General features: G+C 35.4%; 4 protein-coding genes and 1 pseudogene across 4 annotated transcripts; 1 reads left to right on the top strand and 4 right to left on the bottom strand.

Moving 5' to 3' along the window:
* Nucleotides 1–4130: 4130 nt before the first annotated feature.
* On the top strand, nt 4131–8765 carry LOC115979006. The gene is made up of 7 exons (XM_031100944.1): nt 4131–4749; nt 6294–6411; nt 6739–7082; nt 7179–7310; nt 7386–7484; nt 7583–8167; nt 8491–8765. The coding sequence occupies exons 1-6, from the start codon at nt 4325–4327 to the stop codon at nt 8115–8117; spliced, it is 1653 nt and encodes a 550-aa protein (XP_030956804.1). The 5' UTR covers nt 4131–4324; the 3' UTR covers nt 8118–8167; nt 8491–8765.
* Nucleotides 8484–11686, bottom strand: LOC115979007 (annotated as a pseudogene).
* Nucleotides 11687–24593: 12907 nt separating this feature from the next.
* LOC115980817 lies at nt 24594–25760 on the bottom strand. Its single transcript, XM_031103028.1, has one exon. It carries the CDS (start codon nt 25758–25760, stop codon nt 24594–24596), a length of 1167 nt encoding a protein of 388 aa, XP_030958888.1.
* Nucleotides 25761–28042: 2282 nt separating this feature from the next.
* Nucleotides 28043–29718, bottom strand: LOC115982607 (serine carboxypeptidase-like 50). Its single transcript, XM_031105249.1, has one exon. The coding sequence runs from the start codon at nt 29574–29576 to the stop codon at nt 28206–28208; it is 1371 nt and encodes a 456-aa protein (XP_030961109.1). The 5' UTR covers nt 29577–29718; the 3' UTR covers nt 28043–28205.
* Nucleotides 29719–51395: 21677 nt separating this feature from the next.
* Nucleotides 51396–53088, bottom strand: LOC115982174 (serine carboxypeptidase-like 50). The gene has a single exon (XM_031104703.1). The coding sequence runs from the start codon at nt 52941–52943 to the stop codon at nt 51546–51548; it is 1398 nt and encodes a 465-aa protein (XP_030960563.1). The 5' UTR covers nt 52944–53088; the 3' UTR covers nt 51396–51545.
* Between the last annotated feature and the right edge of the window lie 7860 nt (nt 53089–60948).

Raw genomic sequence — 60948 nt, 5'->3', positions numbered from 1 at the left:
AAATAAACACTTAAAACCATAAACTATCATACTTTGCACCCCGATGTTACTTTTGTTGTTATGTTTGATGGAATCCTACTACACATGACAAGTATATACTTCTTACTTAGGTGGAACAAACTTAAAAGATTGAAACACTCATCTTCAAAATTAATTAAAACAAAAACCAATTTTTTCTACACCTCTGTCTTGTGTGCGTGCCTCTCCCAAATTCATATTCTTCTCAAAACCTCAATTCCCACCCAACCCACCTCACCCATCATCCTGTCCCTCTCTTTGTCTTGCATGGGTGGGACAATCCATTATATTTTTTTCCCTTGTACTTGTACTGAAACAGAAGAAATTTCATGTAGAAAAACTTAAAAACACCATTGTTAAAGAAATGATTTCTGACAACTAGAATGTATTTTTAAAACAAAACATTAAGTAAGATTAAATCATTGCAAATCAGTATGCCAGATTGCCAGTAGCGAATTTTATCCACTAACCTCAAGAGAAAGGGAAAAAAGCAACTTATAAAGTCAGATACTTGTAATTATTAGGTGGGACTTGAGGTTTTGAGAAGAATCTGAATTTGGGGAGAGGCATGCACGCGAGATAGAGAGATGCGGAAAAAATTGGCTCTTATTTTAATTGATTTTGAACATGGGTGTTTCAGTCTTTCAAGTTTGTTTCATCTAAGCAAGAAGCATGTGCTTGTCATGTGCAGTAAGATTCTGTCAAACATAACAGCAAAAGTAACATCAAGGTGCAAAGTGTAATAAATATGATAGGTTAGGGTGCAATGTGTGCATTTGGATAATTTATGATGCAAAGTGTAATCAGGTGCATAGTTTAGAGTGGTAAAGTTTAATTTTCCCTATTATTTAATATTGAAAAAGAATGTGAGTGAAAGATGTAAGTGAGTGGGATTTTAAAAAGTTTTGGATTTTAAAATGGAGCACAACTTTAGATATGTATTGAAAGTGAGTAGGAAGTAGGATAGATATAGATAGATAGATAATCAATAAAATAAATGAAAAATATATATATTTATAAAGAAAGATGTAAACTTGTGTTTTTTTAATCTATATCTATCCTAAAAAAGAAAAAAGAAAAAAAAAACATATTCTTATCCCATATTTCCATTTAGTTTTTTTTTTTTTTGTTATTTTTAAAAGATTATCCCATGTAGTTAAAAGAATATCTAGTTATGCACTACTCTTTTTTCATTTATCTAGTGGTGGACTTCTTCTTTTTTTAATTTATCTAAAATTTAGGATTTTTATTTAGAGTCCATAACTTAAATGGCTTGAAAACCTCTTAAGATGTGTTTGTTTGGAGGTGAAATAGAGTGGATGGAAAAATTTGAAGAGAAAATGGGAAGAAAAACTTTCTGGGAGTGTGTTTGGTTGGGTGAGAAGAAAGGAAAATAAATGGAAGGGCTCGGGTAGGGATGACAATTTCTGCCCAACCCGCGAGTACCCAGCCCAGCTTGACCCTAATAGGTCGAATTTTACCCAGTCCAATTAGGAATAGGGTTGGGTATGGGTTTTTAAAAAAATCCAAAGCGGGTCAAGGTCAGGTCCGGGTTTTATAAAAAATCCGGCCCGAACCCAGACCCGGACTTGGACCCAGCCTGGTAATTATGAAATTACAAAAAAACCCCTATATATATAGCTATAACTAACCCTAACTTAGTTCACGCCTCCCTCCTTAACCTCACTCTCTCATTTCAGCTCACGCCTCGCCACCTCACCCTCACTGCCTCACAAAAGCACATGGCCTCACACGCTACTGTCTTTGCCTCTCACAGTCTCACGCCTCCTCATTCTCTTGCTTTGCTGCAGCCTCAAATCATTATTCACAAAAGGCCAAAGGGGCTTTTTTCTTTTTCATCAGTCAGTCTTTTGCCATCTGGGTTTTGTTCGACTAGTTTAGTACAATATGTTATTATAGTTACTTTGATTGAGTGGTTGCTATGTTTGAGTGTAATTTTCTCGATTTATTTTTAGTGATATTTGCTTGACCTATTTGTGCATTTGAGCTAGAGGGGAAGAAAGGTTGGTGGGTTTTGAAACTGTGTAAGCTTATGGAGGTATATTGAAGCTGGAAATGAATGTGGGGACATGGTGCATGGACAAAAGCATAGTTGCTGGTTCGTTCCCCTTCTGGAACAATGCTACTAGAAAGTGATTCCAACATTTTTGCATTTGGAAGGCGCTTGTGTAGTGTATTACTGGATTTTGGACTGATTTGGTATTTGGGCTTCAATTCTCTTTTCTTTTTTTTTTTTGGTTGGGCCACGATTTGGGTTGCGGATTGGGCCCAAATCTGGCAGGGCTTAACGAGGCTCGGCGAGGGCGAGTCCGAGCCCCGGAAAAAAATCCGTTTAGTAAACAAGCTGGGTCCAGGTATGGAAAAACCCGGCCCAAACTCGATCTATTGCCACTCCTAGGCTCGGGTGTTTTCTCCCCGGACTTATTAGAAAGTTTTCTCCCAAAAATGGAGAAAAACTGAAGGGAGAAAATGGGGTTACTTAATGGACAAAAATGCCCATGTGCAAGATGTGCACTTGCACATGGGCAATTCCTCCAATTCCTTTTTTTTTTTTTCCTTTTTTTTTGGATGTTGCCTTCTTTTTTTTTCTTGTGCTGCGGGTGTGATAGTTTTTTTTTTTTTTTTTTTTTGGGTTTAACTAGAAATGATTGTTTTTTTTGGGACATGATTTTTTTTTAATAAATTGGGTGATTGCTTCTTTTTTTTTTTTTTGTCACTTTTTTGTTTTAATTGGCCACCATTTTTTAATAAGGGTGTATGAGTAAATTTATTCAAACTCACATTTTCCATCCTTTCACTTTTCCACTCCCAACCAAACAAAAATTAGAGAAATTAAAATCTTTTCTATTCTTCCACCTTTCTATCCTCCCACAAAACGAACCCTTAAATAGTAGTATAGAGTATAGATTAGGGTAAATTACAAAATTGGTAGTGCTTATATAGTTGATGTTACAACAAATATGTCTAAAATCAATCGTGGTGGATGGGTTAGAGACCTTAGGGACAAGGGTTTTAATAGTGGCATTCCTCATCCAATAATTTAGCTGAAGAGAAGAAAGAGTGTACAACTTATGTAGGGGTGTGCATGGATCAGGTTTAGGGGATTTTTCGACCCAACCCACCATGGTGGGTTAAAAAAAATCTAACTCAACTCAACCCATCATAGGGGTCCAACACAACCCATATGGATTGAGTTGGGTTGGGTTGAACCCATGGGTTGGACGGTTTTTTATTTTTATATTACTATTATTATTGAATTGAGTAGATATATATATATATATATATAATTTATATATATCCCACCTACCACCTGAGTTGATGTCAAAATATACATGAATTAGTATTATAATTCAATTATAAACAAAATATATCCATTTGAGTTGACAAACAAAATATACATGAACTAATATTCTAACTCAGTTATAAACAAAAAGAAATGGAGTGGGAGGCAGCAGAGAGAGAAACAAGATTGTTAGGGTTTGTGAGGTAATTGGATTTTATATAGGAAGAGCCGAATATAGGAAAATATTAAATAAAAATTATTAATTATGTAATATTTTTAAAAATATATATTAAATATATATAATTTAAAATTTAAATATATAGGTAAGTCAAGTTCAAAGCATTGATCTAAATCCCAAATTTCTTTAATGAAATTCACAAGATCATTGCCATTGTTACTCTTATATGCCATAAGTGAATTGACATCTCTTTCATCGTCTCTAAACCAAACAAAGTCGGTATTTGAGAGGGTGAGACTCAAAGGAATGTGCGCGTTATCACCCAAGAATGCCACCATAGTTATGGGTACTTACTGTTCTATTTTTTCATAAAAAAAGAATTCTAAATGTATATATTTTTAATGAAAGAATTTAAAAACAAAAAACAAAACTTTATTTTTGCGCAAATCTCTTAAATTTTATGGTGATGATATAACATTAGTAAACTTTAAATTGTATAAATTTAAGAATATATGTATTACTTAATTTTTATTTTTGAATATTTTGTTTTATTTTTTATTTTTATATTTAAGAATAAAAGTGTAATCCGAGTCCGGAATCACTCTCGTTTCCAAACACACTCCCGTCAGAGTTTACAGTCTCTCACACACAAACACACACAAAGCGACACCCGACACAACCTGTTCTTTATTCTTCTTTTAACTATTTTTAGCTGTCGCAAACCAAACCTTCTAAGTTCGAAACATAGTCCAAACGAAACTAACGGTTGGATCCTCATTTTCCCGCCAAATATTTTACAAGTCTCAGAACAGAACATTATCCAAATGCATAAGCTCTTCCGAACCAGCCATGGAAATCTCTTCCCCACATTCAGAAACCGCTTCAAAAACGCTCAAACTTGCACACCCAGCTCACTCCTTCTTCACACTGGTCCAAAATCCAAGCTGGATTTCATTATGAACGAAGTTGAAGAGCTCCAATCTTCCAAACCCACAAACCAAATAACCCAATCAGCTACTGAACCTGAAGTTATCTTCGATCTGAGCGGACCCACCAAGGCTGAGAAATCGACGGTTCAGATATCGCACCCGTGGCCCGAGTGGGTGGACTTGATGGAAAGCTTGCTGAAGAGAGGTTACTTTGAATGCAATGGAAACCCATTTCGAAACGGCGAAATGGGTCCCAAGGGATCCAACTATATCCGGACTGCGTGCCTTAATTTCGCGCGAGATCGATTTGATCTTATAAGGTAATGAGGGATTTAATTAAGTGGAAGAATTTGATTAAATTGTGATTTGTGAATTTGTTTCGTTTGGATTTTAATTTTTCTTTGATTGTTGGGGTTTAAAGGTTTGGTTTTGAAGTATGTTCGGTTTAAAGTTATGGAATGAGAAAAATGTATGATTGGTTTCTTATCTGGGTTTAAGTGTGCACGCAACCTGTTTGATTTTGGAGCCATATGAAAAACATGGTATATTATGTTATGCTTGCTAGCACTTGTGATGTGGATAATACTGTAATAACTTATGGCAATGTATCTTTACTATTGAGATAACAAATATCACGACTTTGCAGGTTGATTTTGAAAGTTTTGAGTTTTAGAGAGGTCATCGTTGCCCTTTTTTATTTCAAATCCATTTGCTTTAATTATTTATCCCGATGAAAGAGCAAGAAAGAAATTTTCAGGAAAAACAGGTAATTGCACTTGCTGGAACAAGGGCATGTTTCCTGTTTTCACAGTCCCTAGTGTCTGAGCTGCTATGGTTAATAGTCTTTAATGTTATGTACAGAAGTACATGGTATCTCAGAGCTTTTATATGGTTCCTATGTTATAAAAAGGAAGATATTTTTTGTCCAAAAAAAGAAAAAAAAAACAATAATTTGTCATGTGACTTGCTTAAATAATACACGTGGATAGTTTTATAATTTGCCATGTAATGAGTTTGAAAAGATAGCTTGAAACATGTTTGGAGCAAAACTTTGTCCAAAGAGAAAATACTATTATTGAAGCCCTATACCTACTAATTTTAAGTTAGGTAGGGGTGTCTTGTCTAGAAAATCAACTCTATTTTGCTTAGCCATGAATTTAGGAGATTTTACCTCCTTAAGGAAAGTTCTGATGCTTTGAATCCCATTTCAGACTCTCACATGGCTAATGACCTTCTATTAGCCATATCTGAAACATTGATTTATAACTAGTTACAACAACAACAACAAGAAAAGCCTTAAGCAAAACTTTGGAGTGGACTATGGACCCATAATAGACTAATCATAGTCAACCACATGTATTCTTCTCCATCATTCTGTCATATCTGAACTCATAGTCTATGTTACTTCCTTAATATCATGTCCATTTTTTACTACTTCTAATTATGTTATTTTAGGCCTCCTTTACTTTTTGTTCTCTTGACTTGAATCAAACTACTCTTCCTCTCTAGTGCTTTAATTACTTTCCTTGCACATGACCAGTCCATATTGAGTGATCTCCCATATCTTTTCATTAATAATAGCCACTTCTGTCTTTAAACAATTTTCTTCATTTTTTCTCCCATCTTTACTTGGATTTCCACTTATTCATCTTAACATTTTCATTTTAGTTACACTCATTTATGAGCATGTTTCTTGTTAACCCAGTAGTCAGTACTGTATTGATTTATAACTAGTCAGTTACCCCAAAAAACTAGAATGTAACAATGAACTATAAATATCTCTGCTGTTTGTAGGTGGGATGTTCATTTAGTGATTTGCACCCTAATGAGATTTTAATATATACTAAATGCCTTTTGCTGTCAGGTTCTTGTCAAGGAAAGATATCAAGGTCATTGCAGAGTCCGGATGTCCAAGCATAGACAGGAAAGTTGTTAACTCAGGGAAGCGTCTGAGAGCACATGTTGGCATTGATGAAGGAAATGTATGTCCTGAATTTTCCCAATATTTACCTCTAAGTTGATTAACTTGATAAGCCAATGAACTCTACCTCAAATTACCTCTAAGAAGGAAGATGAGGTCATAAGTTCAAGACTCAAAGGTGCACATGTAACTAACTGCTTACAAATTTTAAATAAAAAAAAAAAAAGAAAAAAAAATAAGAAGAAGATTACCTGGATAAAATTAATATAGTGTTACTTGACAAAACTCATAATATTTTCTTAATCAAAATATTTGTATCCAACTTAACTTTCTATAAGAGAGCTCAGTAGGCACTTTTTGCCTTAATATTAATGAGAAATTTCAGTAGGTTTGCAGCTTCTGCAATTTAAGGGGAGACTGTGAGAGGGCGTATGTGAAGGCACGTCAAGATGAAGGTGGACGCACCGTGGATGTTATGCGTTTCTTGTTAACATATGGGCTTGATCCGATCACTGGTATGGTGGATAACAAGCCATGTTTAAGCAAATTGGTTAAAGCATCAGTGAGAAGGCTGCTGAAAGAAATGGTAGGGTATAGCACAAAGGAACTTGACTCCAATCTCCCAAAGGCCACACCGTTAAAAAGGGTTGCATCAGCACAAGGCTGCTCCAGTCTGCCAGAAAAAGGCCACATAAACGTGCCAATGAAGCGGGGGGACTGGCTTTGTCCCAAGTAATTCCACTGCCAGTCTTTACATATTTAAAGTACTGAATCTTGCTGTATTTTTGTCACGATATGTTACCCTTTCCTCTTATTTTTCATTTGTAGATGCGATTTCCTTAATTTTGCCAAAAATATTAAGTGCTTGCGCTGTGATGGTTTATTCCAAGAAAGACTAAGGCAACTACGTGAGGATCAAGATCATCTTCCATTAAAGAAGGGGGATTGGATATGTGACAAGTAATGGCTTTTCAGATCATTTAACTTTGTACTAGTTATGGTTCTGTGTGTAACTGAGACTTGGAATCTTGACAGGTGCAATTTCTTAAATTTTGCAAAGAATACAAGATGTTTGCAATGCAAAGAGAAACCTCCAAAGCGGCAACTTAATCCGGGGGAGTGGGAATGTGACTCGTAAGATCTCTTCCTAATTCATCTCTTCTTCATTCTTTGAACTCAATGATACCCTTAAAAGTTGTTCTAAATTTGGTAAGGCTTCTGTTATTGTATAGGTGTAACTATATCAACTTCAGAAAAAACATGGTGTGCTTGAAATGTGACTACAGACGTCCAAAAGCATTGAATACTTCAGACGCTTCTGCTCAACCTCCACATGATACAGGGGGTTACCATAACAAGAGTGGCATGAGTTTTGTCAAAGTTAAGACTGAGATTAATGGTCAACCATCTGTTGGACAAAATAGACATCGAGATAGAGGTTCAAATATGTGGAGCTTTGTGGAGGATAATAGTGAAGTTTATGATGGCTCAAGCTCATGGAATGAGGATTCTGGATTTGTAGATTTCCCCATTGCAGGGGGAAAGAGTGATTTGTCTCAAAATGCACAGAGGAGAGAAAAATGGAAGTCGGAGATGCTAGAGAGGAGCAAAAGCACCGTAAGGACAAGGCCAGAACTTGATGAATTTAGGTCTACAGGATTTCCAAGAATGTTGGATTTTACTGAATCTACAGATGATGAAGAGATGGCCGAATGGTTTGGGCAAGTGAAGACCGAAACAAAAGGGAATATTCCTGTACCTGATTAATTGCAAGATTGGTTGAAGATGAAAGAATTGCCACCACATCAAAATCATCGGTAGGCCAAACTGATTCGAAATCTTGGAATATTTGTTCATTGTTTTTTGAATTATTAAAGTATTCACCAAGAGAAATCAGTTGAAGGGGGTTACTGGAAATCCAAAGGGGTCCAGAAATTTTTTTTTCCTTCCCCTCAAGGGCTCCTTACGCTCTGTTTGCTTCAGAAATTTTGTTTCTGTAAACTTTTGCCTTAATAGAAACAAGAAGGAAAGAAAATATGACAAGACATGAAGAAAATATGAAACATTATTGAGCTCTCCTATTTAGACATTGCAATTTGTAAAACTTTGAAGTGTGACTTTTTTTTTTTTTTGAAACCAGACTGAAACTTTCATTCAAACCAGCCAAATGAAGTTACACAGAAACAGAGCATAGCAAAAGGAGGTACACGGCAACAACCTAGACCACAAACCTAGACTTCGTTTAACTTGTTCCTTCAAATCTAGCCATGTCTTCAATCCAATCAGGAATGATTGAAGTCCAGACATGTTCCTCGGCAGAGTGACTTTATTTATTGGCTTGTAAACAATGAGTTTTTAATTAACATTAAATTTACCATAAAGAGCTCATACGCATCCTTACACGGTATTGACGTTCATATTGTTCGCTGTCCATGTTTACAGCTTATAGTAATTTGATAAAAAGCCATCCACCTCTCTTTTGGAGAACCTTGTCCTGAAGTCTGTCATGGTGAACTGCCTATAGAGAGCTGGTTTCTCTGATGATATTAGCTCTGGCAGCGGCCCATACAGGTCATCCTTATTGCCTGCATTAAAGAAAACTGCAATTGAGACTCGTGGTTCATGGGAAGAGTTGGCCAAGACTCTATGCTCTGCACTTTTGTATACTTCATTGGATATGATCTGAAACAAATGGAATTAAAGTAATTAAAAAAACTGGAGCAGTTATTTAATAATAGTCGTTTTCTTAGGTTTAATTTGAATGAAACTATTTTTACCTCAAAAGAGAAGGTTTAATGTGTTTTTGCTTATAGGCTAGCTTATTTTTTAAGTAAACTTTTGTAAAACTATGTTATTATTATTATTTTTTTTTTACTTTCATCCAGCTGCAGACAAATAAACCAATCAATTTAAGTCACACTAATAAGAAGTGTTTGACGTTGTTCACAAGAATAAAACTGGTTTACCTGAAGCAAATCTCCAACGTTTATAATAAGAGTTCCAGGAACAGGTTTAACATCCACCCAATCCTCACCATACTTAACCTGCAACCCACCAACATTGTCCTACAGCAACACAGTCAAAACATCTGGATCCGTATGATATGCAAGCCCAACCGTCAGATCAGGTTGTGGGCACTTGGGGTAGTAGTGACCCAACATTGTTGTATCTTCCAAACATGTCATTTCCTTCAACCTCCATGTCTCTACTCCAAGCCCTTCACACATCAAACCTGATAAAACCTCTCCTAGCCGTTTGATCTCTCGGTCCCACTCAATCACCTCGTTTCTACATATCTCAGGGATTTGACCATGATCCGCCATCTTGGGACCCAGTTTAATCCGAAGGGTGTCCCTAGCAGTACAAATATAACGATTTTGGAATTTCATTACAAGTACAAAAATTCTAACTACGAGATAATGTTTCTCAAAGGCATCATATATTTTTCAAAAAATATATTTAATACTATTCATGTTTTTTTTTTTTTTTTCACAACTGATAACATTAGTCAATGAAAAATGTTTTCCATGTTGAACGCAAAATGATGGAAAATATTTTATGCTTTTTGAAATATAAAACATTTTCAAGATAAATTATGGCTTCATGTCTATCAACCTTACTCCTTTCAACTCTTCTATGCCGTCACTACAACCTCCTCTAAATTGATGACGTTTAAATTATTATACTTTAATTAAAATGATAAGATTTAATTTGTCACACTCCATAAAAGCATAAACTATAGTATATAGGGCTTAATATGTAATTTAAAATTTTTCTTTTGCGTGTAGAAGAAAACTATATTTTTCTAAAATATTTTACAAAGGAAAAAATTTGTAAGTCAAAACAAATAGAACTTAAAATTAACTTGGGCATGTATTGAATATAACTTGGACAAAATCAAATGACAATTTATTCTTATTATTCAAAACCATTCTCAAGTGTTGGTAATACAAAATTTGTTGCACCCCGCCCCACAAAAAAGAAAAGAACATCCCTAAAATTTCAATATAGTTGTATGTTGTAACATATTCCAAAAAATTAGTTAGCCTTATTGGCGAAACATATAAAATACAAGAAAATTGTGTTATTTCAAAATAATTGGGACAGAGAGAGTAATTAAATATTTTGAAATGTTCCTATAGGATATGGAATTGAGAAATAATTTGAAAATTACCTATTTAGGATCTATTTATTTTTTCTGAGAACTTTTTACTAAAAGTATCATAAATAAAGATAAAAGTTAACTGAAATAGTACAATGAGATCTATGAATAGTACTAAAAAGTATAGTGAAAATCAAGAATAATACCAAAAGTACCATAAATAAAGATAAAAGTTAATTGATATAATACAGTGAGACCCATGAATAATACCAAAAAGTATAGTGAGAATCATGAATAAGAATAGTACCAAAAAGTATAGTGAAAATCATGATTTTTACTAAAAGTACAATAAATAAAAATAAAAATTAACTGAAATAATACAGTGTGGCTCATGAATAGTATAAAAAAGTATAATGAAAATCATGAATAATAGCAAAAATAGTCCTGGGTCTCAGTGTACTATTTCAACTAACTTTTACTTTTATCTACCGTACTTTCAGCAAAAAATTTTCAATTTCAACAAAATAAATAGATTCCAAATAGACCTAAAATAGATTTTTTTTAATGGCACCTCTTATTATGTTAACAATTATTATTTTTATAGCTAATTCAAAACACAATTTCAAGTAAAACACGATTTTGGGGGAGTGTATATGAAGTGTATAATTTCAAATGTATAAAAACTAAAGACATGTTAAAAAAGAAGAAGAAGAAGAAGAGAGAACTGTATACGTACTTCCAACTTGCGGCTTTGGAGTTGTACAAATCCACGTTAGAAACGTAAGATACGCCTATAGGCCCTAAACCTACCCCTCTAGTATAGAACCGCGCCTTAATCTCCGTTGGTTCCTCGTGGAACCCTTTGATTGACTCAATCATACGGTCCAGAACTCCCAGGGGCACACCATGATTGATAATCTGGAAGAATCCGAAACTTGAACAGGCTTGTCTGATTTGATCAACGATGAGGGAACGGTTGTGGTGAGAGTCAACGCCAGAGAGGTCGATTGTGGGGATGACGAGGTCGGGTCGGGTTTTGGATCCGGGTTTGAATTGGGAGAGAACATCGGGTGGGTGAACGAAGAAAGGAGGGATAGTGGTAATGCCGGAGTCGACAAGGCCTTTAACTCCGATCTTGGATTCGTCGAACTGCTTTACTTCTTTCATTCTGTCGTATTCTTCGTCGTTAACGTTGGTTGCCATGACTTCTCTCTCTCTTTCTCTCTCCAGTTGTTGCGTGCTGTGTTTTTCTTCTTCTTATGTGATGTGTGCGTAAAGTCAAGCTTTTACGAGGAGGAGCGAGGTGGTAAAACAAAAGTTATGGCACCCGACCAACCTCACAATTTTGAACGCTGTTTGAGGAATTATCTAGGGAGCCTGTACCTTGAGCATTCTCGTCAAAAAATGCTAAATATTGGTTTAACACTCTTTAGTTTATGCACCTAATAATTCACTTGCAACAAAAATTAAAAACTTAGAAATTTGGACTCCAATTTAGAACCTAATTGGAATTAGATTCTTTGATTTTTATAATCAATAATTCATTTGACACAAACTTTAAAATTAAATAGGAAATATGACGCAAAATTATGAATTCAATTAAAATCTAATTAGATTTTTTTCTAAACTTTGGCTATATATATATATAGATTATGTGATTTGTGAAGAGAGTAAAATTATCTTATAAGAAATTATGATGAAATTTATTTCTCAAAATTTGTGTGGGCCTCCCATACCTAAATTAAAACCACCCAAAAAGATATATAGTAAAAAGCTCTAGACATTTTTCTCCCCAACTTCCATAATTTGAACATTTTCTCCCTTAAACTCTAGACATTTTGTGTATAGGAATGTGTCAATTTAGCTACATGGCTCTTGACATATACATATTGTAAGGACACGATTCGTAACGAACCGTAACAGTGTTGGGTTCGCACGTGAAAAGGCCCAAACAATATCATTTGTAGAGCGTGAGTTTGAAAGGCTAGGCCTTGGTCACCAGGCGGTGGGTTTTTCGTGGTGTTCATGCGTGGTTAAGTTTTCTTCACCCCTGAAATCTTTCTCCTGGAGGTGGGCTGGGAGGCTCTGGTTCTTGGCCATTTTTCCCAGCCTCTTGCTTGGTGCACCTACCTTTTTATTATTTAGTCTGTCTTGGTTGATCCTGTCCCTCCACTTGTTGGTCAGGCAGGTGCTTATTTCTGTATCCATCCCATCAACCGTCCCCTCTTACTTTCTACTAGTTGCGAAGATCGAAGTTTACACCGTCCAAACGTCTTTTCCCATTAATCAGATCTAGGCGCTGGCAGATGCATTTAATGCGGGGAGGGGGAACGCATTTTCCTTGATCCAATCCTACACCCTGCTTCCTTATGGGCCCCCCTTCCACTCACATCCCCTTGAGGGGGCTGTTTGGGGATTGCCCCCACCAAGACGTTGGTCTTCCCATTGAAGCTCTGGAATGCCGAGGACAGGGTAGTTTCTCAACCGTTCCCCTTGACACCCCAGCCATCGATTATTCGTCCTCGGCAAAATACCTCCTCGGCACGGGCCCTGGGCCCAGATAGAGTTTGGGCCGGATTGCAAACCTCTCAGACCCACAATAACCCCTCAAAATCCTGCTATCCATCTCCTTGGACGGATAGGAGGGTTTTGATGACATCAGAGATCTGCCAATACCTATCAATCTTTGTCATCTATCGGTTCCCGAGGTTTTTCACTTGCCCAAGGCACGTTCCTAGAGCCGTTGGAAGGCGAAACGTGGCCTCATTAAATACGGGCGGCTTTGTGCTTCCCACGTTCTACGGTATGATGGAAATTGAACGGTGGTGATCTTCTGGTCTTTTTGGGCGGGAAAAGGTGTGCAGTTACTCTAGAAAGTATAAAAGATTTTTTGGGTATGGATCCGTCTCTTCAGTTTTACACTTAAGAGTTTTAGTGCGTGTATTCTGGGTTCATCTGAACTTCCGCCCCAATTCCAGTCTATCTCAAGCACATAAAGCTTGTCCGAAGCGTAATTCCTCTTTTATGTAAGTTCCCTACCTCCATTAACTCGTGTTTTTTTTCTTTTCTGGGTTTATTTCTCTTTGGCTCCCTTTCTTTCCCGTCGCGGGTCAGGTTTGTTTTAGTAAATCACAAAGATGACTAAATTGAGATTGAGGAAGTTAGTCGATACTGAAGAGGCGATGAATAAGTTCATCGTTGATTATAGGATTCCCCCCAACGTAAGTCTGGAGCACTGTAAGATGGGGGAATGGTACTGTAAGAGGGGAACGGGCGCGGTGGTAATTCCCGTCCTCGCCTTTGTTGAGGGAGGTATGAGAATCCCTATGGGGCCAGTGACGAGGGGTTATCTCAGACATTTCTGTTTAGCCCCCACCCAATGTGCTGGCAATGTTTTTAGGATTCTGAGGTTCGTGGACGCTTTGAATGAGAAGATGGGGTTAAGACTGACCCATCATGACGTGAACTGGTGCTATAACCTCCAAAGATTGAAAGGGAAAACCTACTACATGAGGTCGAGGGACGAAAGGGTTCGGTTGATCCAGTGCCTCCCTGACTCCAACAAGGGACTGGACAAGGATTTCCTTATCGTCTCTGGGGAATGGCACGATGGCGATCCATGCCCCATAGTAGAAGGAGAACCAGGTGGGGTATTGGGAATGGAAGGGGGATAATCCTTTACGCCATTCTAATCTAATGTTGTTCGATAGCTAACCATGCATATGTGTTTGTTGTTTTTTTTTTTTTTTTTTTTTTTTTTTTTTTTTTTTTTGTAGATGAACACGCCTACAAACGGCATTTTCACTTAGTCAATCGAGCGGACTTGGAGACCGTTTTACAAGTAGCGGTTTTTGTGAATGACAGAGATGGCCAAGTCCGAGCAGCTCACAAAATACTAGGGTACCCTCCTGTTCAGAAGTCATTTGGGGACGCAAGGCACGTGATCAGTGCCCGCCGTCCTTGGCTTCCAAAAATTACTGTAGTTGAGACGGGATTTTTAATCTCCCAGGAGCCAGCTGTCCCCGAAAACGTCCCACAGGTGGGCCCCTCCTCGTCTCATCCATTAGCAGAGGACGAAGACGAGCCAGATCAGCCCGAGGATGGTTTTGGGGTATTTGACATAGTCGATCAATCCGAGGACCCTCCTGGTGACATAGGTGACCCAGCCTTGTCCGAGCGGAATTGTCGTCAATAGGCACCTCTTCTCAAGCCGAGATGGGAGTCAAGAGAATACCCTTGACCCCTCTTCTCCAACTCCTCGAGGGCCAACCAGGGAAGGATACACAGGAAACACCACAACCCGATGCTCCTCCTCCACCATCTCGGCCCCTTACTATCCAAACCAGGTCATCCTCCACCAAGTCCCAACCACAATCCACCCGCCCCGAACTTCCCACTTCCTCCCAACCAGCTCGGCCTCCTCGACCTGAAGGTGCTGATTCCAAGAGAAAGAGGAGCCCCAAGGGCAAGGACGTTGTGGACGAGGGAAAGTCCCAACCTCCTAAGGAGAAGGATGAGACTCCGCGCACAAAACAACTGAAGATCGGACACCAAGGCAAGGGAAAAGAAACTGAAGTTCAAACTTCTCAAGGCAAGGGAAAGGGGATTGAGTCCCAGTCCCTACCGAGTGCCTGGCTTCCTGCCCCAATGCTTCACGGGGGTCCACTACTGGAGACGGCCTCTCTAAGGGACCTTGGAGACGGCGAGGGTGGCTACGTGGCGGATGCATTAGGGAGAACCATGTTACTCCCAAATGACATGGATGAACTGAGGAGAATGAGGATGCAGGAGGTTTTTCTCAGTACTAAGAGGTACTTAGGCATGGTAAGATTTCTTGAAACCTAACACTTTATTAACTCTTGCCACTGATTTGTCACTCACTACACGCTCATCTTTCTTGACAGGCTCTCCAGGCAACCTATAGGATGGAGGAAGAAGTGCATGACAGGAGTAAGGCGGCCGAGAACGAACGCAAGAAGCGCATAACGACCTCGAAGACTCTCGAAGCTTCTAAGGATGAACTCGCCAAAGTCAAGGCTGACTTAACAATAACTACCCGCGAGAGGGATAACGTCTCGGCGGGCCTAGCTAGTGCCCAAAAATAGGCCAAAGACCAAACAAAGCGTGCACTTGAAGCCGAGGACCAGTTGCGAATAGCCAAAAACCTGATCGAGGATTTAAATAAGTAACTGGCCACGGCTGTGCATGAAAAAGGAGTGGCAGAATATGCCCATGATGAAGCCGTAAGGGCAAAGCAGGAGGCCGAGTTTGCCAGGAATGATGCAGAGGCTGCCAAGAATACGACCGAGGATGACGATTACAACATGGGAGTAGCCGAAACCCAGGCCACCCTTAAGGCGCAGATTCCTAGAGTGTGCAGGTTTTATTGCTCCCAGGTTCGGGAAGAAGCATTGAAGCAAGCTGGGGTGGATGCTTCATCTGATTTGTGGAAGGCAGAGAGCATATTCTACCCGGCGGCCATCCGCGAATCCACTTCTACCAACTCCGCGGCTACGGATGATCAACCCGAGGAAGAGGTCACCCTGTTGGAAGACTTACAGGCCAGCGGTTCCTCCAGTAAGGCGCCCAAAGAGGGAGGACTTCAGGATGTGATAGTGATATCCCAGCATACGGACCCTGAGGCACCTAAAGAGGTTACTGAGCCCGTGGTTGGCATTCAGGTGTCTAATACAGAAGAGCCAGCCACACTTGCCCAGCCGCCACAGGTCATTCCCCTTGCTGTGGTCCTTCAGAGTACCAGTGCTGACCCTGTTCAGCCTTCCCCAGCAGGGACCATCCTTTCGGGCATCGAAGCTAATCCCGTTCCTTCCTCTCAGGACGTGACCGACGAAAAAGCAGAAAAGTAGAGGTCCTGGCTAGGCTTTTGTATTTGTTTCTATTTTAACGATTAACTTGTTTCTTTTTATTTCAAAAACTTCCTAATTTATTGATGATTTACAAGCATTTGAACATGTATGTATGAAATCTTGTTTTTCCTTTTTCCTTCTGGTTACATCGTTATCTGCCCTCGTTGATACGCAATATTGTTTATGAATTCTGCGCTGATTCATTTTAATATGTACGAATATCTATGCATGCAATACATTCATCATCATGTTCCCCAAACCCTAGTTTACTTGCACCCGCAGAGGCTTTAGACTCATTTCTAACCCTCGTTTAACGAAGGTATAGGCACCATTTTCGACGTCACGCATAGTAGCTAGGTCTTGCTTAATGCCCAATTTTTCTCATCCAATTAGTAGTTGGTTTCCCCATAGGCTTGAGTCCAAGGACCATGCAATGCCTTGGTTCTGTCCAAAACCTAGTTTTTCCTCATCCAGGTAGTTGGTTTCCCCATAGGCTTGAGTCCGAGGACCATGCAATGCCTTGGTTCTGTCCAAAACCTAGTTTTCCTCATCCAGGTAGTTGGTTTCCCCATAGGCTTGAGTCCGAGGACCATGCAATGCCTTGGTTCTGTCCAAAACCTAGTTTCTTTTAGCGTTGGACCTTGGCTTTAGGGGAGTTAGCTCCTCGACCAAGCCCCTAGAATCATCCGTGTGATTACCGCTACCAAGCGTAGCCCCTAGTTAAGAAGCATAGCCCCTAGCGGAACTTTATTCTAAAACTCTATAACCAGTTGTCAGAAATGACAAAAGAACTCTCTCGACCCACCGCCTATGCCAACACACAAGCCTTCCCCACAGACGGCGCCAATTGTAAGGACACGATTCGTAACGAACCGTAACAGTGTTGGGTTCGCACGTGAAAAGGCCTAAACAATATCATTTGTAGAGCGTGGGTTTGAAAGGCTAGGCCTTGGTCACCAGGCGGTGGGTTTTTCGTGGTGTTCATGCGTGATTAAGTTTTCTTCACCCCTGGAATCTTTCTCCTAGAGGTGGGCTGGGAGGCTCTAGTTCTTGGCCATTTTTCCCAGCCTCTTGCTTGGTGCACCTACCTTTTTATTATATAGTCTGTCTTGGTTGATCTTGTCCCTCCACTTGTTGGTCAGGCAGGTGCTTATTTCTGTATCCATCCCATCAACCGTCCCCTCTTATTTTCTACTAGTTGCGAAGATCGAAGTTTACACCGTCCAAACGTCTTTTCCCATTAATCGGATCTAGGCGCTGGCAGATGCATTTAATGCGGGGAGGGGGAACGCATTTTCCTTGATTCAATCCTACACCCTGTTTCCTTATGGGCCCCCCTTCCACTCACATCCCCTTGAGGGGTCTGTTTGGGGATTGCCCCCACCAAGACGTTGGTCTTCCCATTGAAGCTCTGGAATGCCGAGGACAGGGTAGTTTCTCAGCCGTTACCTTTGACACCCCAGCCATCGATTATTCGTCCTCGGCAAAATACCTCCTCGGCACGGGCCCTGGGCCCAGATAGAGTTTGGGCTGGATTGCAGACCTCTCGGACCCACACACACACACACACACACACACACACACACACACATATATATATATATATATATATATATCATTCAATAAATATAGAACTTCCTTTCAAAAAAAAATTAATTTGTTTATCATAATTAAGGGAAATCCTAATGGGCACTTCACATGAGCATATGTGAAAAAGGCATTTATATATACCACAAATGGTAAAGGATAAAGAAAAAGTTGCTAATCCCTTTTAATATGATTAATTTCTTTGCCTCAATTAGTCTCTCAAACAACATACCGCTTATTCATACCACAACCACAAATGACAATGCAGCATTGGCTATCGGTAATTACTAATCTAAAAGTAGAGATTTCTTTAATAACTCTACCTTTATTTATTTTGGCCAATATGTCTTTACTAAATCAAAATTAAACCACAAAAATCATATAAAAATCATCAAATTAGAGTTTAAAATTATAATTAAATTTTTTAAAGAAATCTAGGCACAATTGCACAAAAATTCCATGCAACTAAGTCACACTCAGGAATATTGGACCATTTTTCCTTTGTATAAATAGGGGGTCCCAATGGGATGATGGGGCTAAGTATTTCTCTCCAAAACATTTATTGTAGGAATATAAAAGTTTTCCATTGTAGACTTTTCACGCTTAAAGAATATGACTTGCCAACTAATCAAACTAGAGTTTTTAGTACCTACAGCAATTTCACAACATCAAGAACAAACCCTAGTGTATACAATGTCAAATTCCATAGTCTCCTGTTACATTAAAGGAGTGTTTAATTTTTCTCGCAAAGTATTAAATGGTAAAGTTTTTGGGCCATAGTCTCAACTACAACTCTCAATCATGTTGGATTTGGATGACACTTTTCCACAACGTATCATTATGAGATGTAGAAAAAATTTGGAGTGTACACAACGTTTAGTATGGATGGAAAGAAATTTCATCCTATTCCAATTGATTAGGTCAGTAAGGGACCTATTCCAATTTAATGATCCTGAAATTTTGTATACAAGTAATAATCAAGAAAACTTCCGCTAAAATAAGTTGGATTTTTGGCAAGAAAGAAAATTGATGTCTAGACAAATCAAGCTAAGGCCAACCAAAATGGACCATATTCTTAGTATCTTATCTTGATTTGTTCCATGTACAAGACTTACAGTCAATGCTTGGCATATAAAAGTTGAACATCTTATCTAAAGTCCATCCGCTAAAAGCTTGAGAAAAAAAGTCATTTAAACCAACACAATATATAAATTATAAAGGAATAAAAGAAAAATTGTCAAAAATAATAAAAATTTAACAATTGGAAGTTCATTCTGCTTTGTTTCATTTTATTGCTGGGATACTTTACTGTTGAAATATTTTACTACTGAGCTATTTTTTAATTGTAGTATGCTTTTTATTGTGCTGACGTGTCTGCTGTAGGAAGTGTTTTTGGGCCATCCCATAATTCTTGTTAGTCACAATCTAGTCCTAAGGCATAAAATAAGATGAATTCTTGAAAACTTCACCGATAGCCTTTGGTCTGTGCTTTAAGCTCATCGTCAAGTTTCGGTTTAGGCCCCAAAAAAAAGAAAAAACCAACCACCTTTTTCTTTTTTCTTTTTCCGCACACTACCATCTTTATTAGCAAGTTTTTTCCTTGTCATGAAAAGCAACACTGCAAATAATGCTAGCATAGCTACATTATCCTACAGTTTTCAGTTTTCACCTAAACTGATACGGTTTGTGATCATTTTGTATCTAGCTAGCACCATTTTATTATGCATAAATAACAATACTACAGCTATAAAAGAAAGTTATGAAAATGTTGTGTCTAAACATATTTGTACATGTTCAGTCTCTCTCTATACAGTTTAATTATCAAGTTGCTTATTCCATGCTAATGGTGTAGCTGGCCAATGATGTTATCACCACAAAGAAAGCTTGTCCCCACGACAAATTGAATTTTCGTTGAGACTGCTTGTCATCCTCAAAATCACAAATGGCGACTGGGTTCTGTTCCTTAGTCATATTGAATTTGCTGATTCACGTACACATCCACTTGAAGGGTATAGAGTATAGACTAGTCTCTCCCACCTTTATCAGGGTTTATCACCTTTCTTTCCTCTACTTTAAAGGCACAAATTGCTGCGCTCTCATTGGTGAGCGTACCTGCAGCACACAAACGAAGATATTCTACTTTCAACTTTAAATCTGGCATTAGTTAGTTGTTTCTTGTCATTTCTGATGGAAATATGCATCTACGCAGTAGAAAATTAATGAATCTACTTCATTCGTAATTGATAACATACACTATGTAAATTTCAGAATACAAAAACAAGAGAGTGTACTTTGATGTGATGAATTTCAAAACAAAAATTGTAAGCACTTAGGAATACTTGTAATCTTCACTCCAATTTCACTAATGCCCAAGATGTGTGGTCTCTCAATTAGTAATGTGAATTTGTTGAAGAGAGAATTAGAGTGTCCAATGCTCACATACACCATTTCATGCAAGTTGTTGTTTTTAAAATTCTGTATGTTTCTTTCCTTATAGCTGATTATTTAATTGGGCTAGCCTTTTGGCCCTTTCCAATTGGGCTCTAATATGTGGCTTGGAGTGGGACCAAAATGGACCAATAAGACACTAGCTCCAATGGGTCTTGGACTTTTCTGTCAACTCTTAACAAGTCCAAAGTTACCACTAATTATATTTAATACCACTATATAAATATAGTTGCACTCTAGACCTTATCTATAAATTATATCCCAAGACTTTATTGTACATGCAACCCCTTCATAAAATATTCGTAGTAATACTCCAAAGTTATCACTAATTATATTTAATACCACTATATAAATATAGTTGCACTCTAGACCTTATCTATAAATTATATCCCAAGACTTTATTATACATGCAACCCCTTCATAAAATATTCGTAGTAATACAAAGTCATAAATGTAGATTGTCACTTTGTAGATTACTAAATCTTAATCCTTGAGTACCCGGTTTAATCCTTTTAAGTTATTCACCATATATTTATGAAATCAAATTTCATAAATATATACTTTAGTAATTTCTTACTAAAGTGATTAGGCCTAACTCTCTGAATAACTGAACTCATTAAACTTATCTCAAGGGAATATTTTATATTTTCGTTAAGAGACTATGAATTCTATATTAAGAATATATGTTCCATTAACACTAATTTTGGCTGCCCAGCATACTGAGGTTTTGACCCTTATTTTAGATTTCACTCCTGATAGATCAAAGCAATCTACATTTTATGATCAGGTCCAATATTCTCTCAGGATTAAGAGTTCATGTTAATATAAGTCGTGAGATTTATTATTCAATTGACAATCGTTATAAGAATAATAAATCTCACAGTGGTCCAGTTCAATATGTCTTAACTCTTAAAACATATCAACATATCAACTAGAAGCCACCACTTCCATGATCAAGACAAATCATCTTAGTTGATATGTTATAGTCTTCGCAGATGAAACACCCAATTTCATCACCGACTACGAACTATATTTTGAGTTTACAAAGAACTTGTAATTTATATCTTTTGTGACTTTTCACATAAACCACATACTATGCATCTTAGGGACTATATGATAATGTCCGAATATTCATGTTACCATTATTTCAGATAATAATAAACAACTTTATTAATTACAATATTAAGTCATACATCATGTCATACATAATATTACATATAGTATCAAACAATAGGATTTAAGGGCACTAATCCTAACAATTTCTTATCCTTCTCCTTTCTTTTTCATCATTTCAACTTGGAATTTGAGTTGCTTCTTGTTCCCCCCAAAAGCCTATATACTTTAGGAAATCAATTACGAAGCTTCCTCTCACGTATAGCTTTGCAAATTCTTTGTGGTTTACTAATAAAGGATTACAAACTAATATAATAATATAACAATAAATGTAATTCACATCATATTAGTGCTAACATAAATTATTTGTCCTATTTTTTGTATTCTATTTTTTACTCTACCAACCTAGGTATGACGTGTTTGAATTCAATATAAGTTAAAATCTAAACCCTCATTTCTTTTGGAATATTTTCCCAATTTATACGAAGGGGTATCTTCCATACTTTTAATAATGAGTTGTGAATAAGGTGTTGATCAGCACATTAGTTTCCTAAATCGTGAATCTAATCGCTAAGAAGTTACGATTTTGGTTCATGGGCAAGCATCTATATAAATCAATTATTAAAGCATTCCCTCGACTTTTTGAGTTACTTTTCAAGTGTTCGACTAAATCTTTTAGTACTGTGGAGTCAAATGCTAGAAAATTCATTTCTACTAAATAATGCTCCCGAGAAAAAGAAACTCAATACAATAGTTCCAAGCATTCCTCTAATTGGATTATTGGCTAAAGCGAAATTTGTAATGCAGTAGGGCATCCAATTAGTAAGCTAACTCAGGCTAATTTATCGAATTTTGAGGCTATCAATCAATTAGCCCTAGTTTTAGGGTTTTTCGAGCTTATTCCTATTTAAAATTATTTTAAGAGATAATTTGGTCGTTCCAGCATTTTGGGACTCTTTCTTAATTGTGTTTTCTCACCATTAAAGCCCTCTTTTAGTTAATTAAAATAAATATATTTCTAAAAAAAAATTAATGGTAAATTACAGTATACTTCCTTGAGATTTGGAGGAATGACCCTCCACTCAGAACTTTAAGGGAAATAACACTCCATTTCATTGAGATTTGAGGATATTAACACAGTGTTTTTGTTAACAACATTAACATAATATTCCAATTCAAAAAAATATTTTCTTGACTAAACCTTAACCACAGTTTGGTGACAAATAGGGGTGGCAATTTTTATCCATATCCATGAATCCGCCCATTACCCACCTTATTTGGATAAGTCTTAACCCAATCCATTTGAGTGTTTGGGTTGAATGGATAAAGACCCATTTGGTTAATTAATTAGATGAGTCTAAATGGATAAATCCACTAATACGCACTAAACCCATCTAAAATTTAAAATTAAATAAATCCACTAATACCTACTAAACCCTTCTAAAATCTAAAACTTAAATAAATCTCACTCTCCCTCAAATTTTCTCAGTAACCAAATACTTTCCCAAACAATAAGTGTCATGGCCCATTTAGCGCCAGTTGTTTAGCACCTCAGATTTTCTCACTATGTGGAGATGATGAAGTGGACACACAAACACTTCCCTCAGATTTCTAAACATTTTCCTAGAGAGAGAGAGAGAGAGAGAGAGAGAGAGAATTCAATTTTTTCAAGCCCTAAAAATTTTCAAAAAACGAAGAGAAACCCTAGCTTTTTCAGAGTTAGCCATAGACAACGAGAATTGAGCAACGATGTCGTCTTCTTCTTCGTCGAATTCGAGCGCGTTCTCCTTCATATCCAAAGGTTGGCGAGAGGTTCGTGACTCGGCGGAAGCGGATATCCAACTCATGTGCCACCGAGCCAACTCTTTCGAGAACTTAATGACGTCGTTCGACCGAGAGCTCGAGACTTTCTTCAACTCAGCTACGACTTCATTTTCTATGCCAGCGATTCAATCACCTCCAACGAAGATCGATTTTGTGAAGAGGCTCCAGCCAAAGCTTTCGGAGTTCCAATGGGCATACTTGTCACTGGATCTTAGCAAGAAGGTTCTAGAAAAGTGGACTATAAGGTCACAGCTTCGGATCGATTTGTCGGTGATAAGGAATGCGATTGTGGCGGAGGTGGAGGATGGGGATGGAGTTGTTGATTTCGATAGGGTTAGGAAGAGGAACATGGTGAGTTTCAGAGATTTTTGGGGGAAATGGAAGAGTGAGGTTGAAGGAGACGAAGCGGCACAGAGAAGAAAAAAGTCATTTTTTTTCTCTCTCTATGGCTTTGTTTGGTTGTTGAGAAATGAATTTTGTGAAGGGAAAATGAAAGGAAATGATAGGAAAATTGATTTTTGAACTTTTTAAAATTTTTTTTAAAAGTTTTTAACAAGTTATTTATTTATTTGGGTCATGTTGGGTTAAATGGACGGGTTACTAATTAAATGGGTTGGGCAGGTAATGGATAATTAATTTATATATAAATGGGTCATAAATGGATAAATGGATAATTACACACCCAACCCATTTATGACCCAACTTGCCCATTTGCCACCCCTAGTGACAAAGGAAAAATATGTAACCAAAAATAAATTCTCACCAATGATGTTAAGGTATAGTAAAGGGAATCTTTATGAAATTGATAAACACTCTATTACTTTTATTAACATAAGGACTAATATATTGATTTACTCAAATTTCAAGGAAGGAGAGTGTCATTAGTCTTAAAGTTAGAGGTGGATTTACAAACTTCAACTGAGAAGGGAATGTAATTTACCCACAAATTTTTTTTCAGTGCTTGCATGTCTACCAACTAAAATTCAAACCAATAGGATTTTATCTTTTAATTAAAAAAAAAATTAATCAAGGATAATCCTATGCATGCATATCTAAAGATCATTGATCAACCAATCATATTTAAGCTTTCATAAAACGCTGATCTTAAAAATATTTTCCAAAATGTTTTGCATGTAGCTAGAAAAAACCAATTAATTCATTGTTAATTCTTTAATGCGCACTTGTGATGTTCATTTTAAGGTCAAGGTCATTTAAAGAATTTTCGCTTATGTAAATTACCACTACCCTTATTACTAAAAATGTTGTAAAAGTAAAATATAATGGGGTTGTGAAATGGAGTGACTATAAATGAAAGACATTATTGAGGTACATGAAGGACATTATTAAATGAAGGACATTATTAAGTGAAAGAGTTTTACTGGAAGTTAGCTTCAAGAGTACCTTCCCTTTACCACTCACCAGCACAGACCTATTGTCCCCAACATAGACACATTCGGTGTCTTCCGCCATAGGAGTGTAGGAACTAAACTCCTCTTTGAATGCACCAATATGTCTTGTGCAAGCCCAGTCAACTACCCATCCCTTCACTTTTGTCACCAAGTGTGCCTCACACACCACCGCTGCAATGATCTCTTTGGTTTGCACCACATTTGCCTTATTTGACGTAAAGCCTTTGTTGTTGTTCTTATTGTTGTTGAAGTTGCCTCTTGCCCTACATGTTGCCACATAATGACCCACTTTGCCACAAATAAAATAGTTACCCTTTTTCTTTTGAATTTGAGGATTTGGGACATTTTTATTATGCAAGTTTCCTTTTCCCTTGAAAGCATGTTTCTTATTATGTTGTGGAGGTTTAGAGGGTCCTCCCTCTACAACATTAGCCTTGGAAGTAAATTCCTTAACTCTATAAACCGTTTCTGATATCCTATTTGTTTCTTCAATCTGAATATTAACAATAGTTTGTTGAAAATTCAAATAGGTTCTATGGTGGCTATACCAGTATTTATACTCTTTCCAAGAGTCTGGCAACTTAAACACAAGACCATGAGTCACAAACTTCTCGGGTAAAATATCAACCTCTTTAGCTAGTTCGGATACTAATTTTTGAAAATCTTCAATTTGGCTAGAAACATTTTTTTCCTCAACCATTTGAAAAGACATAAATTTAGCCATAGCAAACTTTTTAGCACCCTCATCCTCAAACCCATAACGACCGTTAAGTTCATCCCATAAATCTTTAGGACAAGTAAAATGACAATAATTATCAAACAACTTGTTAGATAAACCACACTTAATAATATGAACACATAATTTATTTGTTTTTTCCCACTTTGCTATATTTTTGGGATCATCTTCGGGTTTAGACTCATAAAGAACCCGGTCAATTTCGGTAAATTCCAAGATGGGCAAAACCCTTTCTTTCCAACGTTTAAAATTATTTCCATCAAAAGCCTCAAGCTTTGTAATTTCCGAAATGACCTTAGGAGAATCAACAACTTGTTTCTTCATTTTTTAAACACAAAATTCAACCTTTAAGATTGTTGGAAAATAAGGCTAAATAAACAAGTTTTGATTCAACAAACCCTAAAAAATTAACAATGCCAAAAAGTAAATAGATAGAGTTAGAAAGATCTCACAAACTATAGAATCACACAAAATGCATTGTCCTTAAAAGTTTATTCGTACCACCCGGAGTAGAACTCGATGTGAATGGCTCTCTTGGTTGAACAACCCCCCAAGATTGGACTATAGTGATTTCTTCAAGTTGATCACACACTCAAGCAAGAAGAACTAGAAACAACCTTAATTTGCCTTTCCTTAAAACTAAAAATTGACATAAAAATATTCAATGGAGATGAGCAGAAAATAGAGCACAACAGAGGGGGAGAGGCAGCTGTGTAGCTGAAAAATTGAAGAGAACAAAAGGGGAATAAGGGGTTTTATAAGCCAACTAATGAGAAGACTTATGGGCTGCAATGGTCACTGTGCATGCCCAACGGGCAGCACATTAAAAGCCCTCAACGGGCTGCTTGGTTAATGTCCAACGGGCTGAACTGAATTGGGCTAAAAGGGAAAAGAAAACTTGGTTATGGCTTGTCTCTCTATCTTTCAAGCTATCATTTAAGATATTCAAATGCTTATAAACTTATAACAAGGTTTATTCCTAACCAATGTGGGACACAAAACAAAGGTTAAGTGTTTGAAACACACATACTCCAACAAGTTCCAACAAGTTCAAGAGGGACATTTATAAAACAAAACCCCACACCCTCAAGCACAATAAACCATATGCAACAAACTAACCTTTTTATAAAATCTTTATCTTCCATGAATTGAACTGAATATCTTGGCATATTAAATAGCTTAGAGAGACATTCATTTGCTGGAAAAATTTTTTAGGAAATACTTAATTTGATGAAACAGTTAACATATACAGTTTGCATATAGTATAAGATGCTAACAATCTTCTAGTTAATTGGACATAAAAAGGGGTTACATTGGCGTGCATAAAGTATAATTTTAACGAAATTCACAATTTTATCATATAGCAGATTAATATTATTGTGAATAGAGGCCAAAACAGAAAGGTAGAATAATCATTGATCAGTTAGCTGAGATTGAACAATGTCGGGGAAAGTTAATGGTTCACATTATAATTCTTCTCAATTTGATGCCAACAAAAATTTGTTTTTGTTTATTAGTTGGACGTATAAGCTTGGTTTATTTTTCCTCAAAAAAATGAATTTGCTCAAGAATTTTAGAGGGCAAAATAATGAGACAACAGCGTTGCCTTATTGACTGGAGACTTGCAACTTGCAAGTGCAAGGGTAGCTAGAATGGTTAGAACTTCATTCTTCTTATTGAAAACTGCATTAAATCACAAATTTGAATCTACTGTCCCAACAGATTTGGATGAGAATATATTCTTCAAAAATGCATTAAACGAGCATGAAATTTGAATCTGCCTCCAACACATACGGAGGATCCTGCGGACAGGAATTTAAGCTCAAATCTTGTGGAATGTAAAATTTTAAAGGGTCATGTTAACAGATGCCTTTAAGACAATTATTAATAAACTATATTAGGAAAATTTTAACACTACTTTTATGAGAAGAGAGATGCTACGTCTATAACATTTTTACAATATTTTTACAACAAATCACAGGTGGTTAATTGTTATTGGTTCAAATTTGAAACTAACACTAAGATTACTTTTTTGCCCTAACAATAATAACCAGTAACAACCCGCCACTTAGGATTTGTTGTAAAAATGTTGTAAACATATCATTTCTCTTATAGGAAATAAAAATTAATTGTTTTATCATTTTTCTATAAAATGTTTATAAAAATAGTTACTAAACCAATACCCTTAGGCATTCATTAACATTTCCCAATTTTAAAAATAATTAGGATACTATTATGTTCAATATAAGACAATACTTATAGGTTAAAAATGGATTGACAGAGGGCATGTAACATTGGAGCCATGTTCTATGTGCCTTGTATTGTTACTTGTTAGTAAAGTTGGCTAAGGTTTTTGAAATTCTGTTTTTTGGCGTTTCATGTGTCTCTAAACTCTGTAAAAGTGTGGTATGTTTGTAGTATTTTAGTTTTGATAAAAGGTAATTTTGTTTAATAAAAAAGGGGGATTATAAAAATCTTTTAAACATGATAGTTGATTTTGCAAATTCAGATCTCGCCAGCCAAAAGACCAAATAGGGGGAAAAACAGTCTGTAGAAAAGTGAAGTTCCACCAATTGAAGTTCCACCAATTGTTATGTAAGCATCAATTATAAAATCTGGCAAATCAAAGCAGAGCATTTATTCATTGATGCAAATTACACTGTTTTAAACATCCCATTCTAAGCTTGCCCATGATTTCAGTTACTAATTGATACAACAACAACAACAGAATAAGAGGAACAAATTTTGCAGTGCATCCCAGTAATTTAACTACAAATCCTCCTCTTGTTGAAGGCCAAATAAGCCCCTCTCCAAAACCCAGTCTTCTATCATTGCTTGTGAACTCAATGACTGGTCAGTAGGCACAAGATGCCCAGCCCCCAAAACCACAACATGACTCAAACTCCCCCATTTCTGCACAAACCCAGCAAGCCCACCATTTACCTTCCAAACCTTCCTCTCTGCCCTGGAAAAATTCCCAATTCCCTCCCATTTCATTGTCTTTACCCAAGCCTCAGTTGAAACTACACCATCCCTCAAATCAAAATGCCCTTGATACAACAAAACTTTGCTCTTTTTCACCAAAAACTGCACCATATATTTCACACTCTTCATCACATCCTCATACAATGCATCCCCCACTACAGCACTGCATTCCTCATATACAATCGACTCATTCACTCCTAGGGCCTTCTTCACCTCCTTGTTTTGCAAAAATTCAGCAACCAAGTCAGATTTGTAAGGAATTTTCTTTGTAAAATCGTACAACGTGGCCAACCCTGTCATGTTCTGCAACAAATTCGTGACCTTAATTCTAGCACTTGTGGCTTCACTCCAATTCTTCAATTTGGTCAGCTCAATTGCCTCCCATTGAGCTTTCTCCAACTCACCCTTTTGCCTCTCATTGATCAAACCCAAAAAGTAAGCATTTACAGCATGAGTTGCCACCTGAGTGATCGGGTCAGTTAAACCATTTCCAATAGCAACACCAGCTAAGTTGACCTGCTCAGACACAGCCAATTCTGCATTTTTCTTCACAATATAGTATCCAATTGCTGGAACATACTTCCCTGCATAGCTCTCGCCCGTAATATATATTGGACGAAACTTAAACAAAGGGTCTAGTGCAATAAACGAAGTGATTGCAGCGAAAAGATGGGTGGCAACAGTATATTGATCTCTTGGGATTTCTTGGGGTGTAGAAGCAATACTAAACCCAGTTCCAATCGGATTATCAAGGAAAAGAAGGCCAAATATGCGGTTCCAAGAACCTGAATTGGGTTCAAGAACAAGGGGGTCGGACTTGGCCTTGTGAAAATTAACACGCCAGGGCCCAAGCTCGAAGAAGTTTCCAGTCATGGAGGAGCATCCAGGGCCACCTTGGAGCCAAATGAGAAGTGGGGTTTGGGAGAGAGATGAATTAGGTTTCTGAGCTTCATAGAAAGCATAGAAAATGGCAGAACCAGTGGTGGGGTTGACAGGGAGATAGCCTGATTTGGTGGGGAGAGCTTCATTGGGAAAAGAAGAGGTTGAAGAAGAAGAAAAAGTAGGCGATGATAATAAAGCTGGGATGTTACAGAAGGAGAAGAAGATGAGGAAGAGAACAAGGTTGAGGGAGTTGGGCCCTGTTGATAGCTCCATTAGAGGACCAAATGTTGTTGAAATTTTTGTATGTTTGAATGCTATTAAGGGTTTGATGATACTTGAAGTAGGTAATGATAATGGAGTGCTGTTTGGATTCTCGGAAAACCATGAACCACGAATTTATCAATCTTTGAAGTCAAAGTCTACTGTCGACTAGTCTTAGTCCCATTTGTATTGTTGCAGGAAAATTCTTGTTTCTTGTTGGGACTACTTTATTTACAGCCAGCAGCCAGCAAGCTTAAAATCTGATGGAAAATAAATTAATTTACTGCTTTTTTCAATCAATATTCTCTTGGCTTTTATTTTGTTCATTTTCACAATGCTTAACAATGCATGAGATTTCTATCCAAAAAAAAAAAAAAATGCATGAGATTTAAAAGAAAAAAAGAAAAAAGAAAAAAGGTATGAGACTAAAGTTTAAATTTATTATTTTCTTCAATTTAGATGTTCTTTTGCTTCAAATCATTGTCATCGTCCGGCCCTTCCTTTGGTTTTATCTACCAAAGAGAATGAGTAGGACCTTGTCTGTTTAGAAGAGGTCGCCTGATTTTTCCTTCTCATTCTACAATGTGATTCGACTTAAATAAAATTTGATATCGTTTGTTATTTTAAAAACAATACCCAAAAAAAACAAAAAAGGCATGGGTATGGTAGTGATTTTTCTTTTTTACTATCCCCACCAGTCATCTTTTCTCTTTTATCACTCTCTCAAAAAAAAAAAAGTCATCTTTTTTCTCTCTCTTTCTTTTAATTTTAATTTAGAAAAATTATTGTTCTCACACTTTGGGTGTACGCTACGTACGTACAATGTCCACAGTTTCATATATATATATATATATATATATATATAAGATGTTTAAATTTTCCAAGAATATCTGATGAAGCCAAATTCATCAGTTGATAGGTTCGTTCAGATGGAGTATGAACCAATGAATCTGTATTCCTATACAAGATCAAAAGTGGTGTTCTCTTGTAAAGATCACCGGTGTGGTGCTGGCTAATAAACCTTTGATGACAAAGTCAGATGTTAGAGAGAGAGATAAAGATAAGGATTGAGAGTATTGAATCTTATATTTTTTGTGTACCTTTGTTTGAGGTCTAATGTAGTTTATATAGTTACTTGTTTTTCTAGCCGTTGGAGGTCTTCAATGGTAGTTTTAATGGCTTTGATAACGCATCTGATGGTTTATTGTAGTGCTTTTAATATCCGTCCAATGGTCATGCTTGATTTATTCGTCCGTTTAGTAACGGAAGACATATTAAATGCGCCTTTATGGCTTGTTGATCATCCAAAGGATACTCTAGATGATGGGATTTTCTTGACTCATCAATGTCCATTCTTTACACATGATATAAAAGCATATGGATACTTAAGATGTGAAACAATTGAAACCTATTTATTTATTCAAATCTTGCTTAGGAAGATTTGCATTACGTGTACAAAAGCACAAAAATTCAGAAGTCACTATTTGAATCAGGGCCAGCGGTGATCACAGGATCACAGAAAAAAAATTATTATATATAAAAATTTAAAAATTTATGTTTTTTAACCATTATTTTTTTAAAGCCCAACATAATTAAAATATGGACAAATTTTCGCAACAAATTTGGTTGTAGACAAAGGCACAATTTCACTCAATATTTTTTTTATTGAATGTGAATTTTGACAAATCCACCATTAGATTAAATTTTTTTCTTATATCTTCCATACTTGCAAAATTTTAAGAAGATCAAAGATCAATAGCTATATCATCAATCAAATATTTAAATTTCTAGTTTTTGTAGTATAAAATTATAGATAAAAAATAAGTTTATGAATCAAATAGTAAATAACATCCGATTAATATGAAATTTGATATATGTTTTAAGAACATAAATAACATGTAATTCAACAGTTAAATTTTCAAAATATGTAGTCATGTCAATCTACTTAGTAAGAGTTGTTGTCTTAGGCTACAACTAATTTTGTAGCCAAACGTTGGTCCCCTTAACAATATATTAAAACCTTACCCAAAAAAAAAAAGCCCAAGAAAAATTGTATTTAACTAAAATTTTGAAAGAGAAGTAACTTGCAGTATTGATAATGAGACTATGGTGTAATAATTTCAAAATAAGAAAATTTGTAAAAGAAAATTGTAAGACTTTATGTATTTGAGTGTTTTTTTTTTTTTTCTTGGTCAATATATGAAGCTTTCTTTTTATTAAATTTGATATAATTTAATTTTCTTGATGAGAGAAAAAAAAATTCACAGAGCTGCCACTAATTTAAATCCAACTTAACTTTCAATAAGAGAGATTAGTACACTTTTTGCATCTAATATTAATGAGAAATTTTAGTAGGTTTGCAGCTTCTACAATTTAAGAGGAGACTGTAAGAGGGCGTATGTGAAGGCATGTCCAAACTAAGGTGGGCATACTGTGGATGTCATGCATTACTTGTTAACATATGGAAACAATTTATCTAGTTTTTTGTTGAAATTTATTTTATAAAAATGTGCTAAGTATACTTGTACCTAGAAAAAATTTTAAAAAGTGAGATTTTAAATAGCTCTACATATAAAAGATAAAAACTAAAAGCTAAAGTTTAAAACTAATGCCAAACTAACTCTAAGTCAAACCAAATAGAACTTAAAATTTCAATCTATGGCATCCACTTATGATAATTGTGCTATTTATCATCAGAACAAAATATCAGTCGATTTTTGGTGTAGGTGAGAATTGAACAACAAATCCCAAATTTCTTATTCAACCATCGGACTTTACATGTATTGAATATAACTTTGACGAAATCAAATGATTATTTATTCTTATTATTCATAACTCTTCTCCAAGTTTGGGAAAAGCATTGATGCGATAGGATATCCCCTAAAAAAGACATACCAAATTTAGAGAACGTAGTTGCTATATATATTTTTGAGAAAGATAGTTGCTATATATATATATATTGAGAAACAACACTGTAATTTTATTCAAACAAAAGTTGAATCGGCTTGAATTACAGAAAAAAGATGAGGAGGAACATCCTCCATCTACATCGAATACTCACTAACATGTCTTGTATGTCTAGCAATATTGTGGGCTGCACTATTCTTTTGTCTCAATACATGACTAAATTCAATATACGTAAAATCGTTAGCAAGCTCCTTTGCTTCATCAATCAAATGTCCATATTCCATTAAAGATGGGTTCTCACTGGCTAGAGCATCCATGATAATCTTGGAATCTCCTTTAAGCATGACAGAAAGCAGACCAAGCTCCTTTGCAAAACGCAGGGCTTTAGTAGCTGCAACGACCTCCACTGCTGTCACCGAGAAAGGCAGTGGGAACGTTTCAGCCATCGACGCAACCACTTGTCCATTCCAGTCTCGGATAATCACTCCTACACCAGCATGGTTATCTTCTCTAAAAACAACACCATCGAAGTTCACCTTGAGGTTAGGCCAAGGTGGTAGTTCCCATCTGAGATTGTGGCGAGTGTTTGTGACTCTTTCAGGTGGTCTAGGAGCAACTGAACGGAGAAAGGCTGTTCTTGTGCTTCGGACTTCCTGCATGATGCACTGAATAGGGAATAATCGGTTGCTAGTCCGGATCACATTCCTACGATACCACACAGTCCAGACCATGGTAGCAAAGAGAGCTAAATCCGCCTCAACCTTAATAACTTTCTCCACGATTTCCCTAAAGCTAATGAAAAGCGTTGATGCTTGAAAACTCCATGCTGAGTTTTGTGACCACAGCGGTGTCAGTGATGGAAAAGACCGTAGGGTATGCACCACATCCACGGTCTCAGCTTAGCATTGCTCATAAGTGTCCTAAGTGAGTATCTTCCTCTGCTTAAGATTAGCCTTACATGGGATAGAGTTTCTGATAGCTCTCCACAAGAAATTTCTGATCTTTGGCTGCACATCCAATCCCCATACTTTCTTCACAGTTTGTTGCTCTCAGGGTGATACTCGTTGTTGAAGCTGTTACTCTTGAAAAGAAAGTTGTAACCTGATTTAACTAAACAGATACTTGTTGGAGTGAAAGGCCAGATTAATGTGTCTTAAGTTGGAATGGAGCTTAGTGGGATTGATTCAATCAGTTCCACATCTCTTTGCATAAACAAATTCCGCAAAGCTTCAGAGTGCCATCTGTTGGAATCCGAATCTATCAATGAGGCCACTAACAAGTCTTCCAAACCATGTGCTCTTGGTGTTGAGATAAAGGGGAGAAACGGTGAGGGTAGCCATGGGTTTGACCATACCCAAATGGAAGTCCCATCCCCCACCCTCCATCTCATTCCTTCCTTTAGTACTTCCCTTCCCACTAAGATACTTCTCCATGCATAAGAACCATCTTGAGTGTCAACTGCCTCCATCAGTACAATGGGGAAAATTTTTTGACTTGAAAAGTCTATAGAAAAGAGAATTCTTATTTTGTAATAGCCTTCATGCTTGCTTTGCTAAAACAGCGTCGTTGTATAATGCTAGGTCTTTAAAGCCCATACCTCCCACACTTTTGGGCTTGCAAAGCTCCCCCCATCTTACCCAATGGATTTTCCTCCTCTCCCCTCTTTGTCCCCACCAAAATCTTCTAATTAGACCCTCAATATCATCACATAGACCCAATGGCAACTTGAAACAATTCATGGTGTAGGTAGGAATTGCTTGCACCACCGCTTTGATAAGGATTTCCCTACCTGCTTTGATGATAGTTGCTCTTCCCAACCTTGTAGTTTCCTCCATACTCTCTCCTTAATATAATTGAAGCTAGCTTTTTTGTTTTTTCCCACCAACAAAGGCCAACCCAAATATTTCTCATAACTTTGAATTTCCTCTACGCCCAAAATATTTTTGATCATTTGTCCCTCCTCCTCCATGGTAAATTTACTAAAAAACACTGTGATCTTTGCCATATTTATTTGTTGCCCTGAACTTTTCTCATAAACATGTAAGACTTCCAACACCTTTTCACATTCATCTACATTGGACCTGCAAAACAACAAGCTATCATTTGCAAAAAGGAGATGAGTTAGTGTGGGACTTCTCCTACTGATCAAGAATCCATGAATGCCTCCTTTCACAGCTGATTGGGTGAGCAAACCATGGAGCCTCTCTGTGCATATTAGGAATAGAAAATGTGAAATTGGGTCACCTTGTCTTATACCCCTTGCTGGGTGAATATAGCCTTTTGGTGCACCATTTATCATGACTGAGTAGGAAACTATAGATACGCAAAGCATCATATGGGTGACCCATTTTTCATTGAACCTAATTTCCTTATTATTTTTTCAAGGAAAGCTCATTCCACACAATCGTAGGCTTTGCTCATATCAAGTTTAAGGGCCATGAATCCTCCTTTAGAGGATTTGTGATTTTTCAAACAATGGAGTGACTCAAGAGCTACAAGGATATTGTTTGAAATTAGCTAATCCTTGGTAAAAGCACTTTGATGCTTAGTTATGATATGTGGGAGGATTTTCTTCAACCTATTGACTAACACTTTTGAGAATATTTTATACAACACATTACATAAACTTATAGGACAAAAATCAGATACTAGCTCAGGATTTTTAACTTTTGGTATCAAAGTGATGAATGTATGATTTAAATTCTCAGGAAATGAAGCTGAATGCAAGAAAGATAGGACAGAAGTTGTAATATCCTTACCCACCAAATCCCAATAGAGGTGAAAAAATAATGGAGGCATCCCATCTAGACCTAGAGATTTCAGAGGAGCCATTTGGTTTAGCGCCACTTTTACCTCATCTTCGGTAAACTCTTCACTAAAAGATCTATTCATATCATCGGTCACTAAACTTTGAATGGTATCCAAGGCCAACTCGGGTTGGTAGTTGCTGGAGGTAGAGAACAACTCAACAAAGTACTTTAGGAACTCATTTGCAATCTCCTTTAGGTCATTTTTCCAATGCCCCCTACCATCCCTTACTACATCAATTTTATTTCTCCAATAGCGTAGTGTGGCTCTACTATAGAAGTATTTGAAATTTTTATCTCCAAATGTCACCCAAAGGGAACGTGATCGTTGAAACCACATTCTTGTCTCTTTCTCCATTAGATCATTCACCTCACTCTTGAGCATTCGTGCTTTGAAATTTACACCTATAAGTAATGCCTCCAATTTTGCCTTTGCAAGTAGTTTCTTCTTAAGATTCAATTCGCTTTGCACACTTCCAAAGTTTTTGCTACTCCTTGCTACTCCACTTCTTAAGGGCCGAACCATACAATTCAATTTTAGGAACAATACATGCTGCATTATTATCAATTCTATATTTATCCCATTCGAACTGAATTAAATCTGTGTAACCCTTCTCAGCAAGCCAAATTTCTTCAAACCAAAATGGCTTATCCTGAATTGTTACATCCAAAATTTCAGGTAGGATCCAGAGTGAAGAGTGATTAGATGTGCTGCAAGTCAAGTGGTGTACAGACGAGCCTTCAAAGCAGATTAGCCAATCATTGTTAGCAAAACTTCTATCTAGTCTCTCCCATATAGAATCCCCATTTTTGAAAAAGAAAATTTCCAAGTAAATAGGCAGCCCTTAAAGCCCATCTATATATATATATATATATATATATAAAATTTGTAATGTAGCATTTATTGTTGTTACGCTCCAGTTAAGCTACATCAGCGTCCACGCCATTGTCCTTTTTTTCTCCAATTTCTTATAATTTTTTTTAACATTTACTTATTTTTTAAATATTTACACTTTCTCCTACTTTTCTTCTTCTCTTACCTTCTCATCTCCCCACTACCCTATACTTTAATATCATTATTCATCTTTCCCTTCATCTTCATTTATTTGTCTCTTCTTATTCACTCTCTCTTACTATAAATTTGTCATCCTCTCTTCTATTTTTTGCATAGTTTTCCCTCAAAAAAAGGTTATTTCTCTCTCTCTCTCTCTCTCTCTCTCTCTCTTCCTCGGTGGATTTTTATTTTTCTTGTATGCTTTAGATTGATAATTTTTTGTGTTTTTTAGAACTCCAATTTAGGTTGATACGATTTAGTTTTGTGTTTTAAGCTATTATTATAATTTTTTGTTCTCTTAGATTGTTAAATGTTATCCGATTACATTATAAAGAAATAAAGATAGTAGATAAGAATATAATATTATTATATTATATAGCATTATTTTGATAATTTAGTGTTTATTGTTATATCTTTTAATTTTACTTATTTTTTACTTCTCATCTTATTTTATTCAATATTGAAATTCAACCACATCCTCCTTATCATTAAATTATTTATATTTTCTCTCCCTTTAAAAAATAATAATAAATGGCTTCAAAAATAATAATAATAATAATAATAATAATAATAATAATAAAAGTAATATTTTACTTAAATTCAAATATAAAAAAATTGTCCTCATCAAATTGTACTCATTTTTTTTAACATTTACACTTTCTCCAACCTTTCTCCTTCCCTTTCCCCATTCATCTCCCCAAACCTTCTACCTTAATATCACTCTTCCTCTTTCCCTTTATTTTCCTTTATTTTGTTTCTTTTTATCATCATCCTCTTAGTATAAATTTATCATTCACTTCCATTCTTTGCATAATTTTCCCCCACAAAAATGGGTTATTTCCCTCTCTTTCTCCTTCAATTTTTTGGTAGATTTTTTTTTTTTTTTACTTTTCTTTCATCTCTACTTTAGCTTGATAAAGTTTTTTGTTCTTTAGAACTCTATTTTGGGTTGACGTGATTTAATTTTGTGTTTTAAGTTTTTTATTTATTTATTTATTATTTTTTTTTTTCACTTTGATTGTTAAATGTTATCCTATTGCATTATAAAGAATTAAAAATAGTATACAAGAATATAATATTATTATCTTACATAGAATAATTTGGATAAGTTAGTGTTTATTGTTATTGTTTTTACTTTTTTTTTCTTCTCAAATTATTTTATTCAGAATTTAAATTCAGCCACATACCCCATATATGTATATATATATATATATATATATATATATATATATATCATTAAATTATTTATAACCTCTCCTTTAAAAAAAAAATAAACATACAATATTTTGCTTAAATTCAATAAATAAAATTGTCCTCATAAAGTAGAGTAATGCTAGGGAAGCACTCATTCTCACACCCAATGCATCAAAGAAAAAATGGAATACAAAACAAATGTCAATTTAGAAACACTAAATTAAAAAAATAAAAATAAAAACTAATAATGCATATTTTATGTCATAGAATCATCATCAAATTTTGGAAAACGATATGTTGCCAATGGAGAGAGAGAGAGAGAGAGAGAGAGAGAGAGAGAGAGAGAGAGAGAGAGAGAGAGAGAGAGAGAGAGAGAGAGATACAAAGTAATAAAAAGTAGATAAAGAAAAAAAAAATCAATTAGTAACCGTTAATTGAAAAACAAAGAGTTTGTAAGGAGAAGTAAAAAATAAAATAGAGAAGACCATATAGAAAACATTAAAAACTTTACTATGTAGTTAAATAAATTGTAAAATTCACTTAAAAATTAAATCAATAATAAACAATCATAGTACTAAATTTAAACTTAAAACTAATCAAACTCTAAATATGAAAACCATATTTCTAATCATAATTAAAAAAGAGATGTTCCTAGGTAATAGTAGAAATCACATTAAAAATAAAGTTAGAAAATTTTAAATCCCTTTTTTGACATTTCATTTAACCTTATATATATAAATTAATTTTCACACACTATTACTTTTGAAATTCTAATGAATGATGCTACATTTCATTTAACGTCTCTGTTATACAAATCATCAGTTAGTAAATATATGATAATGATAAAAAGCGTTACAAATGAGATCATTAAAAAATGATAAAATTAATTAGCCACTATGATTATGAAGTAGTAGTCTATTGTTTTACGCATCCAAAGAAGTGGAATATATAGAGTTTACTTAAAGGTGTGTGTAAAGATTCACATTATATATACATACATATATATATATATATATAAAGGTTAAAAAAAGGTATATTTATGGTTTTTATTAACTTAAATACTAATGAAAAACCAATGGTTAATAACTAAAATTATAGTATTAATAAAATATTTAATGAGATCATCCTAAAAAAGTTATCATGCGCAACGCACGGGTATGTGACTAGCATCTATAAATCCACATTCATCAATTACATCCCTAAACAGCTGCATCTGAGCATGACTCCGATTACTGCCACCTTTCTTCTCTTCCCCTCTCAAAATTTCGTTAAAATCACTCGAGCACAACTAATGCAAACTATTTTGTGAATTGAGTTGTCAGAGCAAGTCCCTTAATTCATGTCTCTTCTGAGTATTGAGTTCACCATAGAAACCAGTCAACCTCCATGCACCTTCATTGTCTTTCCCAATAATACAGTCAATGTGGTATTTTGAAGCTGTCTCTACTTTCAAATTCATTGTTTCCTTCCAATATAATACCAGTCCAACCACCCCCCCCCCCCCCCCCCGGCGATGAATCCGAGGTACAAAGAACATATGATCAAACTGTAATCTTCGTTTTATTTTTTTTTTAGCCTTGTTTTATCTGTCCATGTCTCGGCAATGAACACGGCGGAGGGATCTTTTGCCCGAGTTAAATCACCAAACTCCTTCTCTGTCACTAGGTTCCTAAGCCCGCGATAGTTTCACACTATGAGACTCATGGCTTTTGGCAAGGCTACATCACAACCTCCACCATTAATTCTAATGAAACTTCATCGTCCAACACTTGCAATCGTTTATGGGGAAAGTCTGTGGTGGGCGCCATGCATGTGCTTGCTTTTCTCTTATTTTCCAAGTCAGGAGTGTCTACGGCTCCATTAAGGTTACTTTGGCACATAATTCTCTTCCAAGACCTAATGTTTGTTGGATGCACATTATTCTCAGCCGTTGGTATGGTTGCTATTTACATATATTGATTGTACGTGTTTCTCAAAAAATATATATACACCTATACCTAGCCCTCTTGTATAGAATCGTGCCTTAATCTCCGCTGGTTCCTCGTAGAACACCTTGATTGATTCAATCAAACGGTCCAAAACACCCAAGGGAACACCATGATTAATAATCTAGAAAAACCCGAAACTTGGATAGGCTTGTCCGATCTGGTCAATGATGAGGGAGCAGTTAAGAGAGTGAACACCAGAGAGGTCGATTATGGGGATGACAAGAGGTCGGGTCGAGTAGTGGATCCGGGTTTGAATTGGGACAGAACATCAGGTGGTTGAACAGAGAAAAGAGGGATGGTGGTGATTCCTAAGTCGACAAGGCCTTTTACTCCGTTCTTGGATTTGTCAAACTGTGTTACCTCTCTCAATCTGTCATCATATTCTTCCCCTTTAACATTAGTTGCCATGGCCTCTCAATCTATTTTTTGTTGTAAAGTAAAAACACACCAATTTATGCCAAAGTGTAAACTAACGCACTAGTATATTTTTAACTATGAAGCATAGGCACATGATTAATTTCTAAAACATTATAACATAAAATAGTTGATACGATACTGGTATCACCTAGTATAACACGAGTATGATGCCATAAATAAAGTGTTTCTATAGTCTAAGGGCCCATTTGTTACTATTGTTTAAACAACAATTTTCAATGTATAAATAATATTATACATATTTTTACACATTTTTTCATCTACACGTATTTCTAAAAAATACAAACAACGTTATTAGAACAATATTACTAAACGGGCATTTTTACTACTTAGGATTAATGTTGTCATCTACTGCAAAAAAAACTTTTAAAAGTCTAATGAATATATGAATGTGAATCGGCATTCTTGAACAATCACCTCAATGCGGAAATTTAAGTCATTGACTGACTCATTATTTAGTTTACAAGTTGAAGGAAATAAAATGGATGTAGGCCTACTCAATCATTGTCAATGAAGAAATTAGAGTCCCAAATTTGAAAAGTATTTATATTTCTCTACGTTTCAATTTCAAACAAGATCAATTCATGCATTGTCTTTTAAAGAAAAGTCCTTCGTCTTTGGTGGTGATGCCTGACTCGACAAATTGCTTTAACTCTTTCAATTTGTCGTATTCTTCATCTTTGGTTGCCATGGCCACTCTGTCTCTTTCTTTCCCTAGCTAGTTGCGTACTGTGATTTTTTCTTCTTATGTGAGCGTGAAGTCAGACATTTGTGACATTTTAAAACCAGACCAACCTCACTCACAATTTTCATGGATTGTTGGAGGTGGTATTTAGTGAGCCTGTTTCATAGGGCAGGTACTTTTATAGGGATCACAATCTATGGGTAGCTTGCTTCATGGGAGGCTCATAGAAGATAATTAATTATAGTTTTCGTTTGGTATAAAGTAATGTTTTAAGATTTTTAAGAATGTAAAAAAAATTTCATGTTTGGTTACAAATCAAACAATAGAATTAGATATTTCCTTTAAAAAAAAAAAGTTATTTTTTGTAATAACTAACAATTTTACAATTTTCCTTACCCTTTAACTAATAGAAATAAAATAAAAATAATTATTATTAAAAGTTGACGATTTAAATAATTATTTTTGTATTATGCATGTCATTTATAAAATGTTATAATATATTTTTTTTTAAAAAAAATTCCATGACTTATAGTTTATAATTTGTTTCTCATAACTTATTTGGAAGAAGATTGAAAAATAAATTTAACAAAGAAAAAAAAAGAAAAAAAAGAAAAAGAGACTTGATGTTATATTAAATAAGAAAATTGAAAAATGAATAATTCTTATAAGCTTTTTAGAAATAAACCAATTACAAGCATCTCTCATATTTTTTGAATTTTTATTAGATTTCAAATTAAATCAAACATAGACAAGGTTCTACTAGTGAATTGGGGCAAGAACGGTATTGGTTACTTCAAGGGGACCTGACCTCCATGGAAGATTAGAGAGAGATAGAGAGAAGACTAAGTAAATATATTATTCATCAATGAACCTGTTACAGTGTAGTTCATCCCTTATATCTGTAGGTAACACTAACTAACTCACAATACAGTGATATTACTAACTCTCACTCTTAACCACTAATCAATCTATTAACCAATGTGGTAACCTTTAACCCAATAGTAACTAACTATCTATTACAACCATTATAGCTCACATGTGCAATTACAATTCAATTGAAATAGATTCCTAACATTATCCCTCCCATTCAAAGCACCTTACCCACAAGGTGAGGGAAAGAAAGCTGTAGCTGATGAAGGGGTTCCCAAGTTGTATCTTCAGAGGAGGCACCTAACCACTAGACCAACACTTCAGTGATGACCCTAGACCTCAAGGACTTAGTCCTTTTCTACAGAACAGCAATAGGTTTTGTGATCATCATCAACAACTGGTAAGGTGGGTAAAGGTGTAATATGCTGGCCCAACTTCAGCTTTAAGCAAGATACATGGAATATAGGGTGGATTTTTTTACTTTGGGGGCAAATCCAGCTTGTAAGACACACTTCCAATTCTCTGCAACACCTGAAATGGCCTAGAATATCTTGGTGATAACTTCCACCTACCTTTGGAAACCAATGACTGCTGCCTGTAAGGCTGCAACATCAGAAAAACCCAATCCCCCACTGCAAAAGACTTATCCTGCCTATGCATATCAACTTGTGTCTTCATTCTAGCTTGAGCAGCAGCCAAATGAACTTTTAAGGTATCCAAAGCAACTTGCCTCTGACTCAACAAGGAATCCAAAGCATCCATAGTTGTACTAGGCACATAACCTTAGAGCTTGGCGGGGCGGCCGGGGGGGGGGGGGGTGGAAGCCATACAATGCCTCAAAAGGATATAACTTCAAACTGGTATGGAATGAGGAATTGAACTAGAATTCAACTAATGGTAGCAAAGATGCCCACTGATGAGGTCTATCACTAGTGAAAGCTCTTAAATATTGTTCCAAACCCTTATTCACAATCTTATTATGTCCATCTGTTTAAGGGTGATAGGCAGTGGACATAGCCAAAACAGTGCCCTGTAGCCTAAACAACTCAGACTAGAACAAGGAAGTGAAAGTGGCATCTTTGTCACTCACAATGGAAGAAGCCATTCCATGTAGTTTGAAGATATGTTTCATGTAAAGAAAAGCAATCTTAGCTGCACTATATGGATGTGAAATAGGAACAAAATGCACATACTTTGTTAATTTCTCCACCACCACCAAAATAACCATAAACCCCATAGACTTAGGAAGGCCCTCCACGAAGTCTAAGCTCATATCAGTCCAAGGTGTAGTAAGGATAAATAATGGTTAAAGCAATCCAGCTTGAGAAGAGGTATCAAACTTGATCCTTTGGCAAGTATCACCATCTCTGACAAACTTCTTGAGGTTAGTCTTCATCCCATGCTAATAAAATTCACTCTTGGCTCTCTGATAAGACTTCAAGAACCCTGAATGACCAGCCAAGGGGCTGTTATGGACATGATGCAAAAACTGAAGTTAAAGAGGACAAGATGGACCAATGTAGAACTTGCCCTTGTAGAATAACAAACCATTCTGAAAAGTGAAGCCCTTAGGTGGAGTCCCTGTTTGGACAACAGCAATGAGTTGTTGGACAAACTCATCCAAAGAGTAGTTCTCCTTCAACACATCCAACCAGGTAGGGTCAAGGACTGTTAAGAGCATCAAACAACTTGCTTTCAAATTAGAGCTAGAAGTAGACAAGTCAGAATTGGTTTCAAATTTTTGAGACAAAGCATCAGCTACCCTATTATCGTTACCTTTTTTTATATTCCACCACAAAGGCATATCCCAAAAGTTTAGCAAGCCACTTCTACTGAGATGGGGTAGCAATTCTCTATTCTAGCAGAAACTTAAGGCTCTGGTGATTAGTCTTAACCATAAAAGGTCTTCCAAGCAAATAAGATCTTCATTTTTTCACAGTAGAAGCTAAGGCCAGTAGCTCAATTTCATAAATGGATATAAAGGTACTTGTCTTTCAAAGCCTGACTATGAAAGGCTATATGTCTCTGTTCCTGCATTAGCATAGCCCCTAAACCACTCCCTCAAGCATCACACTCAATGATAAATGGCCTAGAAAAATCAAGAAAAGCTAACACAAGGGGTTGAGTCACGGCCTCCTTCAACCTTGTAAAAGCTTCCAAAGCCTTATCACTCCAATGAAAAGAATCCTACTTAAGGAGATCATTTAAAGGTTAGGCAATGGTCCCATAACCTTTAATGAATTTCCTATAATACCCAGTCAGCCCTAGAAAACCCCCTTAAAGCCTTAATAGTATTAGGTATTGGCCATTGGACCATAATTGAGATTTTCTTGGGGTCTATCTTGACACTCTCTCCAGATATGATATGACCCAAGTACTCAACCTCAGTACAACCAAACACACATTTGGATTGCTTAGCAAATAGCTGGTTTGACAACAACACTTCCAAAATAGTTCTAAGATGAGATAAATGAGCATCCATGGATTGACTGTAAACTAATATATCATCAAAGAACACTAGGACAAATTTCCTTAAATAAGGTCTAAATATAGAGTTCATCAATGCTTGGAAAGTGGATGGTGCATTAGTCAACCCAAAGGGCATGACCAAAAACTCATAATGCCCTTCATGAGTTCAAAAAGCAGTTTTATGAACATCCTCACTCTTCATCCTAATTTGATGATAACCTGACCTTAGATCCAACTTAGAGAACACTGAGGCACCTACCAGTTCATCCAATAGCTCATCCACTACTGGAATTGGAAATTTGTCTTTAATAGTAGCTTTATTAAGAGCCTTATAGTCTATAACATACACCAGCTACCATCAACTTTCCTTACAAGCAAAACAAGTGAAAAAAATGGACTTTGGCTTGGCTGTATTGACCCTACTTCTAGCAACTCATTCACTATCTTTTCAATTTTAGATTTTTGAAAATGAGGGTAGTTGTATGGTCTTTCACAAATAGGCAGGGTTCCTTCCTTGAGGTTGATGTTGTGATCACGGCCTCTGATAGGTGGCAAGCCAATGGGACAGCAAAGACCTTGGAGAATTCACTCAACAAGTCAGCCAGCACTGGTGAAAGGTGAGGTTGGACAGAGGAAAAAAGATTTATAGTAGTAATTTGCAGCACTAAACCCTTCCTTGTTGACCCATTAAAATGCTTGTCAACATTAGAAACTGCAACCCTTGTAGGAATACTCTCTTTCCCAAATACAGAAACTTCACAGTCAATGGTTGAAAATCCCAGCTGATTACCCCCAAAGTTCTCAACCATTGGGTACCTAAAACTACCTCACAACCTCCCAAATGCAAAACATTAAAGTCCAAGACAAACCTATGCCCTTGCAAAGTGACAGTGACCCCATGGCAGCTCCCTAAAGTCTTAATAATTGTGCCATCAGCTACTTTAACCTCTAACCTGAGAGGTATCAAGGTGCAGGTGTAGCACTGGTAAAATAGCAGCATCCAAGAAATTATGGGTGCTCCCAAAATCAATGAGAGACACCACATCATGATTTTGGATTCTTCCTTTTATCCTCATGGTATTAGAAGTAGGATTCCCTACTAATGCATACAATGTGATCTCAGCAGGGTTAACTTCACTTCTTGAACTAACTTCCTAATTATCTAACAATACCTCATCCTCATTAATCTCCACTAGTTGTACCCCTGAAGTTTTAGGTTCCAATTCCATCATCTCCTCCAACAAAAACAATTTAGCACCCTTCCACTTATGCCCTATCTACCACTTCACATCACAATTGTAACACAACCCTTGTTTCCTTCTTTCCTCCATTTGTGCTCTAGTCAACCTTTCTAAAGGAAATTTAGTTCTTGACTCCACTCTAGCTTACAACTTAGGTGTTCTAGAGACTGTAACTTTACGATTGTCAATTATATTCCTAATTTCCTTCCTACTATTGGTTAGGTATTCCTCTTGAATTTTTGCCAACCCAAAGACTTCATTAAGAGTTTTGGGAACTAACATCCTAACTGGTAGTCTTATCTCATCCTTCAACCCACTTAGAAAGCAACTCAATTTGTGTGACTCAGATAGACCCAAGATCCTATTAGACAAGATTTCAAAGTTACCTTTGTAAGCAATCACAGTGGAAGTTTGTTTGAGTTTAGTGAGTGCCTCCGTGGGATCATCATAGGCAGTGACGCCAAAACGAGTCTGCAGGGCTTTGATGAAGACCTCCCAACTAGTAAAACCACCTGCTTGCTCTGCATCCTGGAACCAAATAAGAGCTTCTTCCTCAAGATGATGATACTAAGCTATCATCATCTTTTGATGTTCAGGGTTGTTGTGATATGAAAAGAATTGGTTAGCTCTATAAACCCAACAAGTTGGGTCTTCTCCATGGAACCTTGGAAAATCCAATTTTAGATTCTTGATAGAATTGAGAGGTGAAGACTCTGAATTTCCCCCATTATTGTTGATGAGAAGAGCTCGAGAATTTGAATTTAAAATCTGTTGGTGCTTATCCTCTACTTCAGCAACCCTCTATATGAACCCAGTAATGGCTTGCAATTACTTGTGGATTTCTTGTAATGCATGTTCATGATTCTCAAAAACCCTAGCTAAAGCTGCAATTTTCTCTAAATTCTGTTTCTTGAAATTTTGTGAATTGGAATGAGTTTCTGTCATGGTGGTGTGGAAGGATCAAAGGCTCCAATACCAAATGTTATGGTTCTGCTAGTGAATTGGGGCAAGAATGGTATTGGTCACTTCAAGGGGACCTGACCTCCATGGAAGATTAAAGAGAGATAGAGAGAAGACTGAGTAAACAAATTATTCATCAATGAATCTGTTACAGTGTAGTTCATCCCTTATATCTGTAGGTAACACTAACTAACTCACAATGTAGTGATATTACTAACTCTCACTCTTAACCACTAATCAATCTATTAACCAGTGTGGTAACCTTTAACCCAATAGTAACTAACTATCTGTTACAACCATTATAACTCACATGTGCAATTACAATTCAATTGAAATAGATTCCTAAGACACTCCTAGATATCTAGATTGCCAAGTATTATATTCCTAAAAATTTGGATATCGGGGATAATGTGGATTCCCCCATATCAAACGCTACCATAAAGTAATGCTAGAGACACACCCCATTTCAACACCCAAATCCATATTTTGCTTATGTATCAAATTTTGATTAAATTTCAAAAGGGAAAAAAATGAAAATTTTATAATGTTCCTATTTAAATAAATAAAAAAATTACATGAAATTGGAAAAGGCAAAATCACTTAGAAGATTTTTTTTTTTTGGGTCGAAATGGAAACTAATTTTATTTTTCCCCCCTAAAAAGAGAATGGTTGACAAGGTAACTCATAATGCAATTTTGGGCTTGGGCTTTCAACTATGGGCCAAATCAAATTATAATTAGCTATAATTTTTGCATTACATGTCCTTTCAAATTTCAAAAAAATTAATGTTGATGATGCACCAAAATCAGTAGGCTAAAATGCTTCAGACCATGATGGTGGTTGTAAATCCTGAAAAGAAAAAAAAAAAACTATGAAAGGTGATGGGTGTGACCTGGCCAAGGACCCTCCGATGGTTAAGTCAATTTTGTCTTTAGGACAAGGATGGAAAATACTGAATGGTTAGAACTTACCTTTGGTAGATGGGACCTGCTCCTTTTATAGAGAGTTTGACATAGGTCTACTTGTTTGGGATCCATCACCATCATGGGTGATGTGGGTGGTTATGAAGAAAATGGGGTATGTGGAATGAAGTGTATGGAATTCCTTCCACATACCAAGCAATGTGTCATGTTTTGCTCATGTAGAACTTTTGGAGAATTTCTAGTAGAATTTACCAAGTACAATTTGATCATCCATTGGAATAGTCGTCTATAGACGAGTTCTTTTTGGTGGATCCCATTTTTCTTAATGAAGGGTCTTGTTCATGCATTTTCTCATTCCACTGTGGTTTTCCTTGGGTGTGATCAATATGTGGAGGACAACCAAGGACGAGCTATACTTAGTTGATCCCTATCAAATGCCACAATAATTTGATTATATTCAGTTTATGAACCACTTCATACTAGTACATCATGGTTCCACTTTGCAGAAACTCTGAATCAATCTCTTGAAGTGAATTTTCATTCATCATAAATGAGTCACTTACCTTGAAATGACATAGTCTTATAGGGAAAACTAAGTCATAAGCCTTCATATATAAGATCTACTAGGCCTATCCACGAGTCGAGTTGGTTTGATTTTAGACTCAACCTAGACTCGACTCGCATGCATCGTGTGGAAGGCGGAGGGACCCGAAACCGATCACCAACATCAACGGGTAGAGTTGGTTTTAGGCTTAGGTGAACATTGGTTGATTCAATCGATGGTGGAGATAGCCGAATTCTACTAAAACTTGTCAGATTTTGGCAAAAAGTCAATGAAATTGGCTAGGATTTGGCCAAATCTAGCTAGATCTCGTCAGATCTCCCTGTATCAAACATTGATCATGTTGGAGTTCATGTATATCATCGGTTGGGACAGGTGGCTCAGGTTTTGGAGAGGGAAACCTACCACTCGACCCACCTGCGACGGTTCTCGGAGGTAGAGGCTCGCAGCCAACCAACTGGAGCCTCGGATGGAAAGGGTTACGGGTTGGTGTCAGGTGGTTCTATCGGTTTGTAAGGCTCTAGTCGAGTATGGACACCCCTAAGATCTACCTTGATTGTACACCTAAGAAAGCTTGTATTTTTGATAGTTCATGACCATTTCCTGAGAAAGTATGAAATTTTTGACAATGCACCTACAATGTATGAAAGCTTTCTTGGCAAGATTGATCAATTGGTCTAGGAACCATTTAAGTCTATTAGCCAACAAGTTGGTAATGCATATATCATGGTGGAGGGGATAGAGATCTTTGGCTTCTCTTGGTTGGCGGATGGAAAATGTGGGGATAGAAAAGAATGATCAAATGAGGACAAAGTAAAAGGATGGAAAAAGTAGTTTATTTTAAATTAACTCATATTCTCTTATTAAAAAAATTATGCACAATTAATTAAAAAAAAAAAAAAGCAAAGAACCAATAAAAAAATATCAATCATGCCCGATTATAATAAATAAAAATAATAAGCAAACAACCGAAAAACAAAAATGGCTTCATTTCTAGCCAAATCGAGCCGGGACAGACCAAAAAAGGAAAAAAAAAATCGCAAAAGGTATCATTTATCATTTTTCCTTTTTGCTCCAGAAGCATCCCTGCCTTCACGCCGAGTAAGCAAAAAAATAATAATAATGAAAGCCAAACAACCAACCTTGATAGAAAAAAAAAATAAATAATAATAATAATAAAAGAAGCAGCACGTGAGAGCTAGAAAAAAAAAAAAAACTTGTAGCGTTGCATATATGAAGGACATTTGCGTCCAAATATTTTTGCATTATTGTATTTTGGTGCGCCTTGGTATTTTCTCTCCCATTTTCCCTCTCAATAAAACAACCATAAACATCATTTTCTTCCCATTTTTCATCCCCTCAATAATCACCCCAACCACATGAGACTTTTTAGAGATAAGGGTATTAATAGCGGCATTCACAGTTGGTTATCTTTCATAAGCAAATTACTTTTGTCATTTTGATCTTGGTAATTATTTATGTGGTATTTGTCAATTTGTTATGACTCCTTTGACAAGATTTGCTAGCTTGCTTTGTTTCTTTGAAACTGAATAAAAGGTCTTCAATTTTATTTGGTTCCTGGAGTTCAAAGAGAAGTTTAGAACTTCCCGTGGGACCCTGTGAAAGGATATTAGTGTTTGTAGAGACATTACCATATATCACATTCATGAAGAAAACAATTTTTCCTAAATAACGTGTCTCTTCGCTAACGTACATATTTATAATCTCTCATTTATAAAAGCTATTTTTACTGAGAAACTTTTTCAAATAAAATAATTTTATGCATACATTTGCATAGAGTCAAAGGGAGAGAAAAATATATAGTTCAATTCGCTAGGTACAGAGATTGTAGTGCTTCTTTTACATATTATTGGTTATGAGCCAGACATCCATGAGTCTTTACACCTTACTAATTAAATCTAAATCTACTTTAAGAAGATTGTGTCAAGCACAATACTTGATCAGTTTTGCATCATTCATTTTTCACATATCTAGTCTATGAGTTATTTAATTATTTAGATATCTTCTCATATACAAAATTTATTTATTACTTTTGCTTATTGAATCTATTTGTGTTCTTGTTTATGATTAGATTTGTATGTTGCTTTTGTTTACCTAATCACAAAATTATACTGTTTTTGAAACATATCCAACAGTCACCTCATCTAATAGTCTAGCCGGAGAGAAGAAAAATAGTTTACAGCTTATGGATAGTTTTTTACTAGACTAGGTCTCCTTCTTTTTCTTTTCTTTTTTTCTTTTTTCTTCTTATTGGATGTGTACAAATTTGATGTCTTGCTTGTGGATTGTTGTTAAATCAATTTAAATTTGTCATGTTTATGTTGATTATTATGCTTGGCTAATTTATTTGAAGTATCCTGTAAATATATGAAAAGAAAGTAAAAAGAAAACAATTTGGTTGTGTATTGTTTATTCTCACTTGAGTTTTTTTTTTCCTTTGAATAGCTAACTTTCCAAATCAAGCTTCCATGGATCAAATTTACATCACATCAAATTTCAAGAGGGACATTTATAAAACAAAACCGCAGCTCCCCACTTTTAATCACACAAGAACAATAAACTATATGCAACAAACTAAACTTTTTCTTTAAGTCTTTATCTTCCATGAATTGAACTCAATATCTTGACATATTATACAGCTTACAGAGACGTTTTCTTTGGAAAACTGTTGTAGAAAATACTTTGATGAAACAATTGACATACTCAGTCTGCATACAATATATGATGGCAACAATCTTCTAGTTAATTAGACATAAAAAGGGGTTACATTGGTGTGCATAAAGTAGAATTTTAATGAAGCTCACATTTTTATCATATAGTAGATTAATATTATTGTAAATAGAGTCCAAAACAGCAAAGTAGAAGAATCACTGATCAGTTAGTTGAGATAGAATAATGTCGAGGAGAGTCTATGGTTCACATTTTAATTCTCCTCAATTTGATGCCAACAAAAATTTCCTTTTGTTTACTAGTTGGACGAATAACCTCTGTTTAATTTTCCCCAAACAAATGAATTTGCTCAAGAATTTTAGAGGGCAAAAAATGTGACTTCCTCTTTGTCTTATTGACTGGAGATTTACAACTTGCAAGTGCAAGGCTAGCTAGAATGGTGAGAACTTTATACTTCTTATTGAAAACTACATTATATAAATGTGAAATTTGAATCTTCTGCTGTCCGAACAGATTTGGATGAGAATATATTCCTCAAAAATGCATTAAACGAATATGACATTGGAATCAGCCTCCAACACATATGGAGGAGAACAAATTCCTGCAGACACGAATTTTTAAGCTCGAAACTTGTGTAATTATCATTTTTAAATATAGTAAGGATACTAGTGTGTTCAATATAAAACAATATTTATAGGTGGAAAATGCAGGCGAAAAATGGATTGACTGAGGGCATTTATTAATATTGGAGCCATGCTCTTTATGCCTTGCTTTGTTTAATATTTACAGTTGTTAGTAAAGTTGGCTAAGGTTCTTGAAATCCTGTTTTTTGGCGTTTTATGCGTCTATAACCACTGTAAAGGTGTGGTATGCTTGTATTATTCTAGTGTTGATAAAGGTAATTTTGTTTATCCAAAAATGGGGATTATCAAAATCTTTTAAACATGATATGTTGATATTGCAGATTCAGAGCTCTCCTGCCAAAAGACCCAATAGGGGGGAAAACAATCTGTAGAAAAGTGAAGTTCTACCAATTGGTATGTAAGCATCAAATATAAAATCCGACAAATCAAGGCAGATCATTTATTCCGTGATGCAAATTGCAATGTTCTTAACATCCCATTTTAAGCTTGCCCATGATTTGAGTTACCAATTGATACAAAGTACAACCACAAGAGAATAAGAGGAACAAATTTTACAATGCACCCAGGAAATTTGATGACAAATCCTCCTCTTGTTGATGGCCAAATAAGCCCCTCTCCAAAACCCAGTCTTCTATCATTGCCTGTGAACTCAGTGGCTGGTCAGTAGGCACAAAATGCCCAGCCCCCAAAACCACAACTTGACTCAAACTCCCCCATTTCTGCACAAACCCAGCAAGCGCTTTATTTATCTTCCAAACCTTCCTCTCTGCCATTGAAAAATTCCCAACTCCCTCCCAATCCATTGTCTTCACCCAAGTCTCAGTTGAAACGACACCATCTCTCAAATCAAAGTGCCCTTGATACAACAAAACCTTGCTCTTCTTCACCAAAAACTCCACCATATATTTCACACTCTTCATCACATCATCATGCAATGCATCACCCGCTGCATCACTACATTCCTCAAACACAATCGATTCATTCGCTCCTAAGGCCTTTTTCACCTCACTGTTTTGCAAAAAATCAGTAACCAAGTCAGAATTGTAAGGAACTTTCCTTGTAAAATCATACAATGTGGCCAACCCTGTCATGTTTTGCAACAAATGCAAGACCTTATTTCTAGCATTTGTGGCCTCACTCCAATTCTTCGATTTGGTCAGCCCAACTGCCTCCCATTGAGCTTTCTCCAACTCACTCTTTTGCCTTTCATTGATCAAACCCGAAAAGTAAGCATTCACGGCATGAGTTGCCACCTGAATGATCGGGTCAGTCAAACCATTTCCAATAGCAACACCTGCTAAGTTCACCTGCTCAGACAAGGCCAAGTCTGCATTTTTCTTCAAAATATAGTATCCAATCGCTGGAACATACTTACCTGCATAGCTCTCACCCGTAATATATATTGGACGAAACTTAAACGATGGGTCTAGTTCAATAAACGAAGTGATTGCAGAAAAAAGATGCGTGGCAACAGTATATTGATCTCTTGGGATTTCTTCGGGTGTAGAAGCAATACTAAACCCAGTTCCAATCGGATTATCGAGGAAAAGAAGGCCGAATAAGCGGTTCCAAGAACCAGAATTGGGTTCAAGAACAAGGGGGTCAGACTTGGCCTTATGAAAATTGACACGCCAGGGTCCAAGTTCAAAGAAGTTACCAGTCATGGAGGAGCAGCCAGGGCCACCTTGGAGCCAAATGAGAAGTGGGGTTTGGGAGAGAGTCGAAATGGGTTCCTGGGCTTCATAGAAAGTGTAGAAAATGGCGGAACCAGTGGTGGGATTGACAGGGAGATAGCCTGATTTAGTGGGGAGAGCTTCATTGGGAAAAGCAGAGGTTGAAGAAGAAGAAGAGGAGGGTAATGATAATAAAGTTGGGATGTTACAGAAGGAGAGGAAGGAGAAGAAGACAAGGACAAGGTTAAGGGAGTTGGACCGTGTTGATTGCTCCATTAGAGACTAGGGAGAGTAAAACTGAACTGAGGACTGTAAATGTGGCTGATATTTTTTGTGTGGTTGAAGACACTTGAAGAGCTGAAGTCGGTAATGATAAATATTAAATAAAAGAATGGTATTGGGAGTTTGAGAGGGCCAGAGGCATGTGCCACGAATTTATTAATCATTGAAGCCAGAAACGAGTGTCGACTAGTTGTTGAATTTTGCAGTCCCATTTGTATTTTTTCAAGCAATTATTGTCCTCGGAATCTTTTACTTTTGAGATTTTTTTATTCACCAGGTGTGACATGTGATGGGTTAATTAATCGGGTCCGTTAATATGTGTCCTTATGACATATATTAAACCGTTTATTTTTAGAAATATTTTCTCAAAAATTAAAAAAATTGTAATTTTTTTTTTAATTTTTGAGTAATTTTTTTCTAAAAATGAAAATTATTGTTTATCTTAAAAGGCACACATTAGTAAAATTTTAATTAATTTACTACTTTTTTTTTATTTAACAAAATTATATTATTGGTCCCTAAAATTTACCCTATGAGCGTAATTGGTTCCTCAAGTTTCAAGTAAACATTTTTAATTCATCAAGTTTAAAAATGGGCTTTATTAATCCTTTTGTTAATTGCAGTTACTGTTAATGCCTACGTGGCTAATAGAGCAATGATGTAACTAACAAAATAGTGATGTGATGTCTTTTTTCATTAGAAATTTACAAAACTCAAATGACACATCATAAATCCATAATCCAACACCCGAAAAAGTCCCAAATGGGTTACCCAAATCAAATTTCCCAAATTACCTATGAGATCTACGATCAAAGAATATCACCGTTCACCATCACTCTTCAACGTTTTAAAATCACTCAGTTAGTTGTTGTTATGCATTTTTTTTAATCTTTATATTGTTTTTCATACGATTTGCAGATCCTTGTTTGTTTTTTTTTTTTTTTTTTTCCTTCTTTCCTTGCCTCGCCATTTCTGTCTTCAAGATTGTAAGTGTATACTTCTTTTCAATTCTTTAATACAATTATATCTTTTATCTCAACAAAAAATGGAGAATCACAATCCAGTATGAACGCACCACCAAAACAATAAAATGCTAAAACACAATTATGAAAAAAATGCCTACAATATGACATACACATAGTTTCGGAGAATTAGCCAAATGATAGTTCAACTGTTCAAGCATAAACACAAATAGATAGTGTGCATAACAATAACAAGAAGATCTAAAATTTCAACAACAAAAAAAAACTAATTGAAGGACTGTGACTACGGAGAGAGAAAAAAGAGCAATATTTGTGGTATTGTATGGAAAGGTGAGGAGAAGCGGCGAGACACTAGTGGCTGTGCAAGCACGATGAAGTAGTAGTGGCTGTGGCAAACAACATTTGAAGAGCTAGAGCTAAAATGGGTTTTTCACCACTTATCGTCGCTGTTGCTATCGTGTGGAGGAGGATGACATTGTCGCTAGGCAATGGAGGCGGCATCACTGCGTCACATAGAGGAGGATGATTGGGTCAGGAGAGATTTGATTTGGATAACCCGTTAAGAACCGGATCAGGTGTGGGGAATTTGGGTTCTCTGAGGTGTTATTTGAGTTTTGTATTTTTTTAATATAAAAAAAATGCCACAATACTTTTTCTTTTCTTAAGAGAGTTTCAATCTATGACATTCGCTCCTAATGATAGTTCTTTATCATCAGACCAAGACACCAATCAATTTTTGGTGTAGGCGGAGATTGAACTCCAAATCTCTTATACAACCATCAGAGACTTTACCAGTTGAGCTAATTGAAACCCATAAATGCCACAATACTTTAAAGGATGTCATGTCACTACTTTGTTATCTACATAAGTATTGACACTAACAGTAATTAATAGAAAAATTAGTAATGCTCATTTTTTAAACTTGAGAGATTAATAGGGCTCACTTGAAACTTGATAAATCAATTATACTTATAGGGCAAATTTCAAGAATCAATAATGTAGTTTCACTTTTTTATTTTTATTTATCTTTGTTGGTAAGAAGAGCCAAAGAGGAGTTTAATTGCTTTGTGTTTTTTTTCTAAACTAGTCCATTAAAAAATATCTTTAGAACACCGATTAATTTGTTCCATTTACAAAAAGGTTTATAGAGCATTTCGGGGGAGTGCTAAATTGCAAAATATCCCAAGCATAGTTGTAATAAACAAAATTTGGACATTGATTGTATTCTTTCATCGGTTCACTGTTTACCCTTCTTTGCTAGTACAACTGTTACTTTATTGGTTTGATGTGTCCATCATATTCACAGAGGTACAGTACTTCCATGTCTTTATGCATATAAAGGGTCCTCTTCTAAAAGGGTGGAGTCCGAAGGACACGTCTATGTGGGTTTCTCATTTTTCTTTCTTTTGTCAGGGTCACATAGGAAAGGTCTTGAAAAAGGAGGTGAAAGGGAAGAAAGTTTCTTTTCGATATACTGTATTTAAGAGTTGGGTTGTTTTAGATATACAGTAAGATTTTAAAAAAAAAACTTCCCCTCTTTCTTGTATATAAAAAGTGTTTAGTATTCCATTTGAAATTTGCCTTTCACCAAAAATGTTTAGTATTCTTAAAAAAAAAAAAATAAATAAATAAATAAAGCTTGTAAGAAGTGACACATTAACACTTCGCACTTTTAGTACAAGATATGCAAAGAGAGGTCACCTTAACTTGCCAGAAAATGTATTTATGTATTTACAAATAAATAAATATATATATATATATATATATATAGAGAGAGAGAGAGAGAGAGAGAGAGAGAGAGAGAGCACCCAGATAAAAATATTGATCACCTTGACTTGAGAATTAAAAAAATTTCAACAATACAAATAAGAGTAATGTTACATTTATAATATTTTTATAATAATTTTACAACAAATCTTATATGATAAATGGAAAACAGATATTATTTCTATTTTGTGCCAAATATTAACATTACATTTTAACCCATTAATAAAAAATTGTTATATAAGACTTGTTTTAAAATGTTGTAGATGTAATATTACTTCAAAAATAATTATGATCTCTCAAACATAATCCCTAACCCCTTAAACCACCAAAAAAAAAGAAAAAAAAAAACTTAAATAACAACAACAAAAATAATCCAAACAAAAACAAAACTAGACCAGACCACGGGTGAACAAATTATTTCACAAAAAGCCGATTCAAAAAGAAAAATAAAAATAATCATTCAAATTTGTAACTCTTTCAATCTATTATATAAAAATAATCTATAATTTCAATTTTTTTTTTTTTAGAATAAATGACTCAAGAAGAATATTGTAGTCATGAGTTTTCCTTAACAGTACTGGCAGTTATGCTCTTTTTGGCTTTACAATCGCAATAATTTTGCTCTTCTTAACAACTCAACTTGCAATTGTAGCAAATATTATCATTTTTTTTTTCTCTTTTCTATTATCACTTCAATTCTCTAACTTTGTTATTTTCATCTCAACATTTTCAGTTCTCACTTTATCTCTTATCAATCCTTTTTTTTTTTTTTCTTTTTCTCTTTGTTAGTAGACAAAATTGTAATACTTTATATATTTTCACGTTTTTTTTGTGACATTAATATACTCAAGTTCTTTTAACTAAATTTTGTATAATTTAATATTCATTGTGACTACCCTAAAAAATATTCTTGGAGGCATCACTGTATACAAAGTTAAAACAAAAATGAAGACATTTATAAACTTGTGGAGGATTAGAGTGAAAATTATTGGCGTTAAAGAGCAATTTACGTTCAAATGCACGAAGAAGAGAACAGTGGCAGTTAAGACTAAATTATGACTATTTAAAATTTGAAATATGGACAAACAAATGGTTTTTTTATTTTTATTTTTACTTTTTATTTTAATAAATGGGTATAGCCTAGAAGTTTGTATGTATATACTCTACAATCTACAAGTTATCATCGTTCATATAATTTTTCCTACATGTTTTACAGCTTAGAGTAATTCTCCAAAGATTTGCAGTCCAATTCCTTTATGAAAACCTAGTCATGAAGTCTGTCAACGTGAACTACCGGTAAATTGCAGGCTTTTGAGGGTTGTTATTGTGTGTAAATTGCCGGTAAGAATGTCCAAACATTACACACAATATAAAAGAGGTAAGAATGTCAATGTCCATACATTACGTACTATATAATAGAGTGTAGATACTGTAAGATGTGAAACAATTGAACCCCTTTAATTTATTCAAATCTTGCCTGCAGAGATATATGCATAATGTGTAAAAAGGCACAAAAATTCAGTAGCCTCCATAAAACTTTTTTAATTTTCGAGAAATTTTTTTCTAAAAATGAAAATTATTGTATGCCTTAAAAGACACACATTAGGCCTTAAAAGGTACACATTAATAAAATCCTAATTAATTTACTACTTTTTTTTTTTATTTGACAAAATTATATTATTAGTTTCTAAAATTTACCCTGTGAACGTAATTGGTTCCTCAAATTTCAAGTAAGCATTTTTAATTCATCAAGTTTAAAAAGGGCTTTATTAATCCTTTTGTTAACTGCAGTTATTGTTAATGTCTACGTGGCTAATAGAGCAATAATGTAGCTAACAGAATAGTGATGTGATGTCCTTTTTCATTAGAAATTTTCAAAACTCAAATGACACATCATAAATCCATAATCCAACACCCGAAAAAGTCTCGAATGGGTTACCCAAATCAAATTTCCTAAATTACCTATGAGATCTACGATCAAAGAATATCACCATTCACCATCACTCTTCAACGCTTTAAAATCACTCTATTAGTTGTTGTTATGCATTTTTTTAATCTTTGTATTTCTTTTCATATGATTTGCATATCCTTGTTTTTTTTTCCTACTTTCCTTGCGTCGCCATTTCTGTCTTCAAGACTGTAAGTGTATACTTCTTTTCAATTCTTTAATACAATTATATCTTTTATCTCAACAAAAAAAGGAGAATCACAATCCAGTATGAACGCACCACCAAAACAATAAAATGCTAAAACACAATTACGAAAAAAATGCCTACAATATGACATACACATAGTTTCGGAGAATTAGCCAAATGATGGTTCAACTGTTCAAGCAAACACAAATAGATAGTGTGCATAACGATAACAAGAAGATCTAAAATTTCAAAAAAAAAAAAATCTAATTTGAAGGACTGTGACTACGGAGAGAGAAAAAAGAGTAATATTTGAGGGATTGTATGGAGAGGTGGGGAGAGGTGAGGAGAAGCGGCGAGACACTAGTGGTTGTGCAAGCACGATGAAGCAGTAGTGGCTGTGGCAGACAACACTTGAAGAGCTAGAGCCAAAATGGGTTTTTCACCACTTATCGTCGTTGTTGCGATCGTGTGGAGGAGGATGACGTTGTCACTAGGCAATGGAGGCGGCATCATGGCGTCGCATAGAGGAGGATGATTGGGTCAAGAGAGATTTGATTTGGGTAACCCTTTAAGAACCGGATCAGGTGTGGGGAATCTGGGTTCATTGAGGTGTTATTTGAGTTTTGTATTTTTTAATATTAAAAAAATGTCACGATACTTTAAAGAATGCCATGTCACTACTTTGTTATCTGCATAAGTATTGACACTAATAGTAATTAACAGAAAATTAATAATGTTTATTTTTTAAACTTGAGATATTAAAAGGGTTCACTTGAAATTTGATGGATCAATTATACTTACAAGGAAAATTTCAAGAATCAATAATGTAGTTTCACTTTTTTTTTTTTATTTGTTGGTAAGAAGAGCCGAAGAGGAGTTTAATTGCTTTGTGATTTTTTTTTTTCTAAACTAGTCCATTAAAAAATATCTTTAGACCACCGATTAATTTTTTCCATTTACAAAAAGGTTTATAGAGCATTCCGGGGAAGGGCTAAATTGCAAAATGTCCCAAGCATAATTGTTATAAACAAAATTTGGACATTGATTGTGTTCTTTCATCGGTTCACTGTTTACCCTTCTTTGCTAGTACAACTGTTACTTTACTGGTTTGATGTGTCCATCATATTCATAGAGGTACACTACTTCCATGACTTTATGCATGTAAGGGTCCTCTTCTAAAAGGGTTGTGTCAGAAGGACACATGTCTATGTGGGTTTCTCTTTTTTATTTCTTTCGTCAGGTTCACGTGGGAAAGGTATTGAAAAAAAAGGGTGAAATGAGAGAGCCTATTTTTTTTTTTTTTTTTTCCCTATATACTGTATTTAAGAGTTGGATACTTTTAGATGTATGATAAGTTTTTTTTAAAAAATTTCTCTCGATCGTGTATGTATAAAATATTTAGTATTCTAAAAAAAAAAAAAAAAAATAGAAGAAGAGCTTGTAAGATGTGACACACTAAACACTACGCACTTTTAGTACAAGATATACAAAGAGAGACCACCTTGACTTGCTAGAAAATGTATTTATATATTTGCAAATAAATAAATATACATATATATATATAGAGAGAGAGAGAGAGCACCCAGATAAAAATATTGATCACTCTAACTTGAGAATTACAAAAATTTCAATTAAATACAAATAAGAGTAATGTTACATTTATAATAATTTCACAACAAATCTTATATCATAAATGGAAAACAGATATTAATTCTAATTTGTGCCAAATATTAACATCACATTTTAACCCATTAATAAAAAATTGTTGTATAAGATTTGTTTAAAAATGTTATAGATGTAGTATTACTCCAAAAAATAACCCCTTAAACAACCAAAAAAAAAAAAAAAAAAACAACAACAACAACAAAAATAATCCAAACAAAAACAAAACTAGACCAAACCACGAGTGAACAAATTATTTCACAAAAAGCCGATTCAAAAAGAAAAATAAAAATAATCATTCAAATTTGTAACTCTTTCAACCTATTACATAAAAATAATCCATAATTTCTTTTTTTTGAATAAATGACTCAAGAAGAATATTGTAGTCATGAGTTTTCCTTGATAGTACTGGCAGTTATGCTCTTTTTGGCTTTACAATCGCAATAATTTTGCTCTCCTTAACGACTTAGCTTGCAGTTGTAGCAAATATTATCATTTTTTTTTCTCTTCTCTATTATCACTTCAATTCTCTTACTTTATTATTTTCATCTCAACATTCTCAGTTCTCACTTTATCTCTTATCAATCCTTTTTTTTTTTCTTTTTCTCTTTGTTAGTAGACAAAATTGTAATACTTCATATATTTTCATGTTTTTTTTGTGACATTAATATATTCAAGTTTTTTTAATTAAATTTTGTATAATTTAATATTCATTGTGACCACCCTAAAAATATTCTTGGAGGCTTCACTATATACAAAGTTAAAACAGAAATGAAGATATTTATAAACTTGTGGAGGATTAGAGTGAAAATTATTGGCGTTAAAGAGCAATTTGCGTTCAAATGCACGAAGAAGAGAACAATGGCAGTTAAGACTAAATTATGACTATTTAAAATTTGAAATATGGACAAACAAATGGTTTTTTTTTTTTTTTTTTTTTAATAAATGGGTATAGCCTACAAGTTTGTATGTATATACTCTAAAATCTACAAGTTACCATTGTTCATATAATTTTTCCTACGTGTTTTACAGCTTAGAGTAATTAGTCAAAGATTTGCAGTCCAACTCCTTTATGAAAACCTAGTCATGAAGTCTGTCAACGTGAACTACCGGTAAAATATTGCAGGTTTTTGAGGGTTGTTGTTGTGTGTAAATTGCCGGTAAGAATGTCCATACATTACACACGATATAAAAGAGGTAAGAATGTCAATGTCCATACATTACGTACTATATAATAGAGTGTAGATACTGTTGGATGTGAAACAATTGAACCCCTTTAATTTATTCAAATCTTGCCTGCAGAGATATATGCATAATGTGTAAAAAGGCACAAAAATTCAGTAGCCTCTATGTTATGCACACCTTAATTTCATAAGTTTAACGACTTTAGTATAATAAAGATTATGAAATGGATGTTATTGTTTCAAATCTACCATTTTTACAGATTCATTC

The sequence above is a fragment of the Quercus lobata genome, chromosome 3 (assembly GCF_001633185.2).
Source record: "Quercus lobata isolate SW786 chromosome 3, ValleyOak3.0 Primary Assembly, whole genome shotgun sequence".
NCBI classification, from domain to species: Eukaryota; Viridiplantae; Streptophyta; class Magnoliopsida; order Fagales; family Fagaceae; genus Quercus; species Quercus lobata.
This window is presented reverse-complemented; position numbering and strand designations above follow the sequence as displayed.

Excerpts from the sequence above, each read along its gene's own strand:
- LOC115979006 (XM_031100944.1), top strand. The coding sequence starts at position 4,325 with ATGCATAAGCTCTTCCGAACCAGCCATGGAAATCTCTTCCCCACATTC. Across the intron at positions 4,750-6,293 it reads GATCGATTTGATCTTATAAG|GTTCTTGTCAAGGAAAGATA; the intron begins GTAATGAGGGAT and ends TTTTGCTGTCAG. Across the intron at positions 6,412-6,738 it reads TTGGCATTGATGAAGGAAAT|GTTTGCAGCTTCTGCAATTT; the intron begins GTATGTCCTGAA and ends AAATTTCAGTAG.
- LOC115980817 (XM_031103028.1), bottom strand. The coding sequence starts at position 25,760 with ATGAAGAAACAAGTTGTTGATTCTCCTAAGGTCATTTCGGAAATTACA.
- LOC115982607 (XM_031105249.1), bottom strand. The coding sequence starts at position 29,576 with ATGGAGCTATCAACAGGGCCCAACTCCCTCAACCTTGTTCTCTTCCTC.
- LOC115982174 (XM_031104703.1), bottom strand. The coding sequence starts at position 52,943 with ATGGAGCAATCAACACGGTCCAACTCCCTTAACCTTGTCCTTGTCTTC.